Raw genomic sequence first — 72089 nt, 5'->3', positions numbered from 1 at the left:
GATTAAAGATTAAATTGTATGAATTTCATTTTTCGAGCCTAGGGACTAAATTACAAAGGAATTAAAAGTGTAGGTCAAAATGATAATTTTGCCAAAATTCCATGTTGGATTAAATTGAATGAGAATTATATTGAAATAAGTTAAATTCATTCTTATAGATCCTGTCAGACCTCATACAGAGTTAGATCGAGGCAAAGAGAAAATATCTGATTAGTCACCTTCGTATCTACGTACACTTGTTGAGGTAAGTTCGTGTAATTAAATTGTACATTTATATGTTTTAAATTGAACTATTTGTTTGTGAATTGTATAATTGCCATGAATAAATACCGGTTGTATATTCGACAATTACCGTGCCTCGTTTGAACCTTAGGAATTCATAGGATACAAATGACATGTCATTAAGGTCACCGATTTCAGCTCTTATGAGCTTCCCGATACTCAGCTCACATGAGCTTCCTGTTATTCAGCTCGCATAAGCTTCCCGTTATTCAGCTAATATGAGCTTCCCGTTTACAGCTCGTATGAGCATACATGTACATGAATTGACGGATTACAATTAAGTACACTTCGTGTGTACTACCCTTGTATCCAACGATATTCTAAATGGTTCAACAGGCACAGTTCTGTTACGAGATTACATGAGTTCGATATGAACTATTACTGGTATTTACATGAAATACATGAAATATGATTATTTGATGAATTCAATCATGTGTGTTGGATTTTATATGTGATTTTCATGGCTAATATGTCGGTGATCATATGTTTAGGCTTTTGGCCAAATTGGTTGAGTTATGCTTTGTTTACTTACCTATTTTATGGATATATGGTAAGTTAAATTCTGTGTTATACGAACTTACTAAGCTTAAATGTTTACTCTGTGTTATTTTCCATGTTTTATAGTAATTCGGAAGCTCGTACAAGTTGGAAGCTAGTCGGAGCTATTTCTCTCTATCCATCGGTCCTTTTGGTACTTTCAGTAAATTAATTTCGGTTATAATGACATGTATATGTTATTTTGGCCAATGATGGCATATAAATATTTTGTTGAGATTAACTATGTATATGGCTTGTTTTTGGTATATTTTGATGTGTATATAAGTGACCTTATCATGTTTGATGTGTGATTGATATGGTAGAATGAAAGAAAGTAAAATGTGGCTTGAATATTCATATATGAATTTGGTCATTTAGGTAAGTTGAGATACTTGGTTGACATGCCTTTAATTTGTTATTTGAGGTGCCTAAGGGCATATTGGTTGTATGTGGTGATATTTCATGTTTAAGACTTGATTTTGGCTTGTTTTGAATGTCTTGTTATGGCTTGTTGATGTGCAAAAATATTGGGTTAGGTTGATGTCAAATTGGGTGAGAAATGTGGCTTGGAAATTGGTCTATTTTCGTCCACACAGGCTGAGACACGGGTGTGTAACTCAGCCGTGTGTGACACACGGCCATCTTTTAAATTGCGCAAGTCAGAATGCTCACATGGCCTAGCACACGGGTGTGTGGCTTGGCCGTGTGGCCCAAGTCAGGGAGTTACATAGGCACGGACACGGGATGGGATACGGCTGTGTGTCCCTATTTCAAATGTCCACACGGTCTAAAACACGGGTGTGTCTCTTGGCTGTGCGAGTCACATGGCCTAGCCACACGACCGTGTGACCCCTGCAGCTTTAAAAATTTTTAGTGTTTTCTAAAAAAATCTTTGAGTATCCAATTTAGTCCCGACTTGTTTTTAATGAATATTTTAGCTTAATTAATGCAAGGATGAAAACTAAAAACAATCAAATTAAATGCTTACATAAAAATAAAAATAATAATATTTGACAAAGAAGGTACGGTGGGTGGGTTAGAGAATTGGTAGGTTACTGCCATTGAAATAGCATCATTTGCAAAAGAAATTATCTGCTACTTTAAATTAAAAATGCCTATAAAATCATATGTAACAACCTAACGTTGGTGGAATTTAATGAAAATTTAAGGCTATTTTACTCATCTAATCTAAAAAAAATTAATATTTATAAAGATGACTCTAGTTCAGAAACATTCACTCAAATTACTTGAAATGAACAGTAAATTTGAGTTATGGAAAATAGATGGCCGGCACCACTATTTTTTCTATTAAAAAATAATTTTTGAGATTTTGGACACTAGATGGCCGACGCCCCTTTATCTGATTAAAAAATAAATTTTTTGGGGTGTGGTTCCGGCCAACAAATGGCCAAAATCACTCAACAAAAAAGGTTAGAAATATTGCAACATAACCCCTCCTTATTTTTTCATCTTTTTTATTTCCCAAGTTTAATTACATACTTTATATTTTAAAACAATATTGAACTACTTATCATGTTTTTTAATTATTTTTGTATCACTCACATTATTATTAGATTTAAAATTAATTTAAAATATATTGAACTACATATTTTATAAAATTTAAAATTTTCATGATTGAATTTTCCCATCATATTTGAATTTTCATTTTTTAAAATTTTGTTTTTATTTTGTTAAATATAACTTGATTGTTGTTAAACTCAAGTATAAATAATAAATTAAGCCTAAAAATTATATTTATTTTTGAATGTAATGATAATTTTTGGAGGTGGTTTTGATAAAAGTTATTAAAGTTATCTTATTTTAATATATTATTTAAGAACTTCAAACGAAAGTATTTTAAAACTATTTATTAATTTTAATATTGAATTTTATAATTGTGAAAATATATTAAAATGCTAAATACAGTATCAAAAGGACAGTAATTGATACTAAACTAGTTAATTTTCAAATCAAAAGTAGTTAATTTAAAATTAATTTAAATTTAATATGCACAATTAAATTATATGTTGTTTTGATAAAATTAGAATCTGCATTAATAATTTTCATCTTTTATAATAAATCAAATAAATATTGTTAAATTATTGTTTTTTATTTTAAAATAACGAGTAATATATTTATAAAATATGTAGTTCAATATATTTTAAATTAATTTTTAAATTTAATAATAATGTGAGTGATGCAATAATAATTAAAAAACATGATAAGTAGTTCAATATTGTTTTAAAATATAAAGTATGTAATTAAACTTGGGAAATAATGGAAAATAAGGAGGGGTTATGTTGAAATATTCCCAATCTTTTTTGTTGGGTGATTTTGGCCATTTGTTGGCCGGCACTAGAGCTGTCCATGGGCCGGGCCCGAAAAATTTTTTTTGCCCGACTCTTAGGCCCGGGCCCGGCCCGGCCCAAAATATGGGCCTAAAATTTTGCCCAGGCCCGGCCCGGGAAAAAAAGAGTAAGCCCTGCCCGATTTTTAATAAACACAAAAAAAATATTTTAAAAATAAAAAAATAAAAAAAAATATTTTAAAGGTATTTTAAATTTAAAAATAAAAATAAAAAATATATATTTATTATATTCGGGCCGGGCCGGGCCGGGCCCGAGCCAAAAAAGTTGAGCCCGAGCCCGGCCCATTTTTTAAACGGGCCTCGTTTTTTTTCCCAAGCCCATATTTCGGGCCTATATTTTTACCCAAACCCTCTCATATTTCAAGGGTCGTCGTCGGGTCAACGCCTTGCCCATGGATGTGTCTAGCCAAGACTACACCCCCCAAAAAAAATTATTTTTTTAATCAGATAAAAGGGTGCGGATCATCAATGTGATAGCACCCCAAAATTTTTCTTTGAAAAAAATAAATGGGTGTCAGCCATCTAGTATTCAAAACCCTAAAACTTATTTTTTTAATAAAAAAATAGTTGTGCCAGCCAACTAATTCTCATAACCCAATTTTACTGTTTATTTCAGATTATTTTAGTGAATGTTTTTGAACTAGGTTCATTTCTATAAATATTATTTTTTAGGGGTCAAATCGGAAAAATAGCCAAAATTTAATCAAATTTTGCAAGAGAGGGGAACTATTCTAGAGACTATTATTAAATGAATATGAATGTCTCTGGTAATATTAATAGGTGCAAATTTCCAGGTGGATTGGAAGCTGGCAGTTGAGTAGCTCACCAATCTTCCAACTGCATTTCTTAAATGACCAATGCTAATTCGGGGAATTTCAAAATGGACCAACGGGCTTAAAATATTTTAAGTTTCCTCCTTTCAGGAAAATATTCCTCAAACCTCACTTACTATTTTTCTATTGTTTTGTAAAATTTTTATTTTATTAATAAAATCAAATCACTTATATAATTAGTTAATTAGATTCCAATAAATATATATTACAAATTTAAATATTAAATATTATCATTAGTCAATGTATCATGTATAAACGGCATATTTAGTCTATATTTCAATTTGATTAATTTTAATATTTCTATTTTGAAATTTAAAATGACACTCTGAATCAAGAAGTGATTATCAATCAAATTCATTTACAGGTATTTAATTCAAGTTATCTTACATTCTTGAGAGTAACATTACATTTTGACATATCATTCTTATGTTTATTTACAAATATTACTTTGAGGTAGTAATCTTACATTCCTAATAGTGCTAAGATTACAAAATATGGGGTAATCTCTTTTATAATTTCAATAAATTTTATCCCTTTTTTATAATATTTTATATATTATGTAAATATATTCAAAATTAATATAATATAATATTAACTTAAATACATTAAGAAAGTAGATAAAATTATCAATATCATATTTGATACGAACATTATATTAACCAAATTTAAAATTTACGTAAATTAAAATAAACTTATATGTAATAATAAAATAAAAGAAATTGAGTTTAGTGTATTCGCATAATAAGATTTAAGTTTTTGAAACAAAAGTGATCATACAAAGTTTTAGAGTCTAATGAAAGAAATTTATGAAAATTTCATATCAATATCTTCAATTAATGTGAAATTGAATTTGTTAAAAAACAAAGTCTATAATAAGAACAATTTAGTAAAATTTAATTTTGTTAATTTTACATTATGTCAATTAAATAATAAAATTTTGCATTCTAATCAAAGGAACCAAAGAGAGTAATGTTGATACCTAGTACTGTGTTGAGTAATCTTACATTCGATAATCCTATTTCCAAAGGTAATCTTATATTTTGTGAACAAATGCTGACTAAGTTAAAATTTGTTATTTTTGAAATCTTAGGTGACAAACATGATATCATCGTATGTGTAATACCATGCCAACTTGCGATTTTCACATAATATTCACAAAAATCGTCATTTTTAATTATGGGTTTAACAATAACCATTTGAGTTAGGATTGAAATTACAAAATTTAAAATATATAGAAACTAAAAATGATCAAATTGGAAATATGGACTAAACCCGTAACTTATATATAGTATTAGACTAATAGCAAAATTTTACCTAACCAATTTAATTTGGATTAAAATTAAAATCTAAAGATTTGCAATTTATGCGTTTTACATCAACTAATGTTATAAATTTTCCTTAAAATGGTTACTTGATGATAATTATTATTTGTATGGAAAGTTGACATTATTTTGGGTCAATTGCCCCATTCTGAAACAACCCAGTTCATCTCCATTTTCTCTCTCTAGGTCATAGAGATTTCAGCTTGCTTCCCATCATCCCAGTCCCTCCCATTACTCCATATAAACTTGTTCATTTATTCTACTCTCTAGCTAGCCTTTTTCCCCACAAATCAAATATAATCTTCGTTTCCTTTACTTTTGGGTTCCCATGGCGTCGGCTTTGACTGTTCTCAGGCGGCTCTACCTTTCCATCTATAATTGGCTCGTCTTCATCGGCTGGCAAGCTCGCTCATCTCAGATCTACTTTCTTTTTCATAATCTTCCATTTTGAACGTCTAGTTGTGTAACTCCTTTGTTCTTCTTTGCAGGTTTCAGGTTCTGTTTTTAGCGTTAAAGGCTTTGAAAGAATCAGGTCATGAACATGTCTATAATGCTGTCGAAAAGCCTCTCCTTCTAGCTCAATCCGCTGCCGTTATGGAGGTTTTCTTCTTCTGCTCACTCCAATCTGTCTTAAATTTGCTGTAATTTGAAATTTTCTTTCCCATTGTGTTAAATTTAATTAAATTTGTTTCTCTTTTACTTGACAGATTCTTCATGGCTTAATAGGTGATTGCGGAGTGCCCTCTTCTTCTTCATTTCAAATTTACGATATTTTTTAGATAATTCACTAATTTTATTTTTTTTAAATGTTTTGAATTTTGAAATTCATTTTGTTAATTTTTGCAGGTCTGGTTAGGTCACCGGTGTCATCAACTCTGCCGCAGATAGGATCAAGATTGTATTTAACTTGGGGAATTTTATGGAGTTTTCCTGAGGTAACAAAAAAAGTTACAATCTATAGTTCTATACTTCTTCTTTTCTCTTTTTCTCTTAGTTTTAGTTAAAATTGAAATGATGATCGTGATTCGCAGATTCGAACTCACATTCTTGTTACTTCTTTGGTCATCAGTTGGGCCATTACAGAGGTAAATTTAACTTAATTCTGTTCCCCCCCCCCCCAAAAAGAAAATTGTGGTTAAAATTAGGAGTTGTAATTAGTGATGATATGGACTTTTTTATGGTACATCTCAAAAGCTTAAAAACACAAGATCACGGCCAGTTAATTTTATGTGTGGGTGACCGCGGCGTGTTTCTCCAGTTTAACAGCTTCACGAGCCATTTTTTTGTGGTCCCACTTCATGAGTAATCCTAAAATGGCATCTCAGACATGTAGGATAGGAGAGGCTCCGGCTTCCTATGAGTCATCATATTTCCTTTAATGATCTTGATCTGCTGGCATGCCAGGGAGACCTCAGAGCAAGTCTTAGCAATGCGTACTACTACACCATATGGATTAGGGGCTTTCCCATTAAAACAGATCTCGTTTCTATGCTTCCATAATTCCCATATTGTTATAGCCCCTAAAACATAGACCTTCTCGTTTGCTGATCTTATGTTTTTTCTTTCTTCTTGCCATTGCTGTATCCATTGTCTGATATCCGTTCTTGATAGTTGATCAATGCAAAGGCCCATACGTTGATGATCTAGGCTTGAAACCAATGAAGATGTTATTATACATTAGTTGATAATGATCATGCTTTTTTTAGGTTTGAGATCTTAATTTTATTTCGCAAAGTATAATAATATGGAAAAAAAATTTTACCACATGTAATCTTCTTTTATTATCATTGTTTGGAGCATATTGTTTGGTAAAGTTGATTACTTGAGACTGCTATTTCTAACTGGGGTCAGGAACTTGATTCTTAATTCATGATTTTACTTTTGCTGAAACAAGAAATACAAATATAGTTCGATTCGTAGGCATTTGTGTTTGTGCCCTTCTTGTGTTTAAAAGTCTTACTCTATCATTTTCCTTTTTAAGTACCCCTATCGGACACATATACCTGTGACCATTCAGAAACCTTTCAAATACATGGAATATGCCTTTATCCAATACAGTTCGAGTCCGGTAACATAGTTTAGAACTTAGTATTTAGGCCTGTTCTTATTGTTTTTCTACTGTTATGCGATCCTTTGCTCAGAGCTAATGTTTCTCTGTACATAAATTATGAAAAATGCTGGTATATGTCCTCCAAGAGTTCCTCCTGCCGAAGGGCATTTCTTTTATAGACGCTGATGTAATCCTGATTTTAATTTTACATAAATTCCCTGTAATTGCAGATTATTCGCTATTCATTCTTTGGCATGAAGGAGGCCTTTGGTTTTGCACCTTCATGGCATTTGTGGCTTAGGTAAATAACGCATGTCTTCTATTCTTGTTAAACCCTGAACAAAGTCACCGAATCCTTGGTGTTCATTTTGCTAATATTCGTTTTCTCCGAGCAGGTATAGCACATTCTTGGTTTTGTATCCAACTGGCATCAGCAGTGAAGTTGGTCTGATCTACTTTGCCTTGCCATATATCAAGGTAATTTCACCCAATCATTTAATTCAATCCAAAAGTTATAGATGTATCAAGTGGAGTTTCCCTGTTGATGGTCAATTCATGTTGCGCCGTTTAGCATTTAATTCTAATAGAACCGGTATAAGACTAAAAAGCACATGATTATTGTATGTTCATTGCATAAAACTGGTGTGTCTACAGGCTTCTGAGAAGTATTGCTTTAGAATGCCAAACAAGTGGAATTTCTCCTTTGATTACTTCTATGCTGCAATTCTTGCCCTTGGAATCTATGTCCCAGGTATGAACTAAGCAATTCCTCATTTTAACACATCATCTCGGCTTGATTGATTACTTGCCTCATTCATGCTTATTCGAAGGGCTTGATATTGTTGCAGGTAGTCCTCACTTGTACCATTATATGCTCGGGCAGAGGAAGAGAGCACTTTCCAAATCAAAAAAGGAGTGAACTGTTTTCGAGGTTTGCGGCATTGTGGTTGTTATCTCCGAACTTTGGTGCATGTATGATTTCATTCTTTTTAGTATTGCTTTTTGGCTAAAATGTTCAAGGGTTAGCATCTTTTTGGCTGAATATGATGGTGTAGGTGCAGCTGCTGAATTTACCAAAATTTGTTGGTGAGTTTGGTGGCGTGCTGCGTGAATCCAGAAATCTCCAAGTTTTGTTGTGGTTGTTCTTATTACTTAATTAGAGTATCATAAATTATCATTTGTTTCTTTCCACACCGTCTTCTAAATCCTTGGTGTATAATAAATTGTAAGTTAAAAGGTACTGGAGTCGTCAACGCCGCAGTTGGATTTCTACCTGAATTTTTTATATTTAATTTTAGCTTAGCTCAATAAAAAATTGAAAATCTCTATTAAATAAAAAGTGCATCACATTTATTAAAAAATCAAATCAATTGACTTCTTTTATCAACAAAATTGCCAATATCCAATATGACTGTTAATGGTTTTTTGGCTTAGATTCTAAACAAGGAAAACTACTAAAAAAATCTTTAAAAATTATTAACAATTAAAAATATAAAAATTCAAATATGAAAACTTTCAAAAATATATAAATTAATAAAACGCATATTTGGAATGTGTACAGATTCACTATAAATTTTATAGAAATTATGGAAAAAGGTATTAATAATTATTTAAAATTTAAAAGGAAAATTTTACAAAAATAAAAAATTAATAAAATGCACTTTTGAATTGAATCTAGATAAGAGAACGTGTAAGTTTATTGGCAACTATTTATCCAAATTTATATAGATAAGTGTAAATTTGTAAAAGAATATTAATAATTATTAGTAATTATTATAAATGACTTTTGATGTTTGGAATATGGATAACTATGAATTTTCCTGTTTTAGATAATGGGAAAATCTTTCGTGCACTTCGAGCGCATACATAAATATCTAATATTATAAAAAAAACTACTACTTATAATAAAAATTTTGGTATTGGTATAAGTTAGAAATTTTAATATGCTTTTGAGTGTTTTGCATTACTACTCTAAATAATGATTACTTAAAGAAAATAAAAAACTGTTGATTGAGTATTAGCTCGATTGGTATTGGCATTATTACAAGTGCAGGAGGTCGTGGGTTTAAGTGCGCTGAAGCATATTATCCTCCTATTTAAATGTTGGGGAGGGGCTATGGGTAGTTTTAGGCATTGTATCAAAAAAGACAGATATTATAAGAACTTATAATGAGATTAATGTTAAAAAAACTAAAAAACTACTCGAGTAAATAAAAAAAGTAGAAATGAAATAATGCAAAGAAAAATGTGCTCAAACCACTTAATTTTCTTTCTTTTTCAACTTTTTGTTGAAAGCTTTCTCTCCGGTCCCCTTCTCATGGAAGCTATCTTCATATTTATAAGGCACAGTTCTCTAATAGGACGTGCTAGGGGATAATTAGGTGCCATGCACAACAACACATTGCCCCTCTAGGTCTGACACATAACCTCAGAGGTAGATCTAAAAAGGCCTTCTCGTGAGTAAGCGAGCTGGGGAACAGTGAGTTGAGAAGTAAAGCTGGAGAATGGCGAACTGACCAACCAGCAAACATGGCAATGGCAAACTGCGGATCAACTACCTGGTGAATTGGCGAGTTGTGAAAGAGTGGTGAGCCGTGGCCATCAAGCGAACAGGGAATGGTGAGCAGTTTGGGTTTCCAAGTTGGGTCGCCATGCTCGGGTAGTCGGGTTGCTAGTTGAACCAGGTTTCAAGACACGTAGTGGTAACAATCTGTCCCCCCGACTAGTTAAAGAAGGGTTATAAAGTGACCCTTCTGAGAAGCTCAAACGTGTTGAATGTGTAATGGTGGGTCTGGATGAAAATTTTGATTTTGAAACTTATAGGATACATTTCTGTCAATCTAACAGTTTAAAGGAGAGGAATCGTCACGTAAAAGATTAATTTTCCCCTAAATTTTTTATTCTTTTTAAATTTTTTGAAACCCTATTTTCTTACTTTGCTTGCATTTGGTTAACTCTTCTATTGGTTTGCTTTTAAAATCATCATTGGTCTAGAGGTAAATCATTCATTCTTCTTCTATTCTTTCCTTATTTTAGGATGATTGTGAAACATAGTTAGGGTTAGAATGGGTTTTGGTGGAAGGGGCTATGGTCATATTGGTTGTGGCCAACAGCGGCGTAGGGTCGACTCAGATGTTAGAGGTGGTGTCTTGCAAAGGCCTCATGATGCTAGCACTATTGTAGAAGCCATCGCATACCGATATATGACCAAAGAGTAGGATATGGTTTGGCATCTAGCGATTCAAGAATCTGTTTACCAAACTTCATTTGATTTCGACATTGTCGGAGGAGAAAAACGATTAAGCGACACCGAGGAGGGTTTCTTACTCCTCTCTATCTGCTTGAAGCTGGGTTTCATCTCCCCCTCCACCCATTCTTCTATATTATTTTAAAGAAGTATGAAATCGTTCCAAGACAACTTGCCGACTTCTCGTGGTGGACTCTAAGTGTATTTTTATTGATTGTTGCCTATGAGAGGAGCCACATCTACTCAGTATCTTTTAGCATATCTATCAATTGAAGGTTTGCAATTAGGGGCTAATGGTGGGAATGGCGTGTTTTAGTGTTCGAGAAGGGCATGAACCAATCATTCGTAACTAGGTGTTTAACCTTCGCCTCAATCGCTATAAATATATTAGAGTCAGGAAGAAATTTATGGGTGATTTTGAGTTCTCGATTAAGTGGTCATTACCTAGCAAAGTTGTTTACCTCTAACGCCAACCCCTTAAGTCTGTACTCGTCATTGATCAATACAAAGGCTGCATAGGGGCCATGTCTTAAGATTGAAAAATCTTTTTACTATTAGGAATATATTCCATTATTGTCTCTGTGAACAAATCCCTAATGGCTACCGAGCAGTTGACGTTAAGGAGGGTGCTGACCCTGACAACGTCTTACCCACTAATCGTTTGGCCGCACGAGGCCTCCGATGACATAGGTTTAATTTGTTAGAGAAAAAGAAATAGCCTAGATTTTTTTCTATTCTTTCTATAAGTTGTGTCCTCGCAATTGGTCCTCCTCATTTAAAAGTTATCAGAAAGGGTTGATAAGCTCTCACGCGATGCATAATGATACTAGTGATAATGTTATTGATGATGCAGGCATCGCCGTTGTTTCTTCAAGGAAATCAACCAGTTCGTCAAGCGAGCTCAAACACACTATGGATATAGACTCGCTTATGCTGAATTTGCGAGGAAATAAAGACCTTAGTGCTCTAGGGCAAGGGGTTGGTGGCAGTGGTCGTATAAAGCAAAAAATAGAGGAGAAATCTGTAAGCACAAAAGATAATAGCAATACGAATCTAGTTCGCCATAGGAAAGGGAAGGAACCTATAGTGCCTAGGAGAGATGTTGTTGTATGCTCCACTCCTACGGCCCCCATGACCTCAATAGCCCCGATATGCAGCTCTCTCCCCATAGGGCCTAACTTTGGAACAATTCATAATGTGTCACGTGCTTCCCCTCTAAGTTCGTTACAATTGACCTCTCCAGATGATAAGGTAAATGTTTTCTTCCCCTAGAAGGATCATCTTGGTATAGGGAGGTACCCCTTTTGTCCCTATGCGATTAGGAAAAAATGGGGGGAACATTTACCCTAGGAGGTGAAAGAATGCATATATCTCTCCTCCTCCTTAACTCGTGCTAGAAAACCTTCAATAAAAGAATTATTGGGTTCATTTGAGATAATGATAGCTAAACATGAACTCATCGGTTGGGGCCTCAAGGAAGCTTGCAATAAAGAAGAGGCCAAGTGAGTATAGTTCAATAAGGCAGTAGACATAAGCGAGCAAGCCCTTAGTAGACTCCACGAACTGTATAAAGAGACTAAGCACCAAAACAAAAGGCCCACAGAGACTATCACCGCTTGGGATGCTAGAGGGAAAAAATAGAAGCTAGAGAAAAAGAAATGAATGAGAATGTTAACCGATTGGAGGGTGATAAGGCAGTGTGGAAGGAACAAATGAAGGCAACAGAAGAAAGGCATCATGTTGAAATAGAGAATTTAGAGGAAGAGAGCCATGAAGCTTTGGAGAGGTATCAAGTACAAACCAAGAAAAATCTTGAGAACTACCTGCCCAAGCTAAAAGCAAACATTTTGTTGCATGTTCAAGTTGCTATCAGGACTCTTGATGTTTGGTGCGTGAACTTTGACTCTCTGTTTAAGCTCACCAACGTTGACCTCAGGTTTGATGTGTTTTCTCCATCCAAAGAGAAATGGGAAGAGATTTTAAAAGAATGAAAAGAATATGGGAAACTCTTCTTTTTCAGCGAGCTTATGAAGACAAGTGTGGCTCCTACTGAAGGGACTAGCCAAGAGGGAACACTGCCACCACTATTGTACCTGCAGAGGGGGAAGTAGTTGTATTTTTGTTTATGATTAATATGTTTTTGTTTTATTGGTTGGGTTGTATTTGGAGCTTTAGTTTCAATGAATTTTGGTTGTTTTTATTTTGAAATGAATTGCAGATTACTATTCAGCTATTAGTTGCCAAATTTCTAAAAATGTTGAATTGTGTTCAAGTTTATCATGTTGAAGGCATAATATGCCAAAGATATACGTGAATCATACCTTTGGCAAACTGTATTCTAGAGATGTAGTTAAATATGTTATTGAGAAATATAAGCTAGTATGTCAAATATACACGTGAACCATTAGGCCGTAGCCTTAAATCGACGTGCTAGGTAGATCAATTGTGATCTTAAATTAGTGAGATGCAAAATAGGGACACAATCTTAAATCTTCGTGCTATGTAGATCTGTCGTGATCTTAAATTAGCGGACTGTAAAATAAGGGCACGATTTTTAAATCAGCGTGCTATGTAGATTAGTCATGATCTAAAATCAGCGGACTACAAAAAAAAAGACACTATATTAAATCTGCGTGCTATGTAGATTAGATGTGAGCTTAAATCAGCGGGTTACAAAATAGGGAAGCGGTCTTAAATCGTTAACTCTAAGATTTTGAAAATCTTTAAAGTTTGGAAGTTGGCAGTGATTAATTTTTACAAAACAAAATTATTATATTCAATGAAAAAAAAGCTCAATAAGATCAAATAGTAATTACACGTAATATTTCTTTAAGTGGAGTGCGTTCCAAGTGTGAGGAAGGACGGGGTTGTCCATTCTTGCAATCATATAAGCACCAAAACCTATCTTTTTTACTATCTTGTATGGTCCCTCCCAATTGGGAGCCATTTTTCCTCATTGAGATGTTGCTAGACTAGCTTCGGTGTTTCGTAATGTTGGAAAATCGTGTTTGGAAAACACAGCGAAAAATAAATTTAGGGAAAAACCAGAGTTCTAAATTTTTTTTAAAAACAAGAACTTGGTTGTGATATCTAAAGTAATAAATGCTTAATCAAAATTGTACCTTTTCGATTCGTCTAGGTTGAATGCTTCGACCGAGTAGTCTTCTCCGCTATCCTCAAGCTCACGTCTACCGAGTGTGAGCTCGCGTTGAATCAAAAAAAATTCACAAAAAAATACCGGTGGGGTAATTTCACAATTTCTTTAAACTTTTAGGCCAATTTGTAAATAAGAAAAATATCTTTAGAAATTTTCTGAAATAATTTCTTAATAGAATTTTCTCTTTACAACTTTCTCTTGAATTCAAATGAGTGTAAATAATGAGCCAAGACTCTCTTTGTATAGGGAGAGTTTAGAGAGTTCAACTATAAACCTTAAACCCTTCCCCTAAACCCACAACAGTCGAAGAACGACTATCGTCGACCATTTTTCGACCACCAAAATGCCACCGTTGCAACCACTGACACCCCGAGCTGATTTAGTTTTTGTCGATTCGGTCTGAGCCAGTGATAGCCCAATCAATCTAGCCCAACCACCGGTTGGACTGTCGACCCGGCTTTACATACCAGACCTTGTTCGACCAATTTTTGGGTCTTAGTCTTGGCTTTGGGCTCTCAGGTCTAATTTTCAAGTTTAATTACCTATTGGGCTAATTGTCTGACTTGAAAATTAATTTACAAAAGTATCATATTAATTTTAATTAATTAGATTAATTTAATTTTACTTGATCAAAATTAATTTTTCCCAAAAATCACTTAGATTTTCCAAATTAATTTTTCAAGAAAATTCTTTAACCAAATTATCTTATTGAACAATTCTTATGACCACCTAATTTAATTTCACATTGAATAAATCGGCTCAATTAAATTATTTTCAAAGTCATAAAATTTTCTTCTAATTCAAAAGCAGTTCGATCGAGCTTTTGTTGAGCTAGTGGAGGCACCAATCGGACATATATAATTAGACTCTAGTAATTGCAATTATGTCTAGAAGCATCATTCCAATAATTCACAATTACCTAATCATGGAGTCAGTCTACAAGATGTACCATGATTGAAAACTTCTTATTGTATGCTTTTTTACGAAAGTAATTCATCCAATTTCTTTGTCTAATGACCTTGTCATGTGTTGGTTACCCTCATATTATATTCTTGTTTCTTTTGAGTTAAATCCGTTCACTCAATACAATATTATTTTATCTCATTGTCACCATTGTGTCTTCTTAGTGATTAATATGATCACTGTCAACAAATGACTGTAATAAATTACTTGTTCGAGAATAAGCAACCCGTGACCATGTTCCATATTTATCAATCCACACAATGCCAATGAGATGATATCGTTAACTCTTTAATTGAGCTATGAATTCCACAGTTGCTAGTAAAGTCATGTCAGACAGAAGTCATGTACCTAACATACTGGCTATCGGCTCGATCATCTTTAGAGCATAAGCCTCCACTTATATCAAACCACATAAGTTACATACACATTGTTAGTGACTAACTTAGGATTTAGGTAAATCATACCATAAATGTCACAAGTGAATTAATTCACAAACATATTTAGAATTCATTCTTCTTGGGTCCAGTCCAATGTATAATACTACTAATGAATACATCTATGTCTCTACCCGTAAAGTCAACACTTCGATAGTCAAGACTAGTCATATCCTCAATTGGAATTGTAGACAACATAACAATCCTTCTTAGTATTTGAATCAAATACTCACTTTGATTTTTTTACGGGATTAAAGACTCGTTTAGATTATCTACTGAAGTAAGTTATCTTACTCGTAATGTAAAAGTTCTTACAATGCCACTTATCATCAGTTTGAACTTAGATAATCAATGAGCTAATATTTGTTTGTCACAATTTCGCTACGCATGCAAAATATGAAAGATATAAATACAAAAGACATAACAGTGAAATGTGAAATTTATTTATTCATCGTTCAAATACATAGAAAATAATTAAATATTTACTACAATATGGGCACATCTCCCAACACATAGAACTAGGTCGTCGACTTTGAATTGCTTGCTCTTTACCTTAGTGTTGTAGTACCCGAGTGACCTGTTGAGTTCGAGCAGCATTCTTTACTTCAGTTGTTTCTTTAGCATCCTTAATAAGGTCAAAACTAAGCTTTAAAGCTTCCCGATTGGTTTCATTATTGAAATGAGATGTTCTATGGGAGCGCAGGTCTATCTCAGTAGGTATTACTGCGTCCAATTCCTATACCAATAAAAATGAAGTTTCTCATATTGCTGTGTGAGGGGTGGTTCTAAGGGCCCACAAAATTTTGGGCAACTCTTCAAGCCAAGCACCTTTGGCCTCTTCTACCTCTTTTTTTTCAAAGCTAGCGAGATTTTCTTATTCATTGCTTTAACTTAATCATTTGTTTGACGGATTTTCACCGAGCTTTGAGTAAGGAAATTTGTAAGGCGGCACAAAAATATTTGAATTTCCTTGGAATTGAGTTTCGTTGTCTGTTATAAATGGAACATCGAACCTAAAAATAATAGATTTCTATGAAAAAGATTCCATTTGCCTTTTAGTTATTGTTGCCAAGGTTTCTGCCTCTACTCACTTGGTGAAGTAATCAACAAAGAAACTATAAATTTCTTTTGTGGCGTCGCCATCAGAAATGGTCCTGGGATGTCAATTCCCCACATCGCAAAAAGCCAAGGCCCGAACATCATTTGGAAAATCTTGATTGAAGATCATTGTATAAGTGCAAACCTTTGGTAGGCATCACAAGCGCACACCAATTGATGTAATACAATAGTGTTACAACAGAACAATTAGCTACTAACTACTGAAAATGTAATAATTAATATTAAAATACCTAGAAAACAAGTTCATTAAATGCGAGAATATACCAAAATGACTACTACATTTGACGTCAGATCAGTGTCTACCCTGGACAAGATATCCTTTATTAGTTGATCTGTCACGGCCCTCACGAGATGGGCTTGGAAATAAGGATGCAACTTGCGAGCTGCTACTACCAAGGAAAAAATGACCTATTCAGTTTTTGAGTACCTATTTTCACCTTTTTGTAATACTTTTCCAACATAATACACCGGAAACTATTGAGCCCCTTTCGTTCTCACTAACACTGCTGCTACCGTCTCCTCAAAAATGGCCAGGTAAAATAGAAAGGGTTTCTCCCAGTTGAGGTGACATCAAAAGTGATGGCGTGTCAGATACAACTTAAGCTGCTCAAAAGCATATTGACACTCTTCCATCCATTTGAAAGGGGCCTTCAACTCTTTGAAAAAAGGTAGACAATTATCTGTCATCTTGACACAAACCTATTTAGAGCCAGAATTCTTCTTGTCAAACGCTAAATGTCCTTGGTCGTTTTCAGTGAAGACATGTCTAGAATAGTATGAATCTTTTCAGGGTTTGCCTCTACACCTCTCTTGGAAATCATGAACCCTAGAAACTTCTTCGCCTTCACCTTGAAAGCGCGCTTCTCTAAATTCAACCTCATTTTATAAGTACACAATATGGCAAACACTTCTATCATATCCTCGATATGCTAATTCAAAGTATTACTTTTTATCAACATGTTGTTAACGTAATCCTTCATGTTGCAACCTATTTGCTCTTTGAAAATTCCATTCACTAATCGCCGGTAGGTTGCTCCTGCATTTTTCAGGCCAAAGGGCATGACCCAATAACAGAAAAGTCCCTCCTCCTTCATAAAAGCGGTTTTATCCTGGTCTTTCATCACCATGGAGATCTAGTTGTAGCCTGAGAACACATCCATGAAGCTCATAAATTTATGGCTCACCGAGGTGTCCCCTAACCTGTTAATAGACGTAATAGGAAAACTATAATGCAGTCACGATTTATTTAAACTTGTGAAGTCAATGCACATTCTCCACTTGTTATTGGCCTTTTTCACCATTACCACATTCGACAACCATTCTGGGTATGCCACTTCTCTGATGAATCATGTTGACTATAATTTGTCAATCTCTTGCTTTATGGTTTTCATAACCTGTGCGACGAATTTCCTTCTTTTCTTCTTAATTGACTTGGCATCAGGATCCATATTTAAATGATGAACAATCACTCTTGGATGCACCCCAGGCATATCTGTCGCTGACCAAGCAAAAATATCTGAGTTTTTCTTAAACATTGTGCTAACTCTTATTTCTCCTCATCTGTCAATGTTGACAAAATCTTCACCAACTTTCCCATGTCATTATAAAACAATTACAAGGTTTCCGTTACTTCCACCACTTCTGTCTTATGGATTCTTTATTCCACTCTTGAGTCTAAACTCTATAATGTCATCATTCGATTGTCTGCACTTGGATGTTGTAAGCTTCCACCTTGCGAACACTACTCGCGAGTCTGTTTCACGGATAACATATGGCACTACCTGACAAGATACTGATAAGATACCATAAACTGTCGCTCTTTTACGCATTAGAAACTTTATCTTCATGCAGCATGTGGTGATCATCATTTTAGCCATTCATATAAAAGGGCAAAAAATTGGCGTTGTAGGCCATTGTGTGGTCCACTATAAAAAAAATTACATGAATTTTGTGGTCATGTGTTCTCTGTCTCCTAAAGTAACTGGAAAAATTATGCATCTCTTCCCCTCCAATGGCTAATTCGTAAAACCATACAACAGACTAGCTACTCCTTCAATCCCATCTTGCAATATGCCTCCTAAGTCAACACTTCTACAGCACTTAACTTTCCATCCTCTATGCCAAACTTAACTTTCCACTTCTCCTGTTAGAGCAAACTCTTAGGATTATTAACTGATATCACTCTCCTAAGGTAAGCCTTCCTCTTCGAGCTGAAAGTTTCCTAGTCCTTATCAGTGCCTACAATAACATGTATGGTGTCCCTGACATGTTGTTTTCCTCTGTTCGCACACTATGATCCTAACCCCGATGTTAAAGTATCCGGTGTCATAAATTGTTTTAGCTTACCATTTCTAATAGCTTCTTCAATAGCGTCTTTCAGAGAAAAACAGTCCTCAGTCTTGTGGCCCCCTTTCATTGTTAAAATTACTTGTCCCTGGAGTTGGATCTCACCTAGTTAGGTCGCATAGGGGTGAGTTCGCCAAAATTCCCAAGTGTGTAACCTGACTTAGTATATAGGCATGCGATGCATTTAGTGAGGTATAAGTTTCAAATCGGCCGTGAGGAACATAACTTCTTATAGATTCACGTTGGGTCCTCTAAAAACTTCATAAGGAACTACCCATCCACCATTGTGTTGTCCCCTGCCTTTTACGCTCAAGCTTTGAGAAAAAAGCCCTGGCTGACTTAGAAAATTCTATCGCCCTTTGGCTTGTCTTTCCTTGCTATGTGGAATATCACAAGTTTTTCTTTTCACCTCATTTGCCTCCGCGAACCTGTGGGCCCTCTCATAGAGGTCTGCCAAACTCTATGACCTATTATCCGTGAAAGAGTATCGGACATACTTATTTATTACCCCCATGATAAAGGCATCAATAGTCCACTAGTCCTCCAAGTTCTTTGTGTTCAAAGTAGTTGTATGAAAACACTTGATATACTCTTGCAAAAACTCTCCCTCTCTTTACTTAACTAACATCAGACCCAACGGAGTGCTCATTTTCGCTCTATGAGCATGGAACCTTCCCAAGAACATCCACCAAAACTGTGTAAAACATTTAATAGATCTATGCGGTAAAGAAAAATACCAATGCTTTGTAGTTCCCCTCAAAATTGTAAAGAAGGCCTTAAACTTTATTACATCAAAAGCCTTTAAGACGTTTATATAATCGTTGTATGCCCATGGTTCTCTTCTTCCCTCGAAAAGCTTATTTAACACCTTGAACTCAGGAGGAAAACCCACAGCTGCAATTTCTGAGACTAAAGGATTATTATAATAGAAAATCCAGTTTATATCCTGCACATTCGAGTGCAATTCCTGGACATTTCGATGCAAGGCATCCACTTCCTGTTGCCGTGGCCTTGCATGTACATTGTAGCCCTCCTCTTGCAAGGGCACAATGTTGTGATGGTGGTCGGAATGGTCCGATCACATTCTCTGAATCGTTTCCTTATTTTTCCTAAGCTACTCCTGATGAAAAAGTTGATGTTGCTCATACTTTACACTCTATTGCAACATTTGTTCCTTTAACATGCGTACTTAGTCATGCAAATTTGTAAGTTGCTACTGGGAGGTCCCTTGGTCGAAAGTGTTAGGAGTTTCTTGATATGAGGGGAAATTTAGGTTGAAAGCCCAGTGGGTGTCCTGCTGGCTCGAGTTGCAAATGTTTTCCAGTCAGTTGGCAAACTAGTCGCCAAAAAAATCAAAATCTTGCAGATGGTCACTGGTATCATATTTCGTGTTCTAGCGTGAAGACGGTTGGGTCGAGAATCTCTCATTCGGGTGAGCCATATCAATTTTTTTCTTACTCTGATGGTCAAAAATGTGTCCACACTCATCGCACCAATTCTTGAAGGCTTTCTCTCTGGTTCCCTTCTCATGGAAACTATCTTCATATTTATAAGGCAGAGTTCCCTAATGGGACGTGCTAGGGGATAACTAGGTGTCATGCACAACGACACATTACCCCTTTAAGTTTGACATGTAACCTCAGAGGTATCTCTAAAGGGGCCTTGTCGTGAGTAAGCGAGTTGGGGAACAACAAGTTGGGAGGTGAAGTTGGAGAGTGGCAAACTGACCAACCAGTGAACAGGGAAATGGCGAATTACGGATCAGCTACTTGGTGAAGTGGCGAGCTGTGAGGGAGTGGCGAACCGTGGCCATCAGGCGAACAGGGGATGACGAGCTATTCAAGTTTCCAAGTTGGGTCGCCATGTTCGGGTAGTCGGGTCACTAGTTGGACTGGGTCGCAAGACACATAATGGTAACACTTTTAAAATAGTAATGTATTTAAAATAATTTGTTTGCACATTGACTTGCAAGCTAATTTAATATTTATAAGATTCTAAACAATTATCATAAGTTTAATCTTAATAAGTAATAGAATATAAATATATTAATTTTAATGTTAATGATATATAATTTAAATAATATTGAAAGAAATTATAAAAATAAGTTATAAATCCCCGGACATAGGTGAGGGACTTAGCACTAGTTTAATGGTAAAAGCAATACCTAAGATCTGATTGATTTGAAGTAGGATGGACCCATTCCTCTTTAGTGAGATAGCCCAAAAATCAAAGATTGATTGGAGACGTGGAATGAGGATTGAAAGATCGAAAGTGGTCCAATTACATGAGATCTAACATGACCAAGGCCTTTAAACTATCCTACTTTTGTTAGAAAGCAGGTTTAGTGGCTTCGGGCTTAAAGATACATTATTTACAATATGCTTTCAGTCTTAGGTCGAGGAAAAATATGAAAATCATCCACATCTATACTACTATATAAAAGATAGGCCTAAGGCCTTCCTTAAAAGATATTTTTCCATTCTTTTCTTTTGCATCAAAAAAATCTATACTTACCGTATAAAAGTTAAGCCCTAGGGCCTTCGTAAAAAGATACATGTCCATTCTTTTCTTTCACATGAGAAAATAATGGCTAATTTTCTGATTTAATTCCTTTATTTTTAAAAAAAACTATATAAGAATGATTAAATTTCATTTCGATATTTATATTTCGCTCAAATTTGATATCTAATATCTACATTACTATATATAAAAAGAAGGCCAAAAGATATTTGTTCGTTGTTTTTTTTTTATATGAGAAAATAATGGTTAAATTTCAGTTTTAATTCCTATACTTTTTAAGATTATATAAGACATCTCCCAATTCTTTTTTCTTTTCTTTTGGCATGAGAAAATAACGACTAAATTTCAATTCTAACCCTCTATTTTTAAAGATTATATAAGAATGGTTAAATTTTAGTTTTGATATTATATTTTCTCAAATTTGAGATTTAATTTCTATACTTCAATCTTGACATGATTTAGGCACTTGTCCATTCTTTCTTTTTTTATCTTTTGAACCGAGAAAATAATGACTAAATGTAACATCCCTAAAAATTTTTAGAGTCTTGAACAAAGATAAATATACAATAAATTTGTCGAAATTTTGAGAAAAGTCAAATTAGAAATTTAAAGAGTTATGGGACATAAAATATAGGTGCATAAGATATTTGAAAAAGTATAAATATTAATATAAATTTATTTGGGAAACGATTAAATTTATGGAAAATATTGGGACAAGGTGAGAAAATTGAGTGTTGAAGGATTAAATTAAATTGATGAAAAGAAGGAGAGACTAGAGGTGAAAATATACCAAAAATAGGACACATGGGTGTTATTATAGAAAAGTGAAAGGGTAAAATGGTAAAAGAATTAAAAAAATAATTATGAAAAAGTAATGGCTTAATTGTAATTAAGTGGAAAGGGTAAGATGGTAAATAACATAAAAAGATATTTTTGTATAGATAAATTGATGGAAGAAACTAGAGAAATGGAGAAAAGAAAGGATGAAATGGCTATAAAAAGCCATCAGCCATAGTGTTTCACGTCAACCACCATTTTTACACCACTTCAACTTTTTTTTTCAATTTAGTCCTTTTCATCAAATACAAATCAACCAAGCTATTTTCTTCCAAATTTCTTCAAGATTAGTGAGTAAAATTAGTTGAGAAGTGTAGTAACTACCCAACTATTAAAAGAAATGCATCCATACTTGTCTTGGAGGAGAGATAAAATAACCATTAGTGTTGAATACAAGTGATTAAGGTAAGAAAGTTAAACTTCTCTTGAAATACATGTTAGTTTTATTTGAAAAACATGAAATATGATATGTGAATATGATTTTAATGTGTAAATATTGTGTATTTTGATATGGAAAAATGAAGAAAAGTGAAGGGAAGTGAGAAACAAGTAAAGAGTTAAAGCAAATGAGGAGCTAAAGGAGGAAGAAGAGGAAGAAAGCTTGATTCCATATTTTGAGTTGTAAGTACAACTAAAGTTTTGTTTATTTTAAATATGTGATGAATTATTAAGTAAAATTTGTTGAGGATAAATCTAGATATAGTGTTTAATTTGAAATTTACATATTATATAATTAAAGAATAAAATGTGATAATGATTGAGTATATTGGTATGATGAATTGATTAAGTAAAATGTAATAGAGAAAATTAAAGAAAAGTAAGGAAAAGATTAAAAGTGTACAAAGGATTAATTCATAAGGGTGCAAAAGTTAATAGAACTATAATTTTATAAATAATAAAATGAGTGTTTGAAATGATATATGTACATAATTGATGAGTAGATTGATGTGGTAATTTTGTGGGATTATATAATAAAATATGAGAAAGAAAGGGATTGCATTGTAAAGTGTGTAAAAGTGATATATGAAAATATATATAATAAGAATTAATAGTAAATTATGGAAGATTAATAAATATGAGATATGATACATGTGTTATTGTCAAGGAAAATAATGTTAAATAAACTATCGTTACAGGGACTAAAATTTGTTAAAAATGTAAAAGTAGTATAAGGTAGATAAGATATGAATAAATGATGAATTATGGAAATTATATTAAATAGCGAAACATGCTACATGTATTAAAAAGATACGAAAGTTCTATTTAGTGAATTGATGACCTAATGACTAAGAATAATATATAAATATGATAATAAGAATTGTGGTGGAATATGGAAATTAAATAGAGAAATGAAATATGTTATATACTGAAATTGGAAGAAAAGATATTGTTACATGAAATGTCATGATGAGGTCTAAATTGTAAAGTAAGTAAAAGTGATAGGTGAAATGTATAATCAGAATTATTAGTGAAATTATGGAAGATTATTAAATATTGAGACAAGTTACATGTGTTAAAGAAAGAGGAAGATGTAATTGTACGAAGTATTGTTATAAGGATAAAATGGTAAAAAGTGTAAAAGTGACGTGTGTATGTTATGATTTGCCCAAGTAGACGAGATAAGAACTATTGCGATTAGTGGCACGCCATTAAGGAATCTTAGTGCGCTCTCTAATTATTAGCACGTTAGTGCTCTCTGATTATTAACACTCCAGTGCTCTCTGATTAGCACATTTGTGCTCTCTGTTTATTCGCTTCGGTGGTGTTCTATCATCCACTTTAGCGGTGTTTTGTTATCTGCTTCGACGGTATTCTATTCTGTTTTGTATATCCTGTGTGTTCTATTAAGTCTACTAGGCCTATGAAAAAGGTACAAAACTATTTTAGTGATTATTGAATCATATGGATTATATGTGTTGAAAAGTTATGAAATTGAGAAAAAAATAAGAAAATATATGGTTGAAATAAGTAAAGTAAATTATCAAAAATTTTAGCTAAATGGAGTAAATGAGAATTTAAAATAAATCTTGTGATTCTAGTATTATATAGATGATAATTAAATCAATATGTTTAGTTGGTGTTTAATGAGTAAATAATAAATGTGGACCTAATTGTAAAAAAAAGAGTGAATTGATTGGTAAATTATATGTGATGAATACAAGCAGATCATTTAAATGATTTTGTGTAGTGATAATAAATAAGTTATAATTTATAATATAGATTATGATCTAAATAACAGTTGTACTTACTAAGCTAGCAATAGCTTAACGCGTGTTTTTACGCGTAGGTTAAAAGTAGAAGAAAAGGATCTTTGAAGACTGAAGGCACCTCATCTCATTACATTAGTGGATCCGAGAAAGGGGTAAAGTATTAATTTCTATCGTTTCAGTAAATGGCATGTACCTAGGTGTGTGTATTAAGGTTAAATGTGATGGGACTCAAATGTGAAACTCATGTTTGCTTAATTCATGTGAAATAGTTTAAATGTTAATTAAGTGATATAAGAAAATTAGATTTTAGAATGCTTAATTACGATTTACAATTGAATTAAATTGGCTTAAAATTTTGAGATTTGAAAAAGGGTTAAATTAGGTAAACTTTAGGAATTAATTTGGCAAATTGTCCCTTGAATTTCAAACTTAAACACGGTTCCTGAAACCTACACAATTGTATTCCCCATTTTTCACAATGACCTTTATTTCACTTTAGTAAATTGTTCTAAATGAAAGAATGGTTAAAATTTTTATTTCGCTTATCCCAAATACCAATAAAAATATATATATTGAAATAACGGAACTAATATGTACAAATTATAATGTTATCTTATTTAGATATTATTATTATTATAGTTTCGAAAACCAATGTAGCACTTTTATACTTAATCCGTAATCGAGTTGGGTATAAGGGTGTTACACTAAATTTCAATTCTAATCTATCTACTTGTTTAAGTTTATATGAGAATGGTTAAATTATAGTTTCGATCCCTATATTTTGCTTAAATTTGAGACTTAATCTCTATATTTTAATTTTGACATAACTTGGGTACCTCAACTTTTATAATGTCATTAGTTAGTCTAAATATTTTATTCGATATCTTGAGGTGAATTTTTAAGAATTGTTAACACCGTCATAATTCTCTATTAAATTCAAGTCCATTACAATGTCATTTTTGTTACATGGATACCAAGGAGTACTTTTTTTTAATTTTAAAATGCCACACCATCAAATTTAACATAAGGATTTTAACGATGTTAACAAATGGATCTAAATTTTAAATTTTAAAAAGTAGAGGATTAAATTCTGGAAATAAAACTATGTATATTAAAACGATAGCAAATATTAGATTAATGATTATCTAGCGTTTAACTAATATTAAGTTGCATTAAGTGGTTGGATCATAATGCAAGAAGACAACTTATATTAGTAGATAATCTAAACGATCCTTAATCTAATCGAAATTGGGCAAATTGATTAAGATACTATTATGTTATCTATCAAGTTCAATTAGGGAGTACTCTGTCTTAAGTATTGGAGCTGATGACTCACCAAAGACAAAGACAAAGACATGAATGTGATTTTTTGGACTAGTAGTACATCGGACAGGATCCAAGTAAAATACATACTAGATTAATTTATGTATTTATTCACTTGTGACATTCATAGTGTGGCTTACCTCAATACTGAGTAAGTGACAAACTTTGTGTGTGTGACTCGTATACTTTGATATATTGAAAGTCTGAGTTTAATTGGTAATAGAACCGAAAGCCGGTACATTGGGTATTCAACTTAAACATAACTTAGCTTTACTTATAATAGCAAAATTCATAGCCCAATAAAGGGTAAGGATATCCTCTTATCGACATTACATAATAGATGGAAAAGTAACGTGACCATGGGTCATTTGTATAGGATGAATGATTTAATTACTATATGTTAGTATTTGACTTTTTCATGAAAGAAGAATAATGGTTACAACCATGAGGTAAAATATAATCATATTGGGTGAATGAATTTTAACGCAAAAAAATTAAGGATATCCTATGAGAGTAACACACTCATGATAAGATAATTGGACAAGCACTAGATTAGTTGCTTTCGTAATGGTATATAATAAGGGAGAGCTCAATCAAGGTAATATAGTGGAATGACTTCAAGACGAAATAATATTGTAATTAATAAGGGAGAGCTCAATCAAGGTAATATAGTGGAATGTCTAATTGATCTCTCCGCTAGCTTGGTATAACTCTAGACAGTTTGCAAATGAATCGATGTGATGAACAAATGAAAACAATGAATTAGAGAAATAGATCGCATGTATCACTATTCACAATGAATGGGTTTTCTCGTAATACACAAGAGATGAATTAGAGATTAAATTAATTTCTTCAATATATTATTTAATTGATTGTAATTAAATAATTGAAATTCAAAGTGAAAAGTAAATTAATTAGTCACCATTCAATTTTAGTCAAGGTTGTTTGGCCGAAGTACCAATCTAAAAAGTGTATTTGAACCAGTTGACTTGGGAACTAGTACGAACTTATTTAACTAAACAAAAATTAGTTGAACTAGGCGGTCGAATCAATTTTTTAATATTTTTTTATTTTTAATGATTTTTTAATTGAATTAGACAAACTAGTCGAATCGATTAGACCTGTTCAACCATTTGTCTCATTCTAAAAACCTTGGTTTTAGTGAACAAGTTAATTAAATTTATTTACTCGTAGATTCTAATACAGTGAAGTCATCATAATTTTAATGGAATTAGAATTAGATTGAGAAAATGATTGAATTGAAAAAATAATTAAATTAAATTAAATCAATAAATAATATTTTGAGAAAATAGAAAAATAGTTATTGGTTTAGTAAAATTATATGAGTTGGTTTAAAGATCAGATAACACATATAATTATATCTAAAATAAGAGATAGGTTCAAAGGCCTATCTGGCAAGAAGTGGACGGCAACCTTAATCCTAGAGGCTAGGTGCCACCACTAGGGTTGCCACCGCCCTTAAGTATTCCAGTAAGTGAGTATTTGTATTTTTCTATTAAAATAATATTATTTATTTAACTTGTGTTTAACTATAACTCTTGTTTTTTTATTCTATATAAATGGACAAAGCTTAATCCATTAAAAAGAATATTGAGCGCCGCTACTCTGCTAGAAAATAGTTGAAATTTATTCTAAGTTAAATTATATATTCTTGATAGCTTAGTTTATATATTTTTTTCTTTGAAGAGATAATTAATTTTTTTTGCGGGAAAATTAAAAAAAATTTCATTCTATGCAATCGTTTTGTGAATTTAGAGCCCACACTCTAAGCAAACTAGAGTTCGATAATATCAGAGAAGATCGTTTTGGTCGATAGTCGAGAAATGAACTAAACCGTCCAACTCAAAGTATAAATACTAATTTGATTAAAATTTATTGCTATAAATAATACAACCACTCGATTTTATAAAATTCTTTAATTTTCTACTATACAACAAAGTCAATTTCTAAACAAAAATTTTTAACAATTGGAATCAAAGCCTGCTATGTTTATAGCATAAACCAAAAATCAAATTTATCTCTCACCCTATGTTTGGTTAAAATTAATGAGAAGTGAAATTATTTAATTATATGCATGTCCCGGATATTATGTATGTGAATGAATGTATATATATTATTTTATATTTTTTTACAAAGTAATTTTACCAAAAGTTGTGAATCCTAGGGATATATCAGTTTTATTTAGGTTTTTAATTTTTTTGGGTTTGTAATTAGATCATGGACTATCATCTCCATGCAAGTTTTTTAAATTTTATTTTCACAAAATTAGAAAACTTTTGTGAGTCAGAAACAAACTAGGCACTTTGTAACATTAAAAGTTTTTTGTGGAACTCTAAAAATCGTAGTAGGCTAATAACCCAAATGAAATGGAAAATCGAGAAAAAACAAATGGATGACACGAGAGGCTGAGTCATCGCACCCCAATCGAACGTGTGACCGAACGACATTCAGGGCAATGCACCCTAGCAGGTGCCACGAGGCACAAGGGGTCATGGCTTCTGATCTATCATATTTCTATACGTCAAATTAAGTTATTTTGACACTTAAAGAGCTTTGTTCTCAAGTGTTTTATGAAACTTTTTGTTGTTTTTCGTTACTTATTATATTTTATGTTCGAAGTTAGTTTTAATGCGCTTCTGTAACACCCCTCGCCTAGCCCGGTTGCCGGACCCGAGTTACGGGATGCTACAGTAAACACCGAAATATTCATACACAAATTATAACATTGAATTCAATTAAAATCATCAAATTAATTCAAATTCATGAATAGTAGAAGTTATTGGTAAAGTAGGGACTAAATCGAGCATACAAAAATAGTTTAACAGATTCAAGTATGATTAAAGACCAATCTTAAAATTTTTAGAACTTTGGAACTAGATATCGATACCAAAGTTAAAAATACCGATACTTTTATGGTAGGTATCGATATTATAATTGGTATTGATATGGTTTTGGCATTCAACCATTTTCAAAATACTATTCATTTAGTCAAGTATCGATACATTGGTCCCTGGTATCGATACTTTTACCAGGTGGTCAAAATCACAAATTTAGAAATTTATTTCATGCCCAAATCTATATCTTAGCTCATAGATACATATAGATACACAAATAACCTGCAATGAAATCATTCAATCTATTACAAACATACAACCAATATGCCATAATTGGCACCTGAATCCAACAATTCAAATTCAAACATAATACCATATTCAAAACAATCCCATATGCCCTTCAAGGCACCTCAAAACAATTAACATAACATACCTCATTTAACTATTTATAACACCTTATAATAATGATTTGATATCAATCATTCAAGCATGCATAATACCTTACCTAATTCATTCAATCCTATCATATACATACCATTCATTTACTAAGCATATTTCAAACATGTTACCTTATCACCACATAAGCATTATAATATACATACCTAAACAATCAACAAAGATTACCAAATACCAAGATCATTACCAAATTTATAGTTATATACATATTCACATAACATTTAAAATGTTAAATTCATTTGAAGCATAACATATACAACCACATAACTCTCTCAGGCACATGCCAAATATTATATACCTCTCTTTCAAACCAACTAATCTATATCATGACATCATATTGCCTATCTAATTGCTTACTCAAAATATAATCTCAAATACCAAATACACAATTCAAATCATTTACTAATGCATATGTTTTCAACAATCATATTTTTTTTGCCATAATCACACCAACAAGGATTTCAAGTCATACCACTATATAAGTAAACCAAAACAACTCCTAAGCACATGCCACACATAACCAAGACTTAATATAGTCAAAAGACTACATAATCAATACCGGGATAGAGTGAGATTTTCGACGATCTACCAGACACGTTTCGCAAGTTGACACTACAAGGAAAAAGGAAATAAGGGAGTAAGCATTACAAATGTTTAATAAGTTCACAGGTATTTAAAACCAAGTAACTTACCTTATGATATAATTATACATTACATGTTACTAAGCTTGGTAAAGTTTGCCTATAATGGCAAATCAAATATAAAGAAGGTAAGTTCAACATTTATCATGTTATATCGTACCTCAATCATATAACATTTCAATTCACTTAATTCAACATTTCATCATCATTCATAAAACAATAATCATTTAATCAATTCATTATCTTAATCATATCATATAACCTATTTACCTGTAATATATCCCTTTTCAAATAAATGCCAAACATTATTCTCAAACAAAATCATATTAAACCATATGAACTTCATTCTCATTTCATATCAATTCATCTTTGTACCAAATATGTATCAATTGTCTATTTATTGTCAATTACTACTTCGTTTTATTATAAGAATTTTGATTCACATTCAAAAACTTCAAATAACATCAACGAAAATTTTTTAAATCTTTGACAGTTTTGAAAACGGAGATATGACTTAGTTGGACATAGTTGCAATGATTTCAAAAATATAAGAAATGGGCTTGATTTTGACTTACATGCATAAAAAGGAAGCTTGGGGAAGGTTCAACTATGGCTTCTCAATTGTCTATCCTATTTTGGATGATGAGAGGTTGAAGAAAACATAAAAAAAGGTTTTTAACTTGTTTTATTAACTTTTAACTTTAATATTATAATTATAATTTAATTATAAAATTTAACTTATAAATAACATAATTAACTCACCTAACCGTCCACTAGAGATTAATAAGGCTAAATTGCTATTTTGACCTTTGTACAATCATTAATTAAGCTATTCAACTAAAAAAAATCAATACCGATTAATTTTTACAGTTTTTACGATTTAGTCCTTTCTTCTTAATCAGTTATCCAAACTCTAAAATTTTCGAATCAAACTTCATTTCATCAATATAAAAACTTCGTAAATATTTAATAATATTTACGGGCTTGGTTTACAGAAACAAGATCCCGAAACTTCATTTTCTAAAACTACTTGACTTTCGGTACGCACCATTTATACATTGACTAACTGACCAATTAATAAAATCGAGCAAATCACAATTTACAATGATACCATGTTTAACTTGTAAATATTAATTAATAATATTTACAGACTCACCCGTCAAAATTGTGGTATTGAAACCACTATTTTTGACACTACTGAAAAACGGGTTGTTACAACTCCCCCTTAAGAAATTTCATCCTCAAAATTTTCACCTGCAAAAAGGTTAGGGTACTGCAAATCTCATGGTTATTTCCTGACTTCCACATATCATTTTTCGTATTGTGATGATATTATACTATTTTATTAATAGTCTGAAATTTGATAACTTTCTTTTCAATTCATCATACGATTTTTGTCAATCTAGGGCAACTTTTAAATAGTCTTGTATAACCCTGATTTATCGTTTGTCTCACGAATAAGATCAGTCCCTATAATATTTATTTCACTCATCTCTAACTAGTACAACAAAGTTCTACATTTACGTTCGTATAAAACCTCGTATGGTACCATTTAATACTCAATTGATAACTATCATCACATACAAACTCTACTAATGGTAGAAATTTTCTTTAGCTGTTTTCAAATTCAATTATACAACACTACAGATGTCTTCTAATAACTAAATCATTCGTTCAAATTGTCTATCAATCTAAGGATGAAATATTGTATTGAAATTTCATTTCATGATCAGGACTTCGTATAATCTACAAAAAAATCCAGAGATACATCTTAGTCTCGATCTGAAATGATAAATAGTGCTTTCTCAGAGACAAAGTAAACTTGATATAAATTCCATACTAACTCATTCTCACTTCCATTCCTGAATCATCACAATTCTGATTCTCGATTTTATTTTGCTAGTATAACTAACATTTAACCACGCATTCTGAATTTATTCTCTTTTCATTCCTGGCCATCAATGTAAATTTTCTCAGTATGCACAATAGTTTCAAAACCACAGATTCCATCATTATCAATACTTGGCATCCTTATGGGGGTAATAGGAATATTTTCTTTGAGAACCTTAGTTGTGTTTTGTTGGAGCACTACTAATGTTATATCTCTAGTTGTGTTGGAATAAAATACACACATAGTACAACATACATTTGGTTGTGTTATGATGGAATTCTCAAGTGCCCGAGTTCCATTTTACCAAGGTTACTAAAGGCTATTAAAAAAAAGAACTAAATTCGGTGAATGACTATAAGAATGAAATCGTGGATTTGTTTATAGTCAAAAGAGGTAACCTTATAAGATTTATGAACTTTGTCATAATACGCTTGATAACTCATGTTTAAGTAAACAAAAGTTCATTTGATTTCACTTATGGATATGAACATGTATGTCTAAGTATGTTTATCCATTTGCTATAATTTTATCATGTTATTTATCATTTTGTTCAACTTGTCCTTTGAGTTTATCATTAACTTGGTTAGCTATCTTAAAAAGGGGTAAGTATGGTAATTTTCATTCACTAAGCATTTATGCTTATGCACCATTATCTTTATGCATAGATATCGATTTTGGATTTGTGAAGCCCAACTTGACCATCGAATCATCAAACCATCAACAAAACTTTTAAGAGTCTGAAATTAACATATATGTAATTTGTGGCATGTACTTAAGGTGTCAATCCTTTGTATATATGCTAGTTTCATATTTCATTACTTAATTAAGTATTTGAATGTTTAGTTACTAAGTTTGCAGTCTCATTTGATCAACTTAAGCTTTCGTAATTGTATGAACTTTTGTTTATGTATGCATCTTCTCATTTTTACTTGAGCTAGTAAATGAATTATTACTAAACTTGTTTTGGATGCTTTCATGAGGTCCTAATATGTCTTTAATACTTACCTTGATGATATGTGAGAGTGGTTCAAGTAGAACATGTATTGAGATTGAGTCTTAGATGATTTCATGTGACATTTTGAGTGTGTTTTGGGGTTACCTTGTTAGGAGGTGTTTTGGTATGTGTTTGAGGTGTTTTAAATTTGAATTTTTAGTCCCTTATTTCAAAGTTTTGGTGCATTGTTTGTAGGTATCAAAACATTAAAATTAGTAGTTCAAAATTTGCTTCAAGGGTTTAAAGTATCAGTACTTAGCTTGGATGTATCAGAACATCCAAGTCAACGAGAACAAAATGAATAGTTTCAGGGAGAAGTACCGATATTCCAAAGTTACCAATACCTCCATCCTTGGTTAAGCCAACTGCACTAGCCCGTTTTGACTCTTGGAGACTCATTTTGGGTCATGGACATTTTTGAATCTTTTGTAAATGATGTTAGGATGTTTTACGGGTTTCAAAATGATTTTATCCCAATTTTATGATTATATTCAAATTGTTTCAAAGTTTAAATTGTTAAATATTTTTGAAATTATCACTATGTATGTGTTTTGGTGGCATCTCCCATCTATATCGAATGCCGGAACAGGTGAGGGGTGTTACAAATTTTCCATAACTTGAAGCCTTTAGGTAGAGGGTCATTAACCTTAAGCCCCACCTTTAATCTCATAATCTCGTTTTAGTTGAAATTATCCTTATTAGATTTGAAATCCACTATGGTAACTTTGAAGAATATCTTCTGATATTCAGTAATTTTTCCTTGATCCTTTGCTAGATAGGTACCTTGCGGATTTATACCTAGGACTCAAAAGTTGAAAAGTCAATATCTTCTTTGTTATCTCCGTTCTACCACTCTCTAGGGATCAAGTGACAATCCATGAAAGACGAAGGAGTAAAGCACAAAAAAATTTTATTATCCCTTTTCTTTTGAAAATGAATACGAGCATGTTTCATTCCAAATCATGAACCTCAAAAAGACCCTCAACGAGCCACACAGTCTTTAGAATCATCATTGGTCTCATTCTAACTTCTTTATTCGAAACTACTTTTTTTACTTGATAGAGTTCCCTGACTCAATAATCGATTTTGGCATTTGCCTTCAGATAAATCATGATGAGTTTATTTTTAAGGTTTTTGCTCACAATATCATTCACAACATCCTTGTTATCATTATCTAGAGCAATGCAAACTAGCAAAATAAGAGAAGGGAACGAAAATATGTTGAAAAACTAGAAAGTGACTTATGCTATGTTTGGTTAATTGTTACTAGTGTAATAAGATGAAGAAAAAGTTTACAATAAACCAATAACTAAAACATGTAAAAATATATTACTTTAATCAAACGTGACATTAGAGTTTAAATGGAAAATCAAAAGAGAGGTGATTATAAATAAGAAAGAGATCACCAAGAGAATCAACAACCATAGAAGATTTCACAGAGATGGAAAAAGAGATTTGTAATTCATGTTAAGAAAACTTATGAAAAAGCTACTTGGTATTGCAATGATAGTAAGAAAAGCAATACGTCAGAAACTAAGAAATCATTTATAGAAAAATAAAATGTCTGCATCTACACTCAAAATATGATGATGTTCATCATCATTTCAAAAGATGGTGCCACCCATCCCTTTTTATTATTTTATCACAGCCTTTTTAATTCTTTAATAAGAAACTAATAAATTCTTTGTACCCCAAAAAAAAAAGAAAAGAAAAGTTAATAAAATCTGATTTCAAATGCATGCTATAAAGAAAATTAGCCTTTCAGTGTTTTTTTTTTTGGGTAAATAGGAATGTTTGAAAGGGTGAGGCGGGTTTTGCCATATCCAAAAGGAACAAAGCCTGCCAACAAATTAAAAAAAAGAAAATCATAGAAACATGTTTTTGCCAGCTCATCCTGCAAACACACATAATTTTGCTCTCAATAAACTCACCCATGACCCAACCACAAATAACTTATAAAAAGCTTTCAAATTTTGGGATAAAGAACAAACAAATTCACAGGCAGTTTTCTTGTGTTGTCCGTAGATCAAATTTATCCGTCTTTCAAAAGTTTTGGATTAACCATACCTAATTCATCATCGTGTGATTTATTTATTTATTTTAAAAAATTCAGGTAATATTTAAATTTGATATATGATAATACTTTTCACAATTGATTTAAGGATATGTTTTAAAAAGCTCAATTGTTATTATTATTTTTGACTTCAGATAACATTAATTGATCCGTTATGTATATTATATTTTAATATTCAAATAAATTCAGATTTCAAAATAAATATAATAATAAAAAAATGGCAGGGAGGGGGCAGAAATTTGGATTGGACAAAAAATTAAAACCAATACAAAATTGAGTTAAATGTTGATCCAACACATTTATGAACAGATGTTCGGACACGCTGAAGCATAAGAAATCACACGCTCCCTCTCTATTTAAAAGAAAAACAAACAGTCTGTGGTGCGTGAGAGCGAGTTCCGAACCATTTCCAAACGCACATTTGATTGCGTCTGAAATTGTCCCACATAATTGTTCCCTTCATAAAGTTTGGAAAATGACTACGTTTTACGCCCAGTCCCACCCGTTTCCCCCATCCCCTCGTTTATAATCCCCAAAGAGGGAAAAATTAAAAAATAAAATTGAAAAATTAAAATGAGCCAAACATAGCTCATCGGGAACGCAGCATTTACATTACTGCTACTACTACCACTAGATTTTCAAAAACCCCTGCCTCTTTTTGGATTTTATTTTTTTGAGCTTTTATTCATTTTTTCCCCAATTTGTTTGGGGCGATGGGGGAGCAGAAGAGTAGCAACAATAACCGGTGGAACTGGGAGGTGAGTGGCTTCGAGCCACGGCGGACGTCGCCGTCGTCTCCGGAGGACCTACCTAGGGCCAGTGTTGCGCCGTTGATGCGACGGTACTCGATCTCGGCTGCCTCCTCGTTGGCTTCGCCGTTTTCTTCGGAATTTTCTAAGCAGGCTTTGGCTTCTAAGGTGCTCCGATTGAAGGATAAAGTTAAGGTAACGGTGTGAATCGGCTTCGGATTGTCAAAGTTTTCGAGTGATTAGTGTTTTAGCTGGTAACTTGTTCCGATGGAGTTGAAGAAGTCGCTTTAGTCTATCAATGTGATTTTAACTAAGCTCCGTTTTTAGGAATTAACATGCAGTGTTTTTGAGTAGTTTGTTTTAATCTATAAATTTTAACAAATACAACTAGAATATGCTTTTTTAATGTCATTTTCTGGAAGATTAGGTTTGCTGGGAAATTGATCCTAATTTAATGGAGGAGCTCAAAACTGTATAAAATTTTAATGGCGAATTAGAATTTGGATTTGATGAACCACAACTTGGTCATCAGTTTCTGGAATGTGAATTGCTGTTCATGCAGAAAACTCAGTTAGTTGAGAATGTTTAATACTGGTCGCATTCTTGCTACACAAGCTTCGGATCCTTCTTGATGATCCAAATTGTGTTGGTTTCAACTGTTGTAAGATTGTGCATTGCGTCCAATGTCGATTGGGATGCCCCTTTTTATGATATTTGAGTGGACTTTGTTGCCCAATATTTGGATGAAAAGAAAAGTTTTCCCCTCCTATCCTATATGGCAATTTTATGATAGTTCTGTGGAAAACTTGTAATACTGACAATGAATCTTTGACATAATGCATGTGCTGATCTTGAGGGACAACAACACGAGCCATTACCAAACAGTGGCTTGAGAATAGGAAATGAAATAGCTGGCTGACAATTCAAAAGTCAATTAATCTAATGTTAATATACTCCAAGGTCTGGCTTATTTTTCTTGGGAAGCCATTAAGGGATCTGTGCTCTGGTTTTCGGATGTGATACTTGTCTTTGATTCTATTAATAAATGAGCTTCTATATTATTACCTAAGTTTTGTTGTATCTCCTTGGTCTGGAAAGATAGCATATGGATTAGGTGATTGCTTGGGTTGAAGTTGATCACGAAATTTTGAGTGAATAATTTTGACTCTTGTCATATGCATTCAAGCTTAATGAAAGAACAGTTTTGGAAATCCTTAATTTCTCTGGTATTTTCTGAAGTCTGAAATAATGATTGGTAACATATGATGTCTTTGATGTTAGAAGCTTTTTTGGGGTGGGACTAAAGCAAAAATTGTTTTGGCTTACTATAGTAATTTAGTAAGCATTCTGGGTTTTATCATTGCAGTGTCTTGTGTTTGATGCATTTTTTTATTACATTAATTTGGCAGCTTGCAAAAGAAGACTACTTGGAGTTGCGACAGGAAGTTAATGATCTGCAGGAATATTCAAATGCTAAACTCGATCGAGTTACACGTTACCTAGGTGTTCTTGCCGATAAAACTCGTAAACTAGGTAATATATTAAGGTTTAGTGGCAGTTTGTTAGGGTTACGTTCATGAATTCCTTATGCTTCAGCTATTTTAGTGCTTGGTTTGCATGTCTAATGGTATATTCCAAAGATTCTTCTCCGGGGTTTGGTTTATTTGTAATCACCTTGTAATTTTTAGAAGAAACATTGTGCTATCTTTTCCTGTTGCCTATGATTTTGTGCTCATGAGATGAATTTTGAGATAAAAATTTAAAGAAAAAAGTTAAAAGTGCTTTATGTTGACCCCTTGTCCAAAAAGAACAAAGGGGATCCAAAAATGCTTTTAAAAGAAGCACTAAGAAGAAATAAGGAGAGCAAAAGAAATTAGTTGTTTGGTTAAAAACAGTAAAAAGGATAAAGAAAATAAATTCTTTATTTCCTTTATGCATGTTGCAGGAGTTGTGTCACCCTTGTTTTAATGCCTTTTATTGGAAGTTTGCTGCCGAAGCATGGAAATATAACCACTAGGGAAGCTAAAATGTGGTAACGTCATAAATGTTTGGTAATATGGATATGGTAATCAACCAAAGCATAATGAGGGTCTTCAGTTTATCCACAATTTTATGCATTTGATGGTGAATGGTGTGATTTTGTTTTGTTAGGTTTGTCTTCAATTTTTTTAGTTTGATAAGATCATTCAAGAATTTGTATTCTATTTGACAATAAAAGAAAGGGGGGAAAGCAAAGTAAAGAGCATCATATCTTAAAAATATAAATTACTGCAAATTGATAAAATACCTGTATACTCCAAATGGTTACACTATTGCCCCATCATTTCAAGATTTTGTTGTTGCTGAGTTCTATTACTTCTATTGATGGTTATAAATTGTCTCTAAATATAAATGGCAGATCAATTTGCCCTTGAAAGTGAGGCTAGAATATCTCCGTTGGTCAATGAGAAGAAAAGGTTGTTTAATGACTTATTGACAGCCAAAGGTACTTTCCAACTTTGTGCTTTCTGAATGATCTCTCCCTCCCTTTATTTTGAGATATTTACTGCGTGTATTATTTCTATCTGTTTTTCATGTCATGATGATAGTACTTTTCTTTGAGAAATGAGATTCTTTTTTCAGGAAACATAAAGTTATTTTGTCGGACAAGACCACTTTTTGAAGATGAAGGTCCTTCAGTTGTTGAATTTCCTGATGAGTGTACTATTCGTATAAATACTGGTGATGATACAATTGCCAACCCCAAAAAAGATTTTGAATTTGACAGGGTTTATGGGCCTCATGTTGGGCAAGGTTAGTACCGTTTCTTTTATTAATTTAAGAAAGAAGGAATTGACCAGAATTTGTGACTGTCAAAATATCTAATTTACTTTTTTATTGCTGGTAGTGGTTATACATGTTAGTTAAAACAAGAGTATATTGACATATGTTTCTCTGTAGCTGAGCTGTTCAGTGATGTTCAACCATTTGTGCAATCAGCCTTGGATGGATATAATATTTCCATATTTGCTTACGGACAAACTCAGTCAGGAAAGACACACACCATGGTTGTTTCCCTCTATTTCTCTCTCTACATGTGTGTCATATGTGCATGTGCTCTTGCACTATGTCTATGCATCTATCTATAAGATCAAAACTAGAATTGCTATGCATTTACTTGGGATAAAATGGCGAATTACCATCTTATTAGATAATCTCTCTCTCTCTTATTATTTTTAATTTTTTTGCTTATAAATATGTTTGATACATTAGTTTGATGGTTAAGATATTCATGTTTGCCACTAGTGGCTCTCACTTCCTCCAATGGAGCATCTTGTATCACTAGTTATGCCTTTTTAGGCCTCTTAAATCTGTCAACTGCTTGTACTTCTTTCAATTTTTCTTGTATTGGGACTTTGCTGCATTTGGCTTGTCTGTCTGTATAATTAGAATGACTAGTGATTACTTTAGACGGTTTGATGATTCATCATTGATATGATATGTCTTTAATTATTTTAGTCTGTATTATGCCTTTCTAGGCCTCTCAAATATATCAATTGCTTCTACTTTTCAATTTTCTTATATTGAGACTTTGCTGCATTTGGCTTATTTCTTTGTATATAGAATGACTAGTGATTACTTTTGACGGATGGATGATTCATCATTATTTATATGATAGCCTTGTATCCTTTTTTTAATCTGTATTGCTATTTTTTTTTCTTTCAAACTAAATGATTCCTGTCAAGAGTTGTTCACCTTTATTAGAGAAGCACCTTATTAAATGGGAATTTTATGTCTATTCATGGCCTTTCATATGCTAATATTAGCCTTGTTTTGGCTTTATTTATCTCAGGAGGGATCTAACCATGATCGTGGCTTATATGCTCGTTGTTTTGAGGAGCTGTTTGATTTAGCCAACTCAGATTTAACTTCAACATCAAAATTCAATTTCTCAGTCACAGCCTTTGATCTCTATAATGAACAGGTTTTTTAACTGTTCTCACTGTATTCTCACATTTCTAGTGGTTGTCACGAATCTCGATATCTCATTTTTGGTTTATATTGTTGAATGATCATTTCAACATGGTAATGTGGAAGTGTACTAATGCTGAGCCCTTAAATGTTCTTGTAGATAAGGGATTTGCTCTCAGAATCAGGGAGTACTTTACCAAAGATATGTTTGGAGTTACCGGAATCTTCTGTAGAACTTGTGCAGGACAAAGTTGATAACCCGATGGACTTCTCTAAAGTCCTGAAAGCAGCATTTCAAATCCGCGAAAGTGACACATCAAAGTTCAATGTTTCTCATTTGTATGACTTTAATCCTACTTTCTACCTCTCTTTTGTCATTAAATGCATGAGCATGCTATTAAATAAAGTTAATTCTAAGAAAATTATTTTTCTTTGTTTCTCAACTTCCTAATCCTCTATTAGTGATACTTCAATTTGTATATTTTATGTTCAGTTGACCTGCAGCATCTAATTATTTGCTCAAGATGTCTTTTGAAGCAATAAAATTTTATGTTGTATTTGTAATCAGAGTTTTGAGATTGTTTAGTTGTATGCCAATGTATAGGTTGAGATAGTGAAATTCAATTTGATTCTTCTATTTGTTACTCCATTTACATTGTATTTTATGGTTTTCTTACTGTGTGTCATTCTGTATTTATTTGGGTGAATTTCTTTTGTTACTTTTCTTCAGGATCATCATGGTGCACATATATTATAGTAATGTGATCAGTGGAGAAAACTCATACAGCAAACTTTCTCTGATTGACTTGGCTGGAAGTGATGGTCAAATTTTAGAAGAAGATAGCGGCGAGCGTGTGACGGACTTACTTCATGTCATGAAATCACTTTCAGCGTATGTCATCTTTACTGTTATTTTTCCTTTTATTGTTATAATATTTTCTGCTTGCTTACCAAGCTTGGAGAGCTGCATGTATGGAAGTTACCTCAGTGGACTGCCATCTTTTTTTTGAGAAGCTACTGGACTTAGTATATTCAATGCATTCACACTTATTGTTACTAAGACCTTTACCCCGACAAAAATTGACCAGCCTTTTTCCCTCTATGTCCTCAGTTGACAATATCATTACTATAACAAAGGGTGTTGTTATAGGCTTAGAAATTACTGCCCTTTTACTTTAGTTTATGGAAAATTTTCTGGACATCCTGAAATAGAAAAAGAATATAGAATAGCTACTTAGGGATGTAAAAGGTGCTTGTATACATTGTGGGTATCTTTTTTGCGCTACAACCATTGCCTGTCATAACAAGAACTTCCGACCTTTTCTCTTTTGTGCAAATGAAAATGCTTGTATTCGAAAATAAAAATATTAGTATTTATTAGGAAGGCTTGCTTTCTCTTTCATGTGGACTTGTGGCATATTTCTGATTTCACTCTCACCATTTAGCCCTGTTGTTACCTTTTGTGTGTTGCACGTGTAGGTTGGGAGATGTTTTGTCTTCTCTGACTTCAAAGAAGGATAATATTCCTTATGAAAATTCAATGCTTACCAATATTCTTGCAGACTCGCTAGGTATCCTCCTGCTTCTTATATATTTAAAATTTACTGACATTTCAAGGTGCTTGGCATAGAACTGAAAAACTGGATTGCTTGTAATGCTTTTGTCTTCGTCTTTGTTTTGCATACATATTTGTTACATCAAAATAATTTGATGGGAAAATGGGCCTGCCTATGGTGGTAGGTATGCTGAAAGGGGAATTTGTTGGTTTCATTGTGTTTTTTATTAGTTGAGGTCTCTTTCTGCTGTAATAGTTAACTGTCTCTTGCACCTTGACTGCAAAAAGGTGAAATTTAGAAGATAAGAACTAAGGGAAGGTTACTGATGATAGATCTTCTCAAAGCAACAAAAATATATAGTAATCTTCTCTACCTGTCAAATATAAAGGTTTGCAGTTTTTTACAAGAGCTGCTTGTTTTACCTTTATACCATTTGATTGTTATCGATTAAGTTCATCGGTATGGTTTCAGAATCCTTGGCTTTCTTCTTTTCGAACCTATTGCAAAATTTGGTGCATAGCTTTTTAAAAAGATTTATGTTTCATATCTTTGTCAAGGAAAGTTATTTTCCCTCATTTTAGTACCATCTGCATACTTAATTCAAGCATCCTTGATGCTATAATATTTTTTTTTTAAATGAAGAAGCATCCTTAATATAATTGATCTAGTAACATTCAGGAAAATCTAGTGAGTGGTCTAAGAATAACTTAGTGGTCTTATTGATGCAACTATCTTGCATCATACATCATATGTCTTGCCTTTTGTTCTCCTTTTCTCCTAAAAGTGTTGATACCTCACTATAACTTATTTAACATTCTGAACCAAGTTGTTATTGTAAATCCAATATTCTTGTTTCTGCAGGGGGAAACTCAAAAAGTTTGATGATTGTTAACATCTGTCCAAATGCTGCAAATCTATCTGAGACATTATCATCTCTCAATTTTGCTGCACGAGCTCGAAATTCTGTACTAAGCCTTGGAAATAGGGATACTATTAAGAAATGGAGAGATGTTGTAAGTCACTGATATTAATTTCTGAATTCAGAGTTAGATTTGAACTCCTTTTATTGTTTTGTTATTTAATAAACTAGTTTCCTGCATAATCATGTCAGTAAATTTATTTGAAGGAAGAAGTTTTAGCTACTTAGCAGTTAATATGCATGTTTGAAGGTCCACAAAGGGAGAGCTGATTCTAAAGCCAGAAGCAATATTAGGGTGAGATAAAAGACTTATAAACCTAGTAGTAGTGAAACACAGTTGAATTGAAGCCTAGAATCGACTTGGTGTCACATTGGCATTTTTTCCTCAGAAATAAACATAATTACTTGCTGTAGTCCATAAGAAATGTGCTGGTATGTGCATTTTGCATTTTTCAGTTCTTTTGCTTGTAATACATTGAATTGTTGATCATGGCTTAATTATTGGAATCTGCATCTTTATATCTTGCTATTATTTTTCTAGGCCAATGATGCACGCAAGGAGCTTTATGAGAAGGAAAAGGAAATTCAAGATCTGAAACAAGAGGTTTTGGGACTAAAACAAGAACTTAAAGGGGCAAATGATCAGTGTGTCCTACTATTCAATGAAGTTCAGAAGGCGTGGAAAGTTTCTTTTACTCTGCATTCAGACCTAAAGGTTTTGTAATTTTTTATTTTGGTTCTCTGTTTTTGCTGGGAGTTAAATCTTACTTAACTGGCTTACTGGAATTTGACATTTACCAGCTAGATCTTGATTTTTGCTACACAATACACATAATTTACAATTTTACATCCTTGGTGCTGTGTTTATTTTTGTTTGTGGTGATGCCAGCCACCCTCTCTCCTTTCCTCCTGTCTTTGGATTTTCAACTATCTGATGTTTCTTTTACTGTTTGGATCACCATGCGACTGTCTTATGGGCATTTCATACTATCACTATGGTAGAATGCTTTACTTTTTATGATAATTACAGATTTAGATGGTCTGGACTCTTCGTTCTTCAATATCTAGCCACATTCAAATGAGAATTGCTTGTCTTTAGGGGTATTTTGTAAAGTTCAAGGAATAAAGTAGTTGATGCTTTTGTCTTTAAGGGTATTTGCCTTATAGGTTCAGCATTTGGAGTTTGTTTTATGCACGTCAAGTTTATGCTATCAAATTTGTTTTATCTTTGGCATGCATCTTCTGATCTATCACTTATTAATCCAAAATGCAGTCTGAAAATGTTATGCTTGAGGACAAGCATAAAATAGAGAAGGAACAGAATGCACAGCTCAGAAATCAAGTTGCTCAATTGCTACAGTCGGAACAAGAGCAAAAACTGCAAATGCAACAATATGATTCAACGATTCAAACATTGCAGGTTGGTTTTAGATCAAAATTCATCATTTTGCATGCCTTTTTATGTTCATATGCATGCATGCATGCATATACTTCTATTGAAAGAAGAAGAAGAAAGGAAAACTGAGAATGATAAAGGTGGTTTGAATTTATCATTAAGGAATCTGTACATCCATAGTTCTGTTCTCAAGATCAAGAGTTTTCATGTCTATATGGTTGGTTGCTTGGTAAGATGACCTTTTATGATGTAGGCAAAAGTAAAAAGTCTTGAATTGCAACTCAATGAAGCCATTCGTTCTGGTGAAGCTAAGTCCGTTAGCTCAGAAAAGGGGTCTGGAGTTTCAACAATATCAAAAACAGCAGGGGATGGTATGGATTCTTCAGCTGTGACTAAGAAACTTGAGGAGGAACTCAAGAAACGTGATGCTCTGATTGAGGTCTGCTGAACTTGCAACTACAATCTATTTTTTTTTTATTCTTTTTATTGTTAATTAATGATAGTAGTACTACTGCTAAAGGATATGTGTTCATAATTTACAATCAAAATCTGTTGAAGTTTTGGTGTCAATATTATCTTTGTGCTGCAGTATAGTTATGATATAAGAGGTTGTTGCTTTTTTTTAATTCTAGACACGGAAAATCCTGCGTAAAATAACTGTACTCCTTCTGCCTACTTGATCATTCTACCATATAAATCTATCTATTAATTAAGAAAATTTATCACATTTTATCACTTATCATCATTTTCTAATTTAATGCATCTTATCTTTTGTAATTCTGCTGTAATATTTTAATATTATTGGGGTGTAGACTAGTAATGTTGTGAAGCGTCATTGACTTTTTAAAAAAAGGTCAATTTAGTGGGACCTATTAGAATGTAAATGTGGAAAAGTGGAGTGGGAGAAGACTACTTTATTTGAGATAACTTGTAGTTGTTCTGAAAAGAGTACCGATCCTTTAGCTGACAAGTCCATGGTGCAATAATTTTCCCTTGACAGATCACAGTTGGGAGCATCTATGCAAAAAAGTGGTTGGGTTAGGCTAATATGGTTTTGAGTTTGTGTTATTCCTTTATAACTTTGACTGGTAAAAAAATGTTTCGAGTTTATGTAGAATATGCTGAATTAGTTACTCCACTAAGGGGAGATAATGGAGTTTGATTGGGTAAAAATTAGTAATGGTAGAAAGATCAATTGGTCTTCAATCCAAACAACCCAGTCAAATATGATGCCCGCTTGGATGATTGATAGGGAACTATATCATTCCTTGAAGAGCTGTCAGATGGTGGCTCTGGAAAATATCTTTGAACTCCCACGACTAGCTTTTCAAATTTGTTTCGCTTATTTGCTCTTGAAATGCTTTTTCCAGTCACTTAAATGATTGACTAGACTTTCTCCCTATAGTTTAGTTTTGTTCTTACATGAATTTTATTGCAAATACAGAGGTTGCATGAAGAAAATGAGAAATTATTTGATAGATTGACCGAGAAAGCATCTACGGGTGGATCACCACAGGTAATCTTTTTATTTTAATTTCCTATGTATCAAATCAGCATGATTGTATTACTTTACTGTCTGTCTCAAATTAGCATCAATAATTAGCCTTGTTGTAACTTGTGTGGACTTTTTCGCCATCGTTCTTTTCTTATAAGCTTAGATGCTACTTTAGGTTTTTCTGTTTGTAAAATCTTTTATGATTTTGGGCTAAAATGCTGCTAATGCAGGTGCCAAGCCCATTTTCAAAAGGAACAGCAAACACTCAGCCTCAAGACCCTGGGAGGTGCTACTTCATTTTTGCAGTAGCTTCAATTGCATATTGTTTCAGACTACCTTCATGGCTGGTTATTGAACTTCTTTTGTAATTGTCTTTAAACAGGAATGATCGACGGTCCATCGATGTCCCTTTGCAATTGGCCATGGATAAGACTGATGGTGCAGGTGCTTTGGTTAAAGCTGGTTCTGATAAGGTTAAAACCACACCTGCTGGAGAATATCTTACTGCTGCACTGAATGACTTTGATCCTGACCAATATGACAGTATTGCTGCGATTTCAGATGGAGCAAACAAGCTTTTGATGCTGGTAAGCTTTAGAACTTGTTTAATTGTTTGGTCTAAACTCTGAAGTCCAAACTATGATTTGGAGCCAAACAGTCTTAAAACTCACTCAAAAAGGGATAAAGCTGTCCTGCAATGTGTCATCCTTAATGATGGGGTCCCATAGAAACCAAATTTATGATTGTTTTTCTTTTGCAATGTTTTGTATATTCATGCCTCTTTTCTTCTGGATTGTTGAAAAAAAGCGATGTTACGTTCTTTTTGTTTAGATTTTTGGCAGAAAACAGGCATTTTTTTGGTTCTATATCAAATGATCTCCTATCATTGGAAAATGCTGGGATGTCTTTTAATTATTTTGAAGTTCTATATCTATATCGGTTTATGTTCTAAAGCCTTGTATCCTTTTTGTCTTCTAATTATTTTGAAATGCTAGATTAATCCAATCTCAATTTTCCTATGGTTCAATGTTAGGACAACTTACTTGAACAGCCATTAAATTATGCAGATTGATTGTATTACTTGTTAACATTCTGAGATATGTTTGGTAAAATGGTGGAGATCTACAAAATTTGACAGCCATCTACAATGTTGCAGGTCCTGGCAGCTGTCATTAAAGCAGGTGCTTCTAGAGAGCATGAAATACTTGCCGAAATTAGAGATGCTGTTTTTGCTTTTATCCGAAAAATGGAACCAAAGAGAGTAATGGATACCATGCTTGTTTCCCGTGTTAGAATTTTATATATAAGGTCTTTGCTTGCTAGATCACCGGAGCTTCAGTCCATCAAGGTAACTATATACTAGATGCTGGTTTTTACTCAATGTCTATATATACTTTTACTGTTATGGAGATGAATGTGAATTTCATCTTTCAATTTTTAGGTTTCCCCTGTTGAGTGCTTTCTAGAAAAGCCTAATTCAGGACGCAGTAGAAGTTCCAGCCGAAGTAACAGTCCTGGAAGATCTCCTGTGCGCTATGTTGATGAGCAGATCCAGGGATTTAAAGTAAATATAAAGCCAGAAAAAAAATCAAAGTTGTCTTCTGTTGTTTCAAGAATACGTGGATTTGATCAGGTATGTGCTACCATAAGTGTTTGGTTCTTTTCCTTTGCATCGGCTGGTAGAGAACCGTAGCCTGCTCCTTGATGGAAGCTTCTTATTTTTAATGGTTCTCATAAAAAAATTACAGTAGTCATTATATGTTTCAAATTCTTTAATGCATACACTTATCTGGTTTAGATGTATCTTCATGTGGCATGAGAACCATCAAAGTTCGAAGTTTCTTAAATGAGTACAATTAAACGTACAGGATACCCTGAGGCAGCAGCAGGTTACTGGTGGAAAGCTAAGAGAAATACAAGAGGAGGCCAAAAGTTTTGCTGTTGGAAACAAGGCTCTTGCTGCTCTTTTTGTCCATACTCCTGCTGGTGAATTGCAGCGGCAAATTAGGTCGTGGCTTGCAGAAAACTTTGAGTTTCTTTCTGTTACAGGGGATGAAGCATCTGGGGGGACCACTGGCCAGCTAGAGCTTCTTTCAACTGCTATTATGGATGGTTGGATGGCTGGGCTAGGTGCTGCACTCCCTCCTAATACGGATGCTCTTGGTCAGCTTTTATCAGAGTATGCAAAGCGGGTTTTTACTTCTCAGTTGCAGCACTTGAAGGTATGTAATATACCATAAAGATAACTCTTTATCCATCTTTCTGTAACTTGTCTTTTTTAACTATTTAGTTTAGACATGAGTATGCCAAACATTGGACTAAGATTTGCTATAGATATGCATTAATTTTATACGGTGGTAGTTTCTATCTTCCCTCTGAATAATTGTTTTCTCAAACACCATGACATAAACCCATGGTTTTTTTACTCAAGTAAATGCTTACCTTTTTGGTAGGAAAGTTGGACCGATAGTTTATTGGGTTATATCCAAAATCTGGATTATCATTGCGACCTAGTCAAATCTTCAATACTTCTTATATTAAGAGAACCGTATAAGTTATTTTTCATTTTAGGTTCTTAAGGGATTAATTTTAAGATTTTTTTTTTCTTTGCTTCTGCTGATTTTAGAAATCTCTTCCCTATATTTTGATTGAACTAAAACAAGGGAAGGGAAAATAACTTTTCCTTGTTTGGATTTTTTTTTATTCAAGCAAAAGAAATTAAAGGGGGTTCAATATCCTAGCTTTCCCTTGAAACTCTCCATATTTATTTTCCCCGTATTTGGGGGGAAATTGGGAAAAGGAAAGTAATTTTTTTAAAGATGTGAAATACCGTTTTTTATTTTGTCAATCTTTTACGTAATTTATTTTATGAAAAGGATATAATTAGGAAAAAAACCATTATAATCAATCATTCCCTTTTCTTTCCATTGTTTAACCAAACAAAGGTTGTAAAAATTCCTTTACTTTCATTTCCTTACTAATTTTAATTATTCAAACAAAATACTCACATCGTTTCCTTTCTTTAACCTTCTTTTCCTTCATATTTTTCTACCCAAACATGGTGTTAACTTTACTCGTGGCATGTGTTCTGTTGATAGGGAGGTACATCTTAATAGAGTAGGGATGGTTCCGTGAGTGGAAGGATACCAATTGTTATTCTTGTTAGTTTCTTCAAAATTTTGGGTGCAATGTTTAGCATGTAAGAATTCTTGACGTTGTTCCAAGCAGGGTAAGGTAGTGAGACATATCTCTTTTTACTTTCAGGCTTAAGATAGTTGTAAGTCAAAGGATAACCTCTTTTTTTGGTGTAATCATTCAACCTTTACAGTTCATGGGGAAAAAAGTTGTTTTATAGAAAGTGGGAAGATTACAAGTATAACCTGAGCACGAAAATCAATTTATATTCATTATGTTTATTTACTAATATTTAAATCTAGCATAATGAACAATTAAGAACAAGTCAGTATGCTGGACCTCTGATAATAAGTGCCTAAATCTCTGGGAACCAATTACTTTTTTACTCAAAAAATAATGTTAACCAGTCAAGAGGGAAGGCCCGGTATGTTCATTCTTTAATGACAAATAAAATAAGTTTCATTGTCTTGATCGATCGAAATGATTGCCTTGAAGGTTTTTGGGCCAGTTTCTCTGGAACTAATAAAAGGTGAAAGATGTTGAATTCTAGATTTCCTCAAAATTTGTTTCTTCCTCTGTCTTTAGTGTGATATTGTATTTGAAACTCTGTTTTTCATCATTTTCATTCTTATCTGAGCTTTGTGTTTCTTGGGATTTCATATTGTAGTCTTCCTAGTTGCCCCAACTCTCGTCTTATCTTTTAGGGGGCTGGATGGAGGCAGGGCACTACAAACATTTTCTAGGCACTATAGAAAATGTTCACATTAATAGATAATTTTATTGATAATATTTAGTGTGACTATGCGTATTGAATTGCAATAGAAAAAGCTCCTGCTGTTCTATTAGTTGCCTATATGTGCCTTGCAAGTGTTTCTTGTATATGCTTATGGAAAGCGCTCAATTTTATTACACACCTCCCCGCTTAAAAAAAAATGAACTATAAAAAACCAATTGTGCAGTTCATTGTAGACATTGCAAGCTTGTTTATGCTTATGGAAAACGCTGCAATACCCCCCCCCCCAAAGAAAAAAAAAGGATAGAAGACCAATTGTGTGATTCAGTGTATACATTGCTAATAACCTTTTTTTTTTCCCTCTGCTAGGATATTGCTGGAACCCTAGCAACAGAAGAGGCTGATGATGCTTCCCAAGTGGCAAAGTTGCGTTCAGCTCTTGAATCTGTTGATCACAAACGAAGAAAGGTGAACCATCATGTTTTTTTTTTCTGCCGCATAAATATCTTATAATTAGCTTCTATGTACAGATTAGCTGTTGTTTTATCTAAAGTTAATGTTTTTAATGTAATCATGTGTACCAGTTTTTCGGAGTAGCTTAATTTTAATGTCATAATTCTTGATCTAGCAAAATTCACCATTATTAGAAAGAGGTCTTGAGAGTTGTGAATGCTTGACGTATCTGTTGTGACTTCTTGGCCAAGGCCCTGACTCTTTAGATGATCTTTGTGGTTGACCTTGATTACTCCAGTCAGCATGTTTAGTGTGGTTAGTTTGCTTCATAGATCAGGACAATTTATGGTCAATAAAATACTTGCATCTGGATGTTAGAATAACTTGTTACTTATTCTTTATCTTCAAATGTCCTTTTCCAGGTGTCTTAGGGTGTATGACATTGACCCTTTTATGGAAAGCTGAGAAATTCCTTTCATGTTCAATAAGAATTCAGGATCGTTTTGATCTCTTTTTCTGTAGCATTTAGATTTAAAATCTCTGGTTGCCATTGTATTATGTACTATTGTCTGCTTGCTTTTATCCCTTTGTTATCTCCTTCATATTCTCAAAAGCATTATTGGTCTTTTAGCTGAATTTCGCATGAAGACGTTATTAGCTGGAACACGCTAATATTTTGTATGTCAGAAGTTATATATGCTGACAGATTAGAATGATATTTGTTTGTGATTAGATTTTGCAACAAATGAGAAATGATGCTGCGTTGCTAACATTGGAGAATGGTAGTTCACCCATTCAGAACCCTTCTACTGCAGCTGAAGATGCCCGTTTAGCTTCTCTGATTTCTCTTGATGGCATCTTGAAGCAAGTCAAGGTGTTTAGCTCGTCTCCAAGTTGCTGTTTACTTCTACTCAATGATTCTCAGTAGAGTAATAAAAAAATTTACATTGTTCTTATGTGTTGAGCAGGATATAACAAGGCAATCTTCTGTAAGTAGCATGGGTAGAAGTAAGAAGAAAGCAATTATAGCATCACTAGATGAGCTGGGGGAACGAATGCCCTCCCTTCTTGACATCGATCATCCATGCGCTCAGAGGCAAATTGCCAATGCTCGGCGCCTGGTTGAGGTATGGGATTGTCTTTTTAGCATTTTTAGTGCTGCAAAATTTCTTATACATGTGCTTCCAACTTGGTCATTAAATGAATTATCCAAACTAGTTTGTAACTATGTTTCTGTAGCTTTTCTATATATTTATGTGGATGGCCAGGGCCAGGTATGGAGATGCCTGTCCCATATTTTATTATCCCTGAAATGTCTGAATCCTATGTTTTCCAAAAGCTTAAAGTGTTCCATACCAACACAAATTCTTCTGAATGAGACATGTAGTTTGTGTATTTGGTGCATAATGAGAACTCTTCGAACCTGTACTTTATGGTTATAGGGTTGTTGGTAACAAAATTGCCCAAACAACATGAGCAAAGTAGACTACCAAGTGCTCTAGAAGGAACAATGATTTCATTGTTGCATCACTTTATCTGCCCTTTTGACAATTGAATGACAAAGTGCTGCACTACATCTTATATTTTATTGAGGTTAGCATTTATAGTGCTTCATTTGTTTTTCTCACCCTCTTTAATCTGCTATGTACTTCTGAAGTCGGTTCGTGAAGAGGATGATCCGGCACCAGAGATACACCATGCTCAAAGGCCATCTGCGGAATTGGGATCTGGTACTGATACAGATGTTGCACAATGGAATGTATTACAATTCAACACAGGCTCAACAACCCCATTTATCATCAAGTGTGGAGCAAATTCCAATTCCGAACTGGTTATCAAAGCAGATGCAAAGGTTCAGGAACCCAAGGGTGGTGAAATTGTGAGGGTTGTTCCTAGACCCTCTGTTTTAGAAAATACGAGCTTGGATGAAATGAAACAAATATTCTCTGAACTTCCAGAGGCTCTGAGCTTACTTGCCCTAGCCAGGACTGCGGACGGCACCCGAGCTCGGTATTCCAGATTGTATAGGACATTGGCGATGAAGGTTCCATCGCTAAGGGATCTAGTTGGGGAGCTCGAAAAGGGGGGAGTATTAAAAGATGTAAAGTCGTGAATGCAAAGGGTGTTAGTTTTATTTTTCTGATGTTGGAGTGTGTGTGGGGGCTGCGATTTGCAGGGACAAAGTGGGTGTTGTTGTAAACCTGTGATTTGACGTGCTTTGTAGGGATTTGCGGAGTCAAATGTATTGGAAGGTGGTGCAACTGTTGATGCCCCTTGTATCACATCTCACGTTGATAATAGTGGCAATTTTATGCAGGCATCCATGATTTTTGAGTACCGAATTTTACATTCAAATATAATTTCCAACAGCAACAGAATCATACAAGTTTAAGTAGAGCTCTAGGTATTTAGCTTAGTTTAAAGAAGTTTTATACGTGGAAAATAAAACTTTTCTTAATTACAATTGGTTAGGATAGTTTACTAGAATCTTAGTCTATAAATTCAAAATGGCATGTTTCTAGAGATTTTTTGTAATTTTTTTTTGGCAACGATAATCTATTTTTATTTATAATTCGTAATTCAATTTATCTTAAATTCAAAATTCAGACTCGTTTCTCATCTTTGATTTCCTGCTTCCGAAAATTCAAAGACCAAGAATTTAAGAACTTCTCAACCGCCATTCCTTATATTTCTCTTTAGTTTCGATTTTTCTTTTTTGTACTTTCTATCTATCAATTCCAATTTCCTTATAATCTTGTCCCCTTTTAGCCTGGCTTCAAACTTTATTTGCATCCTAAAAATTCAATTCATGATATAATTCTTCCCTCGATTTTGATCCAATTAAATAAATTCAACAATGGGATCCTCAAAAGGAGATTTTATTTTATAATACTATGAACTGAATTGTAATTTTAATCGAGATGCATCTTTTCAAAGGACAACCATATCCCAACCCCCCCCCTCTTTCTAAACGGCTCATTGTTTACTGGCTACGCCATTTCTCATTCCTTCATCAACCTCATAGTTGCATGGGACGAGTCTCAGTCCACTCCCAGTTTGCTGATTATCCTCTCGCATTTGCTACTAATCATCACCTCGGCCTACGGGCATTAGCAGCCATTTGCTGCTATTATCCCCCTCCAAAGGGAAGATTCTTACCCGTTACCCCTGCGCCATTGGGAGCATCCAACTTGCATGTGTTAAGCATGATATCTATTTCACTAATCTGAAGTTGTAGTTAGAACAAGATATACAGACCTATTTTGGTCCCAAAAAGTTATTTCTTTCACCCTGCCTCCCTTCACATAAAACTTTATGCTTCCCCTACTCAATTTCATGGTTGCATTTCTACGAAAAATGAATAGCTCACTATGTAAACTAAAACTTAGTAATCAAGTCTATAAAACAAGGGTTCCCATGATATTATTGTCACCATCAATAACTTGAAAACTATGTATGATATGTGAGGCAACGAACAAATGCATTTTCCGAAAGGAGATTTGCAGCACATACCAATCTTAAATCGGTTGAACCAAAGCTGGGAAATTTTGTAGACAGGATCTATCTTTTCGGTGAAGTGTGAAGTCAGTTTCAATGCTTATAAAATACGAGTTCTCTACTACAGTTGGCTTTGATAGCCTCTTCTAGTTTCTCAGATTGATCGAATTCAACCTTGAAGGAAACCATGGTGGTCCCATCTTTGCCTGTATCATAATCCTGTTTGATGTCCTCAACTTCGAAAGATTGTAACTGCAGCAAAGAACAAGGTTACCATGTGATACATTTTGAAGGTCCCCTTTCTAGGGCAAAGACAACGAGAGTAACAAAATATTAGAAGAATTTCAACAATGCAACTTACATACACCAATTTTAATTAGTTATCACCTCTACATAACTAAAACCAAATATAAATATAAAGTTGAGAGCAAATAAAAAGAAGGCATAAAATGGGAGAGAAAATTATATAGCTTGTTTTGATCCCCAAAAGTTAAATAAATAGTTTAAAATCATCTTATCCCTAATTAAGAGATACCATTCTTTTGAACCCAGAGTTTAACTCGGTTGGTTCATGCTATTACCCTTAAGAGGTGGTATTCACATAATCTGGGATCCAAATCACAGCATCTGTAATCCTTAGTTTACAACCTACTTTGTAACATGCTGGTTCCAGAAAATGATTCATTCGAGGTCACAATATGACTCAGATGAACTGAAACTAACACTTACAAATAGACATGAAAAAATTGACTTGTTACTAAAGGGACATGTCGCTAGAGAAACAAGCAAGCGGCATCCAAGGATGTTACAATCATTATTCATACACATCCTAATGGTGATAATCAGATGAGAAACTACAACCACACACATTCCAATCATACTAATCGGATCAGAAACTAAATTACATATCCAACACATTCTGACGGCGATAAGCCAATAATTGGATGAGAAACCACATTAAGAGAAATTTATATAAAAGAAGCATGAAATTTTTCTACTTTTTATTTGTAAACATTATATGCAAACAACTAACAGACACTAAACACTAACCATAAAATATCAATTTACTTGGCATTTAGAAGGACTAATTTAAACAGGGAAAAAATTGCTCACTTGATGGTATAGAACTCCCAAAAGATCGAAAGGAACCTCCACTCCCATTGGAACCTTCAAAAATTCCAATCAAATATCAACATTTCCAAATATTAAAATCATAAAATTTAAAAATTAAAATTGTCATACATAGATTATTTCCATTCTTACTTTAGATTTTACAAGACAAGTTGGAGCATTTCTCAAGCATTCCGAGGCCACTCCACCATAAGCCCTAACAAGTCCTCCCGTTCCCAATTTAATTCCCCCAAAATACCTGAAATTTATTTGAAGATTCATGTTATTTGTCCCTTCAATTTTGATCATGGCAATATATGTCAAAAGTAAATAAATATACCTAATAACGACCACCATGATTCTGTCTAAACCTGAAGAAACAATTGCAGAATGAATCGGCTTCCCCGCCGTTCCAGAAGGTTCGCCGTCATCATTCGACCGATACTGATCCCCAACCTATTAAACTTTTGATAGGTCAATTATGAGGTAAGATGAATGAGATGATAGAAAAGCGTGGTGTCATATTAGATTACCTTGTAAGCCCAACAATTGTGAGTGGCACGCGGATCCTTGACTTGGTTGAGGAAAGAGTGAGCGGACTGCTCGTTAGAGATGGGACCAGCGATGGCGATGAATTTGCTCTTTTTTATTTCTTTTTCGAATGTTACTGTTTCTTTAATGGTGGTGAAGGCGCCTGCGTTGCTGGGGGTGCCGGAGCTGCTGGCGGTAGTGACCATTGGTTTTTTGACGGTGGAGAGGGCGGAAATTGAGGCGGAGAGGCAGTGGTTGACCTTGTGGCAGTAGCGATAGCCAGGTGTTGTTATTACAACTGGCATTTGCTTGTTTTTGGTTCTTTTCGTTTCAATAAAATCAGTGACAAACAAGCCTTTTTCGTACTCCGGCAGCCGTTTCAAAAGGTAGTCCACTCGTATTTAAACGAGACGTTGCAACACCCATTTTACTATTTTTTTATTAAAATTTAATCTTTATATTTTTATTTTTCAAAATTTAATTCCTCTATTTTTCAAATTTCAAAATTTAAATCTAACTCTTAATATTATTTTGTTAAATTCGAATTCATTACTAACTTAATTCTATTTAATTACATTACTATTAAGCGAGTTTTTATTTTAAAATATTACACTAATAAATTTAATAAACAATTAATAACAATTAATTTGAATGTAATAAAAATTAATACAATTTTATCTAATTATTCTAGTGTATATTTGTTGGGTTATTCGCTCTTTAATATTTAATATATGTTCCTTATTATCATTTGTTGGTCATTGATCAAGTTAATCATCATCAATTTTAATCTACATCATTAATATTATCAAGATCTTCTTTTTTCATGTACTTTTCGAAGTACATGTATCATCTCAATTCCACTTATGATTGAAGTTATGAAATAAGCAATATGTTAGTACTATACAACCTTTTTTTTATATTATAATAAGGTGATGTTAATAGCGGAAATATTTTTTTAGATCAACAAATTTCTTCTCAATCACATTTCGAAGCTTTGAATATCTCAAATTAAAGAGTTTGTAAGCTGTTCATAGTGCTACCAACGACATGTCCTTAATCTAATTGAAATAAGGAGGCGACCATTATAACATTTATAAGGATTTTGAATTTCTTGGGTTAGTATAGAATATATATATATATATATATATTTATATAAGATAAATTTTTAGATTTTTGTGCAAATAAACAAGTGGGATAAGCTATCTATACGTTAGAATTTTTAGAAGGATCTTGACATCCATGAATGATAAGATCACTTTAAATTTTCGAGATTTTCACCTCCTATTTAAAAATATTGTTTAAAGATTGAGTCAGGTAAGGGTTTCTAAACAGACATTGACATATATAGATGTCAATATTTATTTAAATTTTCGAGATTTTCTTTAAAGATGGTATAAGATTTAGTTTTGTAGGATTTTAAAACAACGTTGACACATATGAGTGTGGAAATTGGTTTAAATATTAAAATGCTACAAAAACACATAGACAACAAAGGATAGGGTTTTAAACTTTTTACTGTGAGTTCAACACCCAAGAATGTTAAAGGCACTTGTAATCGTTACCCTGTTTGCAATGAACTTGCCGATGCAAGAGATACAGGGGGCCCTAACACCTATAATATGTATTAATTTGATATTTAATACCTTTATTACGTTTTGTTTTTAAAATTTAACTTGTTTTGATATTTTGATGGGATATATAAATTTATCTGTTAAAAGAAATATTTGTTTGGTACACGAAAAGTTAACTTTATTAAATTTATAATCTATAGCTAGAAACAATCCCAAATGGATCTCTTTAAACACCTGTCCAAACTTTATGTAGTGACATTGGGTTTTGTTTCAAGCTCATGAAAATTACAAATTAAGTTGAAGCAAATATTTATAATTTAAGTTATGATAATAAATAATTAGAAATATGAGATTTTTAAACTTTGTACACAAAATCGGAAGAATAATAAATTACGAATAAGTAAATATTGTTATGAATATCTTATTAAGTGGATGTCCATTATGATCAAGATAAAGTTTTAATGTATTTTAAATTCTAATAGCTATTAGAATTAGATCTCTATTTCTTTTATACTTCTTATGCCTATAAATAGAGACTACGATGAAGTATTGTAATCACCCTTTTTTATCAATAAAGGACATTCTCTATTGCTTTCATATTTCCTTTGTTCTTTATTCTCTCCATCTCTCTTTATTTTATAACACGTTATCAACGTGATATGAAAGATTATTTGCTACATATATGACTTTTGCCTAAAATATTTTATTTTGTTAATATTCTTTGAGGAAGGATATGAGAATGTTGTAATAAACTCTATCATTATATATAGAAAGAATTTATCTTATTTGGTACTAAAACAAACAAATATTATTTCAATATTTGATAGTACAAAATTAGTCGAAAGCTTTAGAAGAGATAATATATTAATATTTTATAATGGTTAATCCATTTGTTTTAAAAGATATTTATAATGGATCTTATATTGAGATTGTGAATGAGGAAAATATTATATTTCATATGAATCACTATTGTTATAAATATTTATTTTGAAAGGATGAAAAAAAGAGGACTGTGTTATTAATTTATATTTATTTTATAATCTTTGTGATCTTCCTTTGTCATCATCTCCATTAAGGGGTTGGAAGCAAATTATTTGACTGTGAAAGATCTATTTATGAGCAATAAAATATGATAATTCTATCTAAAGCTTGTTATGGTTGGATGCACTGAAGTTGTAAATTTTTTTAAATATTTGAAGATTTTGATATATTCCTAAGCGAATATTGCATATAATTATTTGAAAATTATATTTATTTTGTTGACTTAGTGACATTATAATATTCACATTGATTTAGACATTTTCAGTAGTAAATGTCACAATAGCACTTATATGTGGAAACAAAGTAAAAGAATGATAGTAAAATTATCAATTTGTTACAATTTAGTATAATTGAAATGCATGTTAAAGTAAACCGAAGTTTCTTGATACAAATACATTTACTACTTGGCGTGACCAGTTAGACCATTCTAGATCATATATGATGCGAAAATTAATTAAGAACTCATATAGATATTCATTAAAGAACCAAAAGATTCTTTAATTTAAAAGAATTCTTATATGTTGCTTGTTCTCAATGAAAAATTAATTATTAGCAACTCTCTAGCTAAATTTGAGATTTAATGTCTAGCATTTCGAAATGAATATGGGCCTATTCATCCACCATGTGGATGATTTTGATATTATATGATTTTAGTAGATGCATTTACAAAATAATCACATATGTGTTATCAATTTGCAATTTGTCGTTTGCAAGATTGATTGTTTAAATAATTAATTTAAGATAATGCAATTAAGACAATTTATCTTGCTAATACTGATGAGTTTATATCTCAGTCTTTTATTGATTGAGTTTGAAATTTTTTTGTAAAAGTTTATTATTTATGCGCATAATGGTTTAGAGAAATTATTGATTGAACACCTTTGATTAATGTCTAAACCATTACTTATGAGAACTAAACTTCCTATTTTAACATGAGATTATGTTGATTTACGTGTTGTACGCATCAAGCCAATAAATTATAAATACTCCCCATTACAATTGATTTTTGGTCAAGAGCCAAATATTTCTCATCTTACAATTTTTGGATGTGCGTATATGTTCCAATTGCTCCACCACAACGCACAAAGATGAGTGAATCCTCAAAGAAAGTTAGGAATATATATTAATTACAAGTTTCTTTATATTATTAAATGTTTTGAATGTATTCGAGATTCAATTATGACATCATTTGTGATTACAATTTTGATTTGATAGTTTTCTTGATATTAGGGGGAGAGAAATAATAACTTGTAATGAGTTAAGGGGAGAGTAATTTGAACTAGAAGTTCAATAAGGATAACTCATTACAAGTTAATTGTTAGATGTATTTACAAACTTAATAAGAATAACTAAGTGTTATATACCATCTAATATTTTAATTTGAAATCAAAGTCCCAGTTGGACAATCAGTTAGAATAAATAATAGATTGATCGGTTCCAAAGATGAAAATTATTCTAAATGATCATATAGTGGAGGCGGGTGCTCTAGAAGAAACTCAAAACATAACTAATAAGTAAAACTGCAGAAGAGATTCAGGTACCTGAAACTAAAGATTAAAATAGTGAAAATAAGAGATCTCAATAAGTTATGTCAATTTGAGAAAATGTGGAACCGAATAATAAAAGTGGTTGACGATGATTTTGCATGTGATATTATTATTGAAATAATGAAATAAAGGGAGGATCTTGAATATAGATATGGAATAAATTGATCAAAATAAAAAGACACAACTCAAGTACAATTAAATTTGTGGAGTTTTTGGACCAGTAGTCCAAATATCTAAAGGTATAAAGCCTGTGAGGGTGCAATTAAAGTAGTTTTGCAAAAACGGAATAAAAATATGAATTTTTTCGCTAAGTCCTAGCATTGGCCATGAAAAGATATAATATTCTTTTGTGGTGGATTTACCTTTAGATATATTATTAAATTGACCATTCATAAAAAATTTAACTTGTGCCTAATGGTTGTTGTTACAACCTTTTAAGGATCACTATATAGTAAAGTTTATATTAAAATCCTTAAAGGATTTAGAATGCTAGAAGCATATTGAAATTCTCAAAAATTATTCATTTATATGAATTGAAATAATTGAACATATGTGGTAAATTTGACTTAGTCAATAGTAGTTGAAAGATGATTATAAAATGATCCAAAATATCTATTTGTGTTTTTATAAAAGAATCATGATTAAAGTTTGTTATGATTATTGTTGAATCTCCTAAAGAGATCAAAACATATTTCCCCCAAATTTCCCTCACTCATGACTTTTAAAAGAATGATAATATAAATGCCTAGCAATACATTCAAATAGTCATTTGAAAAAGTAGTATTCAAGATTGAAAAAGTAGAATATGAGAAAGTATGTGATGTTTTCATGAGAGGGAGTAAATACGCGTTGTACTCTTTTCCCCTTAATCGAGGTTTTGTCCCATTGGGTTTTCCTGGTAAGGTTTTTAATGAGGCAGCATATTATGCGTATGTGTACTCTTTTTTCCTTCATTAGGTTTTTATCCCACAGGGTTTTTCCTAATAAGGTTTTAACAAGACACATTATCTACCAATGGACATCCAAGGGGGAGTGTTATGAATATCCTATTAAGTGGATGTCCATCATGATCAAGATAAAGTTTTAATGTACTTTAAATTCTAATAATTATTAGAATTAGATCTCTATTTCTTTTATACTTCTTATGCCTATAAATAGAGACTCTGATGAAGCATTGTAATCACCCTTTTGATCAATAAAGTACATTCTCTATTGTTTTGGTATTTTCTTTATTCTTTATTCTCTCCATCGCTCTTTATTTTATTACAAATATAACAATTATTCAAACTTGAAAACTATTCATCTAAAAAATGTAATTTTTTTAAAAAAAACCCTAAAACAATTAATTAAAGTTTCAAATTTTTATAAGGAATAATAATTTTTAGCATCTGAACTTGGTAACCAGGCCCATTTTGGTACTTGTACTTTTTTTATCCACTTTGATACTTGAACTTGATAACTAGATTCATTTTGGTTCTTGAGCTTGAAAAATAAAAAATTTTAAAGACGTGACACTTATTAAAGCCATAAAACTCTTATATAAACTTAGAACGTAAACCAGAATCTGTCATGCTAGATCACCAAAAACAAACTAGATGCGAAAGTGTACCTAAATCCATTGACATCTTGAAATCTTCAAGTCTTGTGGTTTTGATATTCCAAATTAACACATAAGTATTTTAGAGAAGGTGACTCTTTTTTCTGAATATGGGATGTTAGAAAAGTTACATATGTGTAATTTGGATACGATAACCCTAATATATAACTTTTGCACATTAACTTTAATTTCTAATCAGCTCATCATCAATTAGAAATTAGTTACTAGAGTATCTACACATATTTGTCCCATACTTTATATAATAACTGAAGCCCAATAAACCTTAACCAAATTAGAACATTTTAGTTTGGGCTAACATTTTATGATAGTTAATAATAACATGTAATTATTCTTATTATATATGTGATGTCCATATTTTTCTAACAATCTCCCACTTGGACTACATATATATACATACTAATTACTCCACAATTATATGTCATTATAAAACCTTATGAGCTCAAAACTTTACTATTATATTCAAAAGGTATTTCGAACAAACTCGTCCTTTAATTATGTCAACATAGAACTAATGCGACTTTCATTACATATATCATAACTAAATCCATCATTGATCACATATATTAACACAACCAAACGACATAGATCAAGTATGGATGTATAGCATGGAAATTAAATGTAATGTGATCTCAACATGTCTATTTCCAACTAGTCCTTCTTAACCTTAGTGAGATCAAAATTTACCAAAACTAGAGCGTGAATAAATCAAATATACCTAATTTCTACAGAAAATATCCTTAGTATCCGTAAACTAAAATAACAGAAAACGTGTTTATAACAGAAAAGCATTTAAAATTACAAACTTCCACTAAAATCAAGTATCTTAAAATGACATTACATTCATATGAGCAATGTGCTCATAAAAACCTTGGGTGGTAGTCCCTCAGTAAACATATCCGTAATTATGGAGTTTGTCCCAATATGTTTATAAATACCTGACCACTCTGAACTCTTGCTTTAACAACTAAGAAATTAAAGTTTATGTGCTTTGACTTTGACTGCTTTTGTTGTAATTGGAATAAAGAATTACAATTTATTGCCACAATTTGCACTTTAGTGATAAAATTTTGCATCCATATTCCATTAAAATCGGATTTTGTATAACTGACAATCTCTAACTTATCATACCTCCAATATGTGAGCATATAATGTTTTGTTTTTGAAGGTAATGTATGAGTCATATGGTTTCTATCCAATGATCCATATTATAGATTATAAAGTTATGGACAAACATTATACTTCAATAACTTGATAAAGAATTGGAACCAACCAAATGTATTATGAAAAAGACTAAAATTTTCATTTCTAAATGAACAAGAAAAACTGAATTTGTCCAATATTGAAATGGAAATAAAATTCCGTGTAAAAGATACAATAACAAAAGTCTCATTCAAATTCAAATAAAATATAGTTCTTAAAAATAATCTAAAGGAATAAAATTTGGTACACTGTTAGTGGAGTTCTTAGACTCCACAAGCAGGGTCAGGGGGTTGACAAGTGTCTTATAGGGGTATAGTAAATATTAAAATATAAATATTTTAAAAAAGTGACACATGTCAATTTTTTAAAGCTTCTTGTGGAATAAAAAAGTTACACTGCTAGTGTACGAGACTAACCCTAATCTAAAAGCCCTTATTGCTTCAATTTCTACTGAATTACTGTCACCTTCATAGATGTATCTTTCACCATCATTAAGCTCTTGGTATGGAAACCTTGCATAAACACACTAATGTAACTTGTTACACTAAAATCTATCTACCGTGTCTAGGTACCAAAATCAAATTAACTTCATAACAAATAAAATTAAGAAGTGCACCTGTTGCACCACAAGACAAACAACCATACTTAGTTAATTCCTTTTGTTGTTTCTTTTGCAATGTCGTATTTGCTTTCTTATTTTTCTTTATATACCTCATTGAAGTTAGATTTGTTAAGAAAATGCCAATTTCAACCTTTTCATTCTTGATAAACCTCTTTTCAATGTCGGCAATAAATTCCTTACCTTTAGTAATCTTATGGGACATAGTACCCCTAAATGTTCCAATGCATGTAGTGATGTTGGTAAGTATAATAATAGTTTCATCAATTCAAAATAAGCTCGCATAATATTTCAAATTTAAACCAAATTAACTGAATAAAGGTAAATCCCATCTCAACATACACGTCAGTCCATTAATATTTTATCTTTGGATAAAATATTAACTTGCAAGTGGTATCTTGGCATGGTAATTAAACGTTGACAATAAGAACACACAGAACAATAAGTCTTCCTTTGGGCTAATTTATTATTCACATGTAAAACCAAATAATCATCACATGTTTATTACCATAGTTGCACATGTAATTTTGTCAAATATTAACCTTCTTTTGGGCTGATCAATATTAACATAACTTAAGTTACATGCACAAAACCTTTTACATTTTAAAATAAAATAATTTTCACAATAAAAGTCACTTTGGCGATTTATTGTTTCAATTAAGTTATTTTAATATATATATATATCTATATATAAACATACCAATATTCAAATTTAAAATATACATAATAGTCAAAGGTCAAAGTAAGATTTTTATTTGACTACAGTTTCAAATAACCCAACATAAGGTTGTCTAAATGGTCCAATCGAAATTCAAAATCTTAATATTTGATTAATTTTATTTTAATACTTAAACAAGAAACCATTAAAATTTTACAATTAAAATTCAAAACCAAATTTTATAAAACCAAACTTAAAACCCTATTATTTAAACTTGTATCATGGTCAACATGAGTTTGCATCAAAGCACCCAAAATTTGAATCTATATATCCATATCGAAAAATTAACAATTATAATGAATGTCCATATCAAACCAATTTGACAAAAAAATATAATTGAATCTATAAAAAATATTAATAAGCTTAAAAATAAATAACAATAACAATAACAAAATTAAGAGAGAATTTATGGGAAATTTAGGAAAACTTTATATTTCAGGTTCGAGGTTTGCTTGTTTCTCTATCTTGTACTCCCTTTTCAGTTTTTGCCGTTTTAGTGAAGTTTTCTTTATTCATGGTTTTTTATTCTCTTATGAGAGATTTTTCCATGTAAATATTTGTGTCCAATTTTCTTGGTTTTCGTTCTTGTTAGTTGCATAATTCAAGTTTGACCCTAGAAACTGGTATTAGAGTTTGGTTCGGTTTCCACATTCAACTTGTTAGATATGACAATAAAGTACGATATTAAGAAATTTAAAGGGATTACAAATTTTATCTTGTGGCAAGTTCGGATGACGACAATTCTCGTTAAGAACGGTCTAAAAAAGGTTATTACAGGGCAAATGCTCGCAGATGTGAATAAGACAGGATGGAACTTGAAGAGAAGGCATTATCAACAATTCAGTTATGCCTCACTAACAATATATTGTAGGTGGTACTTATGGAGAATACGACAACAACCTTATGGAGAAAATTGGAAGCCTTTTATATGACAAAGTCATTCGCAAATCGCTTGGTATTGAAACATCGATTATATATGTTCCGTATGGAAGAAGATGAGTCTATTAGAGCTTACATTAGTAAATTTGTAACTCTCCTAAATGACCTGAAGAATGTCGAGGCCAACATAGATGATGAGGATCAAGCTATGTTATTACTTTGTTCTTTGCCCCCTTCATATAAAACTTTCAGGGAAACCCTAATTTACAGTAAAGATAGACTCTCGTTTAAAGACGGGAAACCTTTTTAGCAAGGATAAATTCGATAATGATTTAGGCTCGAAGAACAAGTCAGATGGACAAGCCTTACTTTTGGTTGCTAGAGGAAGGTGTTGTGAAGTGTGTTCATATTGTAGTAAACATGTAATTATTTTCTATGTATGTAACAACCCGTTTTTAGTGAAATCAAAACAGTGGTTTTGGGACCACAAATCTGATGAGTAAATTATTATTATTTTTATTATTTTAATGCCTATGGAATATTAGAAAGGTTGAATAAACATTTCGTTAAGAAAATTTGACATTTGCATGCTTAATTATGTGAAAAGGACTAAATCGTAAAAGGTGCAAAAATGGAGTTCTATTTGTTAAGAGGGTTAAATGGCTATGAAACTTAAATATGAGAGGACTTAGATGGTCATTAGACCATTTAAATAGTTAGTGGAGTTTAAATAGTTAGTGGACTTTTATGGACACAAATTAGGTGTTTTTTAAGTTAAAATGTAAGGTTAATTAAGTAATTTAATTAATAAGTTAAAGAAAAATAAGTAAAAATAATGTATCATCTTCTTAGTTGGTATTTTCCACCAGAAATTGGTGAAGGAGAAGCCATAGCTAGGGTTTGAAGCTTTGGTCACTTACATAGCTTGCTTGTAAGTAAATTTTGATCTCGTTTTTAATGATTTCTATGTTTTTGAAGTCATTGTAGCTTAATCTAGCTAGCCCGATGATCAATTTGCAAAACTGTTAAATATTTAGGATTTTTCCATGAATGTTCTTACATGATTCTTCATGTTTTATGAAAGATTATGAGTCCTTGTTGATGAATAAACAAATTTTGTAAAGTAATTTTTGATGAAATTGACATTTAGTGACTTAATTATAAAAATGATAAAAGTTCATGGTGAAATTGTGAAATGATGACTTGTATGAATTGATATAGATCCCTAGTGGATTTGGCTAGCATGAGATGATGATTAAAATGCTTAAATTTCAATTTATGAGCTTAAAGACTAATTTGTAAAAAGTTAAAATGTTAGGGGCAAAATAATAATTTTGTAAAAATGAAATATAGACTGAATTGAATAATAGAAGAATTGTATGGATTGAATTTGTCTATTTAGACTAAGATAGACCATGTACGGATCTAGATCGAGGAAAAGCTAAAGCCTCAGATTAGTTGATCTTGTTTCTATGTCTTTGTCATCGAGGTAAGTTCGTATGATTAAATATTGTTTTAATGTTATAATGATTTATATGTTAATGTGTTATTTTCCATGTAACCAAAAGATGTATATCCAACAATGTCATGATAATTATCGAGCCCCTTTTGAACCTTAGGAATTCGTAGGATACAAATGACATGTCATTAGGGTTTCCATGTTTCGAGTGTTGGTCTTGAATGTCCTACCTATGGCTGAGGTCCTGCATTTGTTGCGAATACTCCATAGCTTGTGTGAGTAGCATTGTGTAGTTTACATTTTGACCCATAGCTCGTATGAGTAGGCTCATTTCATAGCTCCTTTGAGCAACGATGTAAATGAAAGGTTACGGTTATATGTTTAGCACACTTCATGTGAGCTTTCTTGAGTATCCGATGATATTCTAAATGGTTCAACGAGCATGAAAAGGAAAAGAACAGTAAGTGTTCAAATGAACTATATCATGAAATTGTGAAAAGGATTGAAATGGAAAGCTTCAATAGAAGTATGTTTTGTTCATGAAAATGATGTGTTCAAATGAAGTATGTTTATGTACAAATAGCTTACCATATGTTAATTCAAGTGAATTATGTTTGAATGAACTAACATGTGTTGTTGATGGTGCTTAGGCTTTTTCCAAGCTTGTGGTTGGATTATGTTATGCTTAATCCTAATGTTATGTATTGAAATGGTAAGTTATGTTCATGTTTTACGAACTTACTAAGCATTATGTGCGTAGTTTTCTTTTCTATGTTTTATAGATAATTGGAAGCTCGATCAGTCTAAAAACTCGTCAGAGATCTACCACACTATCTAGCGATTATATCGGTAGTTTTTGATGTTTTGGCCAAGGTTATAATGGCATGTATATGTGGACTTGTGTTTGATGTTTAGTTGAATGCTTAGATGTTGACTTTGGTATGTATGAGTTGGTTGTTTTGGTACAATTTTGTTGATGGTTGAATTGTGTCAATTTGGTACATACATGAATGGCATGGCTCAAGTTTATGTTGAAATGGTATGGGTCAAGTTATGGTATGTTTTGAGATGGAAATGAACTAGATGTTTATGAATGAAATGTGATCAAGTATATGTATATGTTTAGGTATATTTGTATGTTTGGATTTAAGGTGCCTTGTATGGCATATTGGTTGAATGATGTTAAACTATTAAATTGGTCATTTCATGTTGGTTTTGGTCATGTTATAATGCCTTGATCATGTGTTCAAAATCCTTTTAGGTACATGCTTGTTTTGGTGATAGAAATGACTTGATTTTAGCCAATTACATGTCCACACGGCCTAAGACACGGGTGTGTGACTTAGCCGTGTGTAACACACGGCTAGGCAGCACGGCCGTGTGTCCCCTATAGGTTTTAATGCATGCAAGTCAGGCTGTTACACGGCCTAGCACACAGTCTAGGACACGGACGTGTGGAGCCATTTTGAGAGTTACACGACCTGACACACGGACGTGTGGCTTGGCCGTGTGACCCAACTCAGAAAGTTACACGGGTGTGGGCACAGGCTGGGACACGGTCGTGTGTCACTATTTTGAAAGTAACACAGGTGTGTGGCTTAGGCGTGTGACTGACACGACCTGGCCACACGGCCGTGTGACCACTGCAGTCCAAATTTTCTAACTTTTTCTAAAACTTTCCAAATGTTTCCAATTTAGTCCTAAATTATTTTTAAAGTATTTTTAGGGTATCGAGGGCTCGATTTAGGGATGATATGTACATGAATTAATGTTTTATATCATGTTATGTCAATGCATGTGTAACAACCCATTTTCTAATGGTGTCAGAAATAGTGGTTCTGGGGCCACCAAATCCGACGTGTAAGTTCGTAAATATTATTATTTAATATTTACGAGTCAAATATGGTTTTAAAAAAGTTTTAGATTTCATAAATTATGTTATATAAGTGATTTATTAAGTTCAAGTGGTATGACCCTAAAGTCAAGTGGTTTTACAAAATGAGGTATTGGGACCTCGTTTTTATAAGTTGAGCCGTAAATATTTTATAAATATTTAAAAAGTGTCATTAAGGTAGTATTAAATTTTCGTTGAAAAATTTTAACGTTTCGATGGTTAATTAATTAAAAAGTACTAAATTGTAAAATATGAAAAATTTGATCGCTATTTGACTTGAGTGATTAAATGGCTTCATAAATGAAAACATATGGACTAATATGGTAAATATATCATATTACATATGAGTGGGCGGTTGGCTTTGTCTTATTATGAAAATATGTATGTTTTATTAATTAAAAATAAAACATATTAAAAGCTAAGTAATTAAAGTAAAAGATATCATCCTTTTCTTTTTATGTTTTGCCGAATTTGAGAAAGGAGAAAGCCATTGTTGGACCTTCAAGCTTCAGCCAAGCTTCATAGGTTGCATGTAAGTCCGATTTAGCCCCGTTTCTTGTAATTTTTATGTTTTTGAGATAGCTGCAACTAGGTCCAACTAGCTCGTACCTTCGATTTTGAAACTGTTAAAGGTTTTGAATGTTTCCATTGATTAATCTTGTGGTTTTTTATGTTATATTATGAATTTGGAATGTTGATTGATAATTAAAAGTATTTTGTTAAGTGATTTTTGATGAATTTTTCAATTAGGGACTAAATTGTTAAAATAGTAAAAGTACAAGGATTTGATGTGAAATTAATACAAATGTGGGCTGATATGGGTGTCATGAATATTCATATGTTATAATTTGACATTAAAAATGGTTAATTTGTATGTTTTGGGCTCATGAACTAAATTGAATAAAAATAAAACTTTAAGGGTAATTTTGGAAAAATGTCAAAAATGAAAAATACATGAAATAAATTTGTTTACTGTATAAATTTATAAATTGAATGAAATTATTAATTTAGATCAAGATCGGGTGGAAAATCGAGAAAAATAGAAAATTACCAAAATGCCCCTGAACTTTGGTATTTCTACAATTTAGCCAGGTAAGTTCTTATGAACTGTATTCTGTATCATTTTGATTAAATTGAATGTTAATATGTGATTATATTGTGATGAAATCAATATATATATGTTAGTATGCAATTTACCGTGTTATGAAACGACGTAAATCCAACGACGTACGACGATTACCGAGCCCCATTTGAACCTTAGGAATTCATAGGATATAAATGGCATGTCATTAGGGTTTACATGGTTCGGGTGCTGGTCCTGAACGTCCTACCGATGGCTGAGGTCCGACATGTGTTACGGATACTTCACAGCTCGTATAAGCAGTATCGTGTAGCTACGTTTCGACCCATAGCTCGTGTGAGCAAGCCCATTTTCACAGCTCGTGTGAGCATACATGTACATGAATTGACAAAGTATAGTTATATGAGTTAGCACACTATGTGTGAGCTATCTCGAGTATCTAACCGTATTCTAAATGGTTCAACAGGCATTATTCAGATAAGAAACGGTAAGAGAATGATATGTATTATGACAAGTATATATGGACATCTTTGATATGATGCTACATGGAAATTATGTAAGTTGAAATGAGTAATAAACTTAAGTGTTACATGTTGAGAATAAATGGTATCAATGTTGAATTTATATGAAATATGTTCAAGTATGCTAACATGTGTTGTTGTTTGATGCTTAGGCATGTGTCAAGCTACTGGTAGAATGATATTATGTTTACTTATAAGTTGCATTGAAATGGTAAGTGCTCAAATGGAAATATGCTTATGTTCATGAAAGATTTGTAAGGTTTAAATTATGTAATTTCTTATGAAATGGTTTATCATGTGGTTAATTTCAAAAGAACTATGTTTAAATGCACTAGCTTGTGGCTATGGTTGATGATATGCTTATGTCTTGTGTGTTAAGCATATGAAATGGGTGTGGAATGGTAATGAAATAGTAAGTTCATAATTGAAGTGTAAAATGATGAAAAAGGGAATGACGAGTTGAATTGATATTGTTATTTAAGCTAAAGAAAGTAAATAAAATGGGAAGTAATGAAATGCAAATGAAAGTAAGAAAATTTGAAAGGGTTTAAAGTTTTATAAAATCCTACTACGCTAGGGATGATATGTATATGTGATACTGTGGATTTATTCACTTTGTAAGTTGTTGAATATGGTTTTATGAATCATACGGTATTGGTATAAGATTATTCTTGATATGTATAAATTTCATATTTGAATTGGATTAATATGACTAAAGTTTATACGAGCTTACTAAACATTCATTGCTTACATAGTTGTTTTTCCTTTACTTTTCAGATTATCAAAATCTCGATCGGATTGAAAGCTCGTCAAAGATCTATCACACTATCCAACGATTATATCGGTAGATTTTGATGTCTTGGTTAAGGTTATAATGGCATGTATAGGTGAACTTATGGTTGATGATTAGTTGAATGTTAGTTGATGTGTTTGGCATGTATGTGACATTGTGGGTGATGTAGCCTTGGTACATTTGGTGCCTTGTTGATATGTGTTAATTTGATAATGTGTTAAAGCATGTTTGAATGGCCAAAGTGATATATGATGAATTAACCTCAACATGGTCAAGATATGGTATGCTTTGGAAAGATTTTGAACTAGGTATGGCATGAATCTAATATGGTGTGGTGATTATGTAGCAATTATGTTATGTTTTGGCATGGAAACAAGTTAATTGATATTTGGATAAATATGCACATGTATAGGTGTTTTTTGTTGATGTTTTACCCATTATGTTTTGGCTTGTAAATTTGGTATTTTGAATTATTGAAATGGTTGATATGTGGATATATGTATGTAGCCTTTTGATGGATGACTTTATAGCCTTTATGATGCTTAGATGATGGAAGTTGTACATGGTCATTTTGGTATTAAAAATATAGTTGGTATTTGTGGCTTATGATGCTAAATGTTAAATGGTAAATTAGGTACATATAAGTGTGGATTTGATATGTGTACAAAATGGAAAGTTTTGGCTAAACTAAGCATTTAGTTATATATGTTTAATTGTTGTGATTGAGGTGTCTTTTGGGCATATTGGTTGTATGAATATGTACCTATTTGGATAGCTTGTCCTTGTATGGTTTGGTGTACTTTGGGATGCTTGATTACATGTGGTAAATTGGTAATAAGTGTGTACATGAATGGGTGAGAAAAATTTCTTTGAAATGACCTATTTTTCGTCCACGCGGTCAGAGACATGGGCGTGTGTCCCCTGTAGGTTTTTAAAGGTTGCATTTTGAGAGTTACACGGCCTGGCACACGGGCGTGTGGCTTGGCCGTGTGACCCAAGTCAGAGAGTTACATGAGCTCAGACACGGGCTGGGACACGACCATGTGTCCCTACTTCGAATGTCTACACTGCCGTGTGACCCCTGCAGTTTTCAAAAATTTCATCTTTTTCTAAAAAATTCTATATGTTTCCGATTTACTCCCAACTTGTTTCTAATGTGTTTTTAGGGCCTTGAGGGCTTGTATAAGGGACAATATGTACGTTATTGATTGGTTTTACTGTGATTGATGATATGAATTAAATGTTTTAAAATTTTTTATAGCTTTGGAATGTAAACTCCGTAATGCTCAGTAACCCTATTCTAGCGACAGATACGGGTTAGGGGTGTTACAATATGAAATGTATGATTTAATGTTTAAATTGTACAGTAATGCTCCGTAACCCTATTTCGGTAATGGATACAGGTTAGAGGTGTTACAATGTATTTGAATGATGAATAAATAAATAAAGTTAATTTCATATTTCACTATTATGTCCTTTATGTTTCTGTCTTTCATGTTTTGCATGCATAGTGAAATTGTGACAAACAAATATTAGCTCATTAATTGTCTAAAGTTCAAAGTGATGATAAGTGACACTGTAAGAATGTTTATACTGCGAGAAAAATAACTTACTTCAGTAGATAATCTAAACGAGTCTTTAATCCCGTAAAAGAATCAAAGTGAACATTTGATTCAAATACTTAGAAGGAATATTATGTCGTCTACAATTCCAATTGGGAGATGGCTAGTCTTGGCTATCGGAGCAATTGACTCAATGGGTAAAGACATAGATGTATTTATTGGAAGAATGATACATTGGACTGAACTCAAAATGAATTAATTCACTTGTGATGTTCATGGTGTGATTTACATAAATCTTGAGTTAGTCACTTACCTTGCATATGTAACTCATGTGCTTTGATATAAGTGGAGGCTTATGCTCTAAAGATGATCGAGCCTATAGCCAGTATGTTGGGTACATGACTTGTGTATGACATGGCTTTACTAGAAATAATGGAATTCATAGCTTGATTAAAGAGTTAACGATATCCTCTCATTGGCATTGTGTGGGTTGAAAAATATGGAACGTGGCCACGGGTTGCTTGTTCTCGAATGAGCAATTTGTCACGGTCATTTATTGACAATGATCATATTAATCATTAAGAAGACACAATGGTGACAATGAGATAAAATAGGATTGTATTGAGTGAACGAATTTAACATAAAGTAATCAATGATATCATATGAGGGTAACACACACATGATGAGGTCACAAAGCAATTAGTTAAATTACTTTCGTAAAGAGTATAAAATAAGGAGTTTTCAATCATGGTACTTCCTGTGGACTGACTCCATGATTAAGTAAACTGTGAATTGTCAGAACGATACTTCTTAACATAATTGCAATTACTCGAGTCTAATTGTATATGTCCAATTGGTCCCTCTGCTAGCTCAACAAAAGCTCGATCGAACTGCATCTGAATCAGAAAAAAAATTCTACGACTTTGAAAATAATTTAATTAAATCGATTTATTTGATGTGGAATTAAATCAGAGAATTTGATTAAAGAATTTTCTTGAAAAAATAATTTGGAAAATCTAAGTGATTTTTGGGAAAATTAATTTTGATCAAGTAAAATTAAATTAATCAAATTAATTAAAAATTAATATGGTATTTTTTGAAATTAATTTTCAAGTTGAACAATTGACCCAATGGGTAATTAAAATTGAAAATTGGATATGATATCGAAAATTGGGCCCAAGAACCCAAAAATTGGTCGAACTGGGCCTGGTGTGTGAAACTAGGCCGATGGTCCAACCGATGACCGAGCCGTCACTAGCCCGGACTAAACCGGCAAAAGTTGAACTGGCTCCGGGTGCCATGAGGATGTTGCACTTGCGATGGCACCACTGGACACGACAGTGCTAGTAGCGGCGAAGACGATATTCTGGTGGTCAGCAGGTGGTCCTTTGGCGGTTGAACAGTGGAGGAATCACATTCTTACTAGGACTCTACCGGATAATTTGATTTCAGATTAACTATTCCAAAAATAATATTATTTTAATATTAAATTAAATTTAATACTTATATTAATAATATTTTATTAATTTAATATTAAAGTGATTATCTTAATATTAAATTTTATTCAATATTTACCTTGTAGATAAATATTATATTAATTT

At 32.6% G+C, this 72089-nt stretch overlaps 3 protein-coding genes and 1 long non-coding RNA gene across 9 annotated transcripts; 3 read left to right on the top strand and 1 right to left on the bottom strand.

The window, feature by feature from the left end:
• Positions 1-5495: 5495 nt before the first annotated feature.
• On the top strand, positions 5496-8583 carry LOC105804148 (very-long-chain (3R)-3-hydroxyacyl-CoA dehydratase PASTICCINO 2). Its single transcript, XM_012636641.2, has 9 exons — positions 5496-5741; positions 5831-5942; positions 6050-6068; positions 6189-6277; positions 6374-6427; positions 7623-7693; positions 7788-7869; positions 8047-8143; positions 8241-8583. The coding sequence occupies exons 1-9, from the start codon at positions 5671-5673 to the stop codon at positions 8309-8311; spliced, it is 666 nt and encodes a 221-aa protein (XP_012492095.1). The 5' UTR covers positions 5496-5670; the 3' UTR covers positions 8312-8583.
• Positions 8584-22166: 13583 nt separating this feature from the next.
• On the top strand, positions 22167-24797 carry LOC105801555 (uncharacterized). The gene is made up of 3 exons (XR_001135992.2): positions 22167-22420; positions 22540-22636; positions 24303-24797. It is a non-coding gene; the product is annotated as an uncharacterized LOC105801555 (long non-coding RNA).
• Positions 24798-34949: 10152 nt separating this feature from the next.
• Positions 34950-51183, top strand: LOC105804149 (kinesin-like protein KIN-14B). 2 transcript variants are annotated; one of them, XM_012636642.2, is made up of 24 exons: positions 34950-35403; positions 36618-36741; positions 37607-37693; positions 37831-38001; positions 38149-38255; positions 39041-39172; positions 39320-39498; positions 39890-40051; positions 40639-40730; positions 41577-41728; positions 41885-41929; positions 42176-42349; positions 42908-43054; positions 43284-43469; positions 44475-44546; positions 44756-44811; positions 44908-45112; positions 45682-45873; positions 45967-46158; positions 46394-46747; positions 48763-48861; positions 49580-49720; positions 49815-49973; positions 50504-51183. In XM_012636642.2, exons 1-24 carry the CDS (start codon positions 35173-35175, stop codon positions 50957-50959), a joined length of 3915 nt encoding a protein of 1304 aa, XP_012492096.1. In that variant the 5' UTR covers positions 34950-35172; the 3' UTR covers positions 50960-51183. The 2 variants fall into 2 exon arrangements, with proteins under 2 accessions (XP_012492096.1, XP_012492097.1); XM_012636643.2 differs by lacking the exon at positions 41885-41929 and having other exon boundaries at positions 34952-35403.
• A 469-nt stretch (positions 51184-51652) lies between these two features.
• LOC105804150 (uncharacterized) lies at positions 51653-54380 on the bottom strand. 5 transcript variants are annotated; one of them, XR_001136753.2, is made up of 7 exons: positions 53988-54380; positions 53795-53910; positions 53608-53713; positions 53458-53511; positions 52360-52596; positions 52105-52194; positions 51653-52014 (listed from the first exon to the last, which is right to left on the bottom strand). XR_001136753.2 is itself a non-coding variant. In XM_012636644.2 (5 exons), the coding sequence occupies exons 1-5, from the start codon at positions 54288-54290 to the stop codon at positions 52438-52440; spliced, it is 738 nt and encodes a 245-aa protein (XP_012492098.1). In that variant the 5' UTR covers positions 54291-54380; the 3' UTR covers positions 51653-52437. The 5 variants fall into 5 exon arrangements, 1 of the variants encoding a protein (XP_012492098.1); XR_008190930.1 differs by having other exon boundaries at positions 52105-52596; XR_001136752.2 differs by having other exon boundaries at positions 51653-52194.
• Positions 54381-72089: the final 17709 nt, after the last annotated feature.

This window comes from Gossypium raimondii, chromosome 11, assembly GCF_025698545.1.
Source record: "Gossypium raimondii isolate GPD5lz chromosome 11, ASM2569854v1, whole genome shotgun sequence".
In the NCBI taxonomy this organism is placed as follows: Eukaryota; Viridiplantae; Streptophyta; class Magnoliopsida; order Malvales; family Malvaceae; genus Gossypium; species Gossypium raimondii.
The sequence above is the reverse complement of the archived record's forward strand: the minus strand, read 5'-3'. Positions and strand labels throughout refer to the sequence as shown.

Bases quoted from the DNA above. Each gene is read 5' to 3' on its own strand.
- LOC105804149 (XM_012636642.2), top strand. From the start codon at position 35,173: ATGGGGGAGCAGAAGAGTAGCAACAATAACCGGTGGAACTGGGAGGTG. The intron at 38,002-38,148 runs GTTAGTACCGTT...GTTTCTCTGTAG, and splicing joins TGGGCCTCATGTTGGGCAAG to CTGAGCTGTTCAGTGATGTT. The intron at 45,113-45,681 runs GTAAGCTTTAGA...ACAATGTTGCAG, and splicing joins CAAACAAGCTTTTGATGCTG to GTCCTGGCAGCTGTCATTAA.
- LOC105804150 (XM_012636644.2), bottom strand. From the start codon at position 54,290: ATGCCAGTTGTAATAACAACACCTGGCTATCGCTACTGCCACAAGGTC. The intron at 53,512-53,607 runs GTAAGAATGGAA...GAATTTTTGAAG, and splicing joins CTTGTCTTGTAAAATCTAAA to GTTCCAATGGGAGTGGAGGT. The intron at 52,597-53,457 runs GTGAGCAATTTT...TCTTTGCTGCAG, and splicing joins TGGGAGTTCTATACCATCAA to TTACAATCTTTCGAAGTTGA.
- LOC105804148 (XM_012636641.2), top strand. From the start codon at position 5,671: ATGGCGTCGGCTTTGACTGTTCTCAGGCGGCTCTACCTTTCCATCTAT. The intron at 5,742-5,830 runs GCAAGCTCGCTC...TCTTCTTTGCAG, and splicing joins TGGCTCGTCTTCATCGGCTG to GTTTCAGGTTCTGTTTTTAG. The intron at 8,144-8,240 runs GTATGAACTAAG...ATATTGTTGCAG, and splicing joins CCTTGGAATCTATGTCCCAG to GTAGTCCTCACTTGTACCAT.